The following is a 71,690-nucleotide window of genomic DNA, read 5'->3' as shown; positions in this document are numbered from 1 at the left end:
TTTTCTTCACGAGTAACCTTCAACTTGGAAAAAATACAGAAGTTCTCATCCATTTCCTCCTTCAAAATGCCTTCAAAGTAGTGAATAGTCCTATCCAAATTAGCCCTCCTTGTCAAACGAGGCCTATAGATGCTACCTCACCTTTCACCTTGCAAACCCAAAAAAAGACGAATCAGGATTGTAGGTTTTGAACTGAGAACCTCCTCTAACGGAAAAATGTCTGCTATACCATATCAATTATACCATCATAGTATCAAAGCAAGTAGTCTTATGTGTAAATCCCAACAACCACATGTTCTCCACATCATCCAAATTGTATTGTTCATGTGTTAGGCTTGAAAATTCGCCACACATGAGGGGGGCGTGTTGGGAGTATGAATATTACGTCGGTAATAAGTAATTGAGTTACTCCACAGATTGCCAATTTTTTTATGTTGCACCTCAACTTTCTTCATGTTTCTCATATTGGATCTTCCGAAGTCCAAGTAGTCTAGTAATTTCCCAAACCTCATGTAATCTTTTGAAAAGTTTCAATTCAGTGTGTGAACACATGGAAGTCAAATAAAAACTCAATAATAAAAGAGGTTAAAAAGTCCAGAACCACAAAAGTGGGCTAGCATCCATCTATGTCATTTGACATCTGTGTGCTTAATTAATAATAGGGATACTTTGGATGCGATCCCTAATCCTTTACATTCTTTGACTAAAACCTTAAGGGCTCATTTGTTTGACCGAATTAGGGAGGATTGGACTGGACTAGACTATAGTCCCTTGTTTGGTCTGCACTAGGATTAGGTTTAATGACCTTAGCATGGACTTGCTCGGATTATACGCCTCCTTAACAATTCTTAACGAGGATCCCCAATTTTGGGCGGACTCATAAGCCAGAGAAAACCACGAGAGATTCAGTCGTCCAAGAACCCCCTAACGTCGATCGTCCTTTTCGTCCTCATCTCTGCGTCTTCCCTCATCGTCGTCCTTGCCCTGCTCCCTCATCATCGTCCTCCTCACCCTCATCTTTGCGTCTTCCCTCATTTGCATCTGCTCGGCCTCATCTGCTCCGAGTTGTTTGGTAAACTTCGAATCTTCGAATTATTTCGTTGATTTGTTTTGCAGATCGTGATATTACTAAGCTTTATTTGATTTTATTGTTTTGGGTTTGAGAAATTTTCACTCATAGAACTCTGCACTTGAACAAATTAGGGTTTTGATTTTTAGGTCAAATTGAGATTAGAATTTGGGGTTTTTTCATATTTCAACTTTTGTTTCAAATCCGAACTAAAAAATGTGGGTTACTTTACCTATTTTGTAGCCCTTCACATTACGGTTAAAGTCATATATGTTTTGTAACATGAAGTACCACATATGACTAGTCTTGCATTCATGCTTATTTATATTGATTATCTATTTCTTACTTCACTAAGTTTATGTTACGTCTTTAAGGTATGTCCAAAGGGATTTGCAGTGAAGTATTTGATGGCCTTATAATGTTTTAGGATTGTATATAGACTATAGAGCAATAATCTCTAGTTATATCATATGTTTGGCATGTTGTGTGTAAAACCCACCCTTAAAAATAATGTAATTTCATTTTGTTTTGGATATTGTTTTCTTTTAAAAATTGTTTTTGGTGTTAAATTGTGTGCCACATGGGGCTCATCCCCTTTTTGGTCTCCTTCTTCCCTCTATTTCCTATCACTCTCCCTCACTCTCTTTTTCTTCTTCTCCTTCACCGTGCCACACCCATAACCCATATCCTAAAATCATCATCAAATCACAATTTCGACACCACCATTGTCTTTATCTCGTCACTATGAACTCAACCATAGTCTTGGCATCTTGGAAGTCAAACCATGAAGCCCCGTATGCGAGCTCCGACGTAGACCACCCCTTTCAAGGCCAATTCCGGCCAAACCACGGCGAGTTGGCTGATGTGCAAGGTATCAATCTCTTCGTCTCGCTGAGTACTACAACTTTCCTTTTTGTTTCACCCAATTTCGTTGAGTATTGAAGAAGTTATACTCATTTGAATCTTACCCAGTTTCCGGCTACCTTCGAGGATTTCGAGGCATTTTCCGGTCACACCATGACGAGTTAGATGTCTTCTGAGGTACCATTCTCTTTGTCTCTTCCAGAGCTACAACGTTGTTTTTGAATCACTTGATTTAGTTAAGTTTTGACAAAGTTATGGCCGTTTAAAGTTTGTGTAAATTCCGGCCGAATTCGGCCTTCTATTTCGAATGGGTCCGGCGACCCACATTCCAGAAAACCCAGGCCTTTTAGGCCATTTAGAACTGGGGCTTTAGGCCCGTTAGATCCGAGCCCAACCCAAACCCTTTTTCCTTTTATTTTGTTTTAATTTTAATTGTTTAATTATAAAGGTCTTTGGGCCATGTTTAAATTAGGGCCTTCAGTCCGTTCCCTTGTTAAACCGAGAAACCCTTAGGCTAAAAGCCTTTGGGCCTTTTGAACCAGGGCTTTAAGCCCTTTCCTCTTTAAGCCCTAAAACCTAGGGCCCTAACCCAATAAACCCTTTTAGTTTACAAACCCTAAACCCAATTATTTACCCTAGGCCTTTTATCAACCTAATTCCCTAACCCATTAACCCTTTATCCTAAACCTAAACCTAACCCAAGTCCTAACCTTAAACCCTAGTCGGCCCAAAACCCTTTATGGAGAATATTCTGTTAGGGAATATTCTATTAGGGAATATTCTATTAACATTTACAAAATTTATCCGGGACCATTCTTAGGGTAATTCGACGTTCTGAATCCGTTTTCAATGTCCATTTTCCCAAATTCAATTGCTATTATATAGTTTTATTAATTAGACCCTTTATGTGCTTAGGGGTAATTATCTGCGGCGTTCCTTCTTCGATAGGTTGCGTGGCTTTTCGATGGCGAAGTACTGTGGGTGGACCCATTCTAAAAATGCATGTTTTGATAGTTGAAATTCATACATGAAAAGCATTATTTAATGATTATGTTCTATGAAACGCTTTGAGATAAGATGCTTACTGAGGCTAGATTGAATTACTACTATTTTTCCTATAACCAATGTTCTTATAGAATATCCGATGGATGACGATATGATATTTAGAACATGTTTCGAACACCTCTTTATAATATAGATAATGGATGACTTTATACTATGAAGTTATTTTTCAATATAGATATGTTCAATGGTTTTGTACTTACCTAGTGGTCATTTCCGCTACGGGACGTAGAGATAGATTCCGGTTTGTCCCGGGCGACGGTTATGGTGTTGGCATAGGGCCTGGAGTGTGTTTCCTCTGGCTATTTAGCACAAGGATGGGGAGCCGGCATGGGGCATGAAGTGTATTTTCCTTGACTGTCTGCTCAGAGACGGGGAGCCGGCATAGGGCCTGGGGGGTTATCGGACACTCACTAGTGATTATTATATATACAAGTTATGATTTGAGACATTGCACGACATGCTAGGCTTCGGAAAACCTATGTTTATCATGATATATATATATGTGTTTTCATAAAACCTGAGGGTTAATATGTTGATAACTGTTATATATATATATATATATCAACTTGGTCCACTCATGTTTGTTTTATGCCCCCTTCAGAACTTAGAATCGAGGCATACAATCCTGGCATCTAGACACTTCCGAATCGGCATCTTCGAGTCCTCTCGGTGCATGACCCATCATTTGTTTCATTAAATTTTATATTATTTCTTTTGGTGTTCTAGTTAGTCGTATGCTCTAAACACGTTCCTTAAATGCAGATTCTTGATTCTTTTATATTTATAAGTCTTATCTATTCCTTATTCTCAGCATTTGCACTCAACAAATGGCTTTCGTCACCCTTGGGTGTCGGCCAACACGTGCCTATCCTGGTATTCAGGGCATATCGGGATCGGGCATGTTAGATTCGTATCAGAGCATGGTTTGTTTAGAGCATACTTAGGATTCTCTTATATTCTCGTAAAGTGTCGGTTTTGACATCATTTGGATGTTAGGACTTCTAGATTTAGTGACATTCGGCGCAGTTGTGCGAACCTTTCTCTGTTTGAATTGTCACCTTCTGGTTGAAATACAAGAATTTATGTTGGGATTGTGCCTCATCGGTGACGTGTTTGATTTGTTGGATGACTTTCAACATAGGATGATACTTTGCGGCATGCATTCCCTGGGAATGGCGAGCAGAGTCGGTGTTACTTGGAAGCAACGTGTTTTATAAATCTCGGTTTGAGGAAGTCTAGTCAAGACCAGCTGTAGATCCGAAATGGTGATGCCACTATGCGACATGCGTTCCCTAGAAATGGCGGGCAGAGTTATATCTCTTGGAAATTGTTCGAAACAATCGAAATGCGTGTTGGAGAAGATGAGTAAGCGTTAGCTGTTATGAAGTTAGTGGTAGTTGGTGAGAGCAAATCAATGTTCTCAGACTCGTTGCCACTAAGGATATTTGTGTGAATCTTTAGAATGAATCTTCGGTGATTGTTCTATCGATAACATTCTTGCTTATTTAACGACGAAGTCAAGTTCACTGACCTTTGATCGTCAGCTTCACACCAAATTCTTCGAGTGTTGACTTTGTTTACATTAATTACTTTTCTTGGGAAACTCCTCGGTAGTAGACAATATTTTCACCAAATTCTAAAAGAAGTTGCGATTCTTGTTGTTGTTGTAGTTGGTCTTGGATGAGGAAGATCCAGTCTTATTTGGATAAACAGACTCTTTGAACTTCACCTGGGTCTGGTACTCGGCGGTAAACCCTAGCTCCTTGTCCTTGTACTTTTCGATAGAGGTGAACTTAGCCTCTTGCTTGTGGCCCAACTGACCAGTGCTCTTGTCTGTTAACTGTCCAACCTTGTAATTTTCAGTGTAATGGCTTGAGGTTCTACCATATTCATCATTGTACGAAGATTGAGCTTTACTCTGAACTTCTATGGACTCATTGAGCTTTGGTTTGCTCAGATGCATCACTTTAAGGTAGGTAGCCAATTGTGTCACTGCATACATTCGCAGGTTGCTTTGTATCTTTCTTCTTCGTCATTATGTTGATTCAAAAGTTCTATGTTTAATTTTTGAACTTTGAAACAGCTCTCACAAAGTATCGTGAATTACGAAATGTCTTTGACCTCGTCAAATCTTATAAGCAGTTTTTAACTATTCTTGAGCTTAGACCTATTTTCTTTTGGCTAAGAAACTAATCAATCTTACTGTGATGATTAGCCAAATAATCATAAACAGTGGCTTTTATTTCTGCAACTTCACCTTTCTTTGCTGGTTTGTTTCTTAATGTGAACTGGATCATGTCAAAACAATACACCGAGGGTGGAAAAAAAACATTTGTTCTCGGCGTGGTTTCTCGTTCATATCCCAATATTTTGTACTCCAGTTTTAATGGACTTGTTTTGACCCTCAAATTCTTAAGTGTTCTTTTAGCCTTCTCGACATGGTTTCTCGCTCAATCAGTGAAGAATTCATGATCGATCGATTCGGCGGAAGTGTGCGCCTAATTCTTATCAATTTGGACAGGAATGTTGGGAGCATAATCTTTTGACAAGCCTACCAGACTTACCAGAAAGAGTTCCACGTGGGTGTGAAGTTTGAGCCGCATTTTGGTAAGAGATTGGTGAAGATTATAGTGCAGGTGATCAACAGATTGCATCACTATCTTCACGCTGAATTGAATGGTCACCACTCATTATCTTGCTACAATTCATAACCATCATATCGTACTCTGGTAGACCTTTTTAATGATGTGATGTGTTTGCCTCAACGCAGCTTTCTACTACCTCGCACCAGGTTCCTTCAGTTCGTGAGCACGTGGGCGTGAGGTTTGTGCAATCTTTTAGTAAGAGTTGGATGAAGTTTTTAGTACAGAAGGTCAGCAGATTGTATCACCATCTTACTATAATTCATAGGCATCACATCGGTTATTTTCCAACGATATGTGTTCGTCTCAACGTATATTTCCACTGCTTCACTTCTAAACCTTATTGTTGTGAGTACGTGGTTGTCGAAACACTTCTAGTAGATCTATTTGGTGCATTCTAGGATGGCACTACAGCACGATCGAGGTGAGAATTGGATAATCTTTACACTTCTCTCGAAAGGTGTGTACTCTTTTTAGTTTTTAGGTTGACCATTTGCGAGTCCTTCTTTCCACCAACTTTGACCTTGGTTGACTAGAAATATGCAACTAAGCAAAAATGGAGAGGTGGATTGAGCACTACAACAGTTCCCAAGAGATATTGCGTGTTGAGGAAGATGACTTCTCATTTTCTGCTTGCTTGGTTCAAGCTTTTGGGTTTACTACTAACATGGTAGCCACTTCTCTTGAATCTCAAGGTACAGTTTTCAAATGGGTTCTTTACTGGTGAAACTTTGGAGTAGTACATTTGGAAGCACTGAGGAGGATATGATGCTTGGTGATGGATAAAGTTTTGCGACGACGGTTCTTATTTTGTTCGGTTTGAGTATGGCACTTGTTGCGGCATGGTACAAGAGTTGCTACATGCAACATTGGTTAATAGAGGAGTTGTGCGAGCTTGTATTCGGAGGATCGAATTTTCGACGTGTGAAATTGTGTACCCTCAGGAAATTACTGCTTGCTTAGCGAGACAATAATGTGTTGTCGGTATTGCGGGTTGCCTACCGTTGTATCGATAACTTATTCGTTGGGTTCATTAAGCAAGTGGGTAGGAAGATCTGTCTTCAGCAGTTGTGCGGAATTGTTATTCTTGGGACTCTAACCAAAGACTCATGTCTCAAAGTGCGTGACGTTTCGTATACTTAGGCGAGACCCACTCTCATTTTTCAGTTTTGGTTTTTAGTATAAGTATTTTAACTTCATTTACTTTAGTTATTTGTTTTTGGCGTTACAAATATTTTGGGGGAAGTATTTCCGTTTTCAGTTTTAAGTTCAGCACGAATTTTCGACCTATATGTTTTTACCTATCTATGTTGATGTTATCGTATTTTACATCCTTAATTTTGGCCTTAAGCTATTTTGTGTTTTCGACTTTATATTTCATTAAAGTATGCTTCTACTTTTCCACTGATGGGGAAGAAAGTAAGAGCTTGGAGGCATGATAGAGTATTTTGCAACCCGTTCGCGACGGTATGGCATATTCTCTTTGATGCACCCACTCTAACTTGATTTCTCTTTATACATATATTTTTCTTCCTATTTTCAAGTATTTTAGTGTAGTAAGTTATTTCAAATTTCGGGGACGAAATTTTTTTTTATAAGGGAGGTAGATTGTAAAACCTCACCCCTAAAAATAATGTAATTTCATTTTGTTTTGGGTATTGTTTTCTTTTAAAAATTGTTTTTGGTGTTAAATTGTGTGCCACGTGGGGCCCATCCCCTTTTTGGTCTCCTTCTTCCCTCTCTTTCCCATCACTCTCCCTCACTCTCTCTTTCTTCTTCTCCTTCACCGTGCCACACCCATAGCCCATATCCTAAAATCATCATCAAATCACAATTTCAACATCACCATCGTCTTTATCTCGTCGCTACAAACTCAACCATAGTCTTGGCACTTGGCAGTCGAACTATGAAGCCCCGTACGCAAGCTCGGCCGCAGACCACCCCTTTCGAGGCCAATTCTGGCCAAACCACAACTAGTTGGCCGGAGTGCAAGGTATCAATCTCTTCGTCTCACTAAGTACAACAACTTTCCTTTTTGTTTCACCCAATTTCGTTGAGTATTGAAGAAGTTATACTTATTTGAATCTTACCCAGTTTCCAGCGACCTCCGAGGCTTTCGAGACATTTTTCGGTCAAACCATGGCGAGTTAGACATCATGTGAGGTACCATTCTCTTTCTCTCTTCGAGAGATACAACTTTCATTTTTGAATTACTTGATTTTGTTAAGTTTTGACAAAGTTATGGCCATTTAAAGTTTGTGTAAATTCCGGCCGAATTCGGCCTTCTCTTTCGAATGGGTCCGGCGATCCACATTCCAGAAAACCCAGGCCTTTTACGCCATTTAGAACTGGGGTTTTAGGCTCGTTTGATCCGAGCCCAACCCAAACCCTTTTTCCTTTTATTTTGTTTTAATTTTAATTGTTTGATTATAAAGGCCTTTTGGCCATGTTTAAATTAGGGCCTTCGGCCCGTTCCCTTGTTGAACCCAGAAACCCTTAGGCTAAAAGCCTTTGGGCCTTTTGAACCAGGGCTTTAAGCCCTTTCCTCTTTAAGCCCTAAAACCTAGGGCCCTAACCCAATAAACCCTTTTAGTTTAAAAACCCTAAACCCAATTATTTACCCTAGGCCTTTTATCAACCTAATTCCCTAACCCATTAACCCTTTATCCTAAACCTAAACCTAACCCAAGTCCTAACCCTAAACCCTAGTCGGCCCAAAACCCTTTATGGAGAATATTCCGTTTACGAAATTTATCCAGGACCTTTCTTTGACATTCTGAATCCGTTTCCAATGTCCGTTTTCCCAAATTCAATTGCTATTATATAGTTTATTATATAGTTTTATTAATTGGACCCTTTATGTGCTTAGGGGCAATTATCTGCGGCGTTCCTTCTTCGATAGGTTACGTGGCTCTTCGGCGGCGAAGTACTGTGAGTGGATCCCTTCTAAAAATGCATGTTTTGATAGTAGAAATGCATACATGAGCATTATTTAGTGATTATGTTCTATGAAACGCTTTTGAGATAAGATGCTTACTGAGGTTAGATTGAATTACTACTATTTTTCCTATAACCCATGTTCTTATAGAATATCCGATGGATGACGATATGATATTTAGAACATGTTTTGAACACCTCTTTATAGTATAGATGATGGATGACTTTATACTATGAAGTTGTTTTTCAATATAGATATGTTCAATGGTTTTGTACTTACCTAGTGGTCCTTTCTGCTATGGGACGTAGAGATAGATTCCGGTCCGTCCCGGGCGACGATTATAGTGTTGGCATAGGGCCTGGAGTGTGTTTCCTCTGGCTATTTAGCACAGGGACGGGGAGTCGGCATGGGGCCTGAAGTGTATTTTCCTCTGACTGCCTGCTCAGAGACGGGGAGCCGGCATGTGGCCTGGGGGTTATCGGACACTCACTAGTGATTATTATATATACAAGTTATGATTTGAGACATTGCACGACATGCTAGGCTTCGGAAAACCTATGTTTATCATGATATATATATATATATATATATATGTGTTTTCATAAAACCTGGGGGTTAGTATGTTGATAACTGTTATATATATATATATATATCAACTTGGTCCACTCATGTTTGTTTTGTGCCCTCTTCAGGACTTAGAATCGAGGCATACAATCCCGGCATCCAGACACTTCCGCATCGGCATCTTCGAGTCCTCTCGGTATAGGACCCATCCTTTGTTTCATTAAATTTTATATTATTTCTTTCGGTGTTCTAGTTAGTCGTATGCTCTGAACACGTTCCTTAAATGTATATTCTTGATTCTTTTATACTATGAAGTTGTTTTTCAATATAGATATGTTCAATGGTTTTGTACTTACCTAGTGGTCCTTTCCGCTACGGGACGTAGAGATAGATTCCGGTCCGTCCCGGGCGACGGTTATGGTGTTGGCATAGGGCCTGGAGTGTGTTTCCTCTGGCTATTTAGCACAGGGACGGGGAGTCGGCATGGGGCCCGAAGTGTATTTTCCTCTGACTGTCTGCTCAGAGACGGGGAGCCGGAATGTGGCCTGGGGGTTATTGGACACTCACTAGTGATTATTATATATACAAGTTATGATTTGAGACATTGCACGACATGCTAGGCTTCGGAAAACCTATGTTTATCATGATATATATATGTGTTTTCATAAAACCTGGGGGTTAGTATGTTGATAACTGTTATATATATATATATATATCAACTTGGTCCACTCATGTTTGTTTTACGCCCCCTTCAGGACTTAGAATCGAGGCATACAATTCCGGCATCCAGACACTTTCGCATCGGCATCTTCGAGTCCTTTCGTTGCAGGACCCATCATTTGTTTCATTAAATTTTATATTATTTCTTTCGATGTTCTAATTAGTCGTATGCTCTGAACACGTTCCTTAAATGTATATTCTTGATTCTTTTATATTTATAAGTGTTATCTATTCCTTATTCTCAACATTTGCAGTCAACAAATGGCTTTCGTCACCCTCGGGTGTCGGCCAGCACGTGCCTATCCTGGTATTCGGGGAATATCAGGATCGGGGCGTGTCATTGTGCCTCTAGATGTTGAATTAGGTCTGAATTGATAGTTTTGCGAGAAAAAATTACTTGGTAAAGTAGGCAGGGCACAGTAAGTGAAGCGAAATATCTACAATTTCTGTATGCCTTAGGCATTATCTTTCATATTCCAGAACAATTTGGTAAGAGTAAACTAGGCAAGGCTTATTGGGTGAAACAACTAAAAAAAATTTCATTTTAAAGAAAAATGGTTAACAGTTACTGGAATGTAGTGAGAAGGATGCCCCTATGAGAAGTAACCAAGAAATGGCTATCAGATTTGCTAGTACCTCTCCTTAAAGTAGTTTTGCTGGGTTCAGAGAGACTGATCTTCAGTGCATCTATGGCTTACTTTTCAATATGATCCCAAGGCTACATATAGACAAACACTATGAAAACCATCATATATGCTGTTGGTACCATATTATATTGGGCCTCGTTACTTGGGCTTCCAGACATTGAGCCCATGATTTATGTAAAAGGGGAGGAACCCTTAGTCTATAAAAGGGCCTCCTCACCCTCACAATCCAGAGGTCTCATCCTTACATACAGAAGCCACAAGGCTCATAAACAGAGAAACTCTCCCAAACTCTCTTTCTCTGGGGGACTCCCCCTCACACTTGTAATCCATACATTCATACAGAGAAATACAATCAATATCAGTGTGGACGTAGCCTAAACATTGGGGTGAACCACGATACATCTTTGTGTTCTTGAGCATTTGCATGATTCTCGGTCAGATTTACGTTGTTCCAAGACTTTCCGGTTTTGTGCATCAACATTTAGCGCCGTTTGTGGGAAACGACACGAAAAGATATGTCGGTTCTCTTTCATTTTTTTCATCTCACCACCGTGCACCTCACCACAACCTCCACCGTGAATCTGCAGAAACCCAAGAACCAAACACCTGTACAACCATTGCAAAACCCATGTCTTCCGCTTCAACTCCCGATCATAGCGGCATCAATGGAAACACATATTGCAGTTGTGCATGCTCGTCCACCCTTCACCTGCGACCCTCGAAACCCGATAACCAGAACGTTGAAGTTTTGCTAGGTGATGGTGCCAATCCACGGTAGGGTTCAGGACTTGATCGGACGACTGACATTGCAAAAGAAGATCGGGCTGTTGGTAAGCAATGCCATTGCTGTGCCCAGGCTTAGCATTCAGGGGTACGAGTGGTGGTCTGAGGCGCTTCATGGTGTGTCCAACGTGAGGCCTAGAACCAAGTTCGGTACCTTTCTTGGGGCTACTAGCTTCCCTCAAGTCATCACCACCGCTGTTTCCTACAATGAGTCACTCTAGGAGGAAATCGGACGGGAAATGTGTTGTCTCCATCATCTTTCTCTCTCTCTCTCTCCCTCCGTTGGAGCCAAAAAGAAAGAGTCACTTTTCTCCTTCTTCTCTGCTTCACTCTCATGATATGAGCAACAGCAGCGAAGTGGACAATAACGCAGAGCACCACCATTGGTTATGAATCCCAACGAGAAGCAGCAGCACCGCATCAACCGCCTCAGGCCCAACGACCCTTTACATCCTGCCCCCGACACCCGGAAGAGCATTTCACAGGCTTCTGCCCCTTATGCCTCTACGAACGCCTTACTGTGTTGGAACCTTCAACAACCTCTTCTTCCTCTTCAACTTCTCGAAAGCCCTTATGGAGTAACAACTTGACCAGCAGAGACGCCAGTGGATATCCGTCGGTCCAACCTCTTTCAGTCTGGCATAGGCGGTCAAGCAGATTGAGAAACCACATTTCAAAGTAAAATAGCCAGTCAGGTCTCGGTTCGGTGACCACAGTGGCGGTTCCTTCCTATATGTGCAAGAAGCATGGAAAAAAAAGACGATGAGATAGAAAGAAAGAAGATGAGAGAGAGAATAAGAAAGCAGAGATACTTGATGATGGAACTAGTGTGCCATCTGTGAGATTAGGAAAAAAAAATAAGAAAAAAAAGATATGCTTTTCGAACAAGGAGTCAAGTTGACATGCTTGATGATGGCTTTTGATTAATAGTTCATGACATGGTATGTGCAACATGACAAATAGAGTCATGCAACTACTGATACAAGTGACACATACAAACTGATATGCATAGTTATATGTGCATGAATTGTGACTGCCTCATGACTATACAAATATTTATTCATATGTGAATGTCCAATTACTTATACAATAACTATTCATGGCCTAAAGTATTGTGACTGCCATTAAACTATGTCACTTATACAATATGTGATTTACCACACGACTGAATAAATTATTTATTTATAGGAGGCGCATGGTACAATATTCTGCCTTGACAAACTTTGTCAATTTGATTTATTTATTATACGGTCATACTTATACTGTCATTTATTGTCAGGAATTATTGAGCAACTAGGTGATCAAAAGTACGTCCAGTACTCCAAAATTATTCAGTAGCCTGCCGTTATTATCACCAACTAGGTGATCAAAAATACGTCCAGTACTCCAAAATTATTCAGCAGCCTGCCGTTATTATCACCAACCAGGTGATCAAAAGTACGTCCAGTACTCCAAAATTATTCGGCAACCTGCCGCTATTATCACCAACTAGATGATCAAAAATACGTCCAGTACTCCAAAATTATTCAGCAGCTAGCCGTTATTATCACCAACCAGGTGGTCAAAAGTACAACCCGTCCTCCAAAAAATCATACATGAGCATCACTCATGTCAATCATACATAAACATTCATGAGCATCACTCATGTCAACATTCATGAGTATCACTCATGTCAACATCCTTGAGCATCACTCATGTCAATCAACATAAACATTCATGAGCATCACTCATGTCAATCAGCTTTGAAAGTTTCATTTAAAGAGCTCTAGCTTCGAAAGCTTCATTTACAGAGCTCCAGCTTCGAAAGCTTCATTTACAAGGGCTCTAGCTTCGAAAGCTTCATTTACAGAGCTCCAGCTTCGAAAGCTTCATTTACAAGGGCTCTAGCTTCGAAAGCTTCATTTACAGAGCTCCAGCTTCGAAAGCTTCATTTACAAAAGCTCCAACTTCGAAAGCTTCATTTACAAAGCTCCGACTTCAAAGCTTCATTTACATAGCTCTAGCTTCGAAAGCTTCATTTACAGAGCTCCAGCTTTGAAACTTCATTTACAGAGCTCCAGCTTTGAAAGCTTCATTTACAAGAGCTCCAGCTTCGAAAGCTTCATTTACAGAGCTCCAGCTTCGAAAGCTTCATTTACAAAAGTTCCAGCTTCGAAAGCTTCATTTACAAAGCTCCGACTTCAAAGCTTCATTTACAAAAGTTCCAGCTTCAAAGCCTCACCTATAAAACTTCAATTTCAAAGCTTCACCTACAAAGCTTCAATGCATGGTATACAAAGACCACCTCCAAAACACCGCCACTTCGGCCCATACATGGATTAAATTTGAAGTCTCCAGCCAACATACTCTATTGACTGAAGACTTGGGGGACTACACTATGTATCATATATTGGGCTTCCGCAACTAGGCCTTATGAAAAATACTTTGGGGACTTAGCCCATTATTTATGTACTGAGGAGGAAACCCTTATTCTATAAAAGGGACTCCTTCACTTTCATTAGAGAGCACCAATTATTCATGTATTGAGGACCGAACCTTTATTTTATAAAAAGGACTCCCTCACCTTCATTAGAGAGAGACTCTTAGCCCATCACTTATGTATTGAGGAGCGAACCCTTATTCTATAAAAGGGACTCCCTCACCATCATTAAAGAGCATCGCTGCGAGCATCACTCCTAACCCATCACTTATGTATTGAGGAGCGAGCCCTTATTCTATAAAAGGAACTCCCTCACCATCATTAGAGAGCATCGCTGCTTGCTGAGCAACCGTCTCGCCGCGAGCATCAACTCTAGCCCATCATTTATGTATTGAAGATTGAGCCCTTATTCTATAAAAGGGACTTCCTCACATTCAACGCCATAAGCCGAGCCAACCAAGGCAACATAAGCCACAAGCTGAGCAGCCTCGCAACATGTGCTACTTCTAGTTGAGCATTATTTCACATTGAGCACCGCCTCATATCGAGTATCAGTTCTAGATGACATCTAGTTACTTCGGCCCATACATGGACTGAATTTCAAGTCTCTAGCCAAAAGACTCTCTTGACTGAAGACTTGGGGGACTACTATTGGTACCATATTATATTAGGCCTCGTTACTTGGGCTTCCAGACATTGAGCCCATGATTTATGTAAAAGGGGATGAGCATTTAGTCTATAAAAGGGCTTCATTACCCTCACAATCCAAAGGTCTCATCCTCACATACAGAAGCCATAGGGTTCACAAACAGAGAAACTCTCCCAAACTCTCTCTTTCTTTGGGGGACTCCCCCTCACACATGTAATCCATACATTCATACAGAGAAATACAATCAACATCAGTGTGGACGTAGCCTAAACATTGGGGTGAACCACGATACATCTTTGTGTTCTTGAGCGTTTGCATGATTTACGGTCGGATTTACGTTGTTCCAAGACCTTTCGGTTTTGTGTATCAACATATACTATTGATATGATTAATACAGTAAAAAACTTGAACAACTGGTTCACTCAGAGGGTTTAGACAGTGTAGAACATATTTTTCATACTGCTCGGTATTCACATTCTACTATATCTGCTACGTGGTGCTTGTTTCAGTTGAATATAGGATTAGCATCATTAGTAATAAGGTTTGGGTGCTTGCTCATGTCTAGTTCTAACTTTCTTGTTCTATTAGTATACAGTAATTTTGCATGTACTTTGTAGTCCTGCTGCTGTTTGAGCTTTGTCATTGTGATTTTTGTTTTAAGCTTTGTAGTTGGCTTTTCAATTTGAAGTATTGAAACTCTACGTGAGCGGAAAGCCACATTTCGTTTCAGATTTAGTCTTTTGAGTTATAGCTTTTATCTTGAAGCTTTGTTTGTCAGTACGCAATAGTTGAGACCATTCATGTCGGTTTTTCTGTTGCATCATAGTTCTTAGCTGCAACTGTTAAGACTAGAGGAAGACAATGATCTTTGCACATGCTATATTTTCAAGTTTTTTTTTTTTTTTTTGGTTTATGAACTAATCTTTGCATATACTTACTTTTTGGTATCAGGTTGGACTAGCCATTTGAGAAGCTTGAAACTCTGGTGGGAAAGTTGCCTGTGGTAAGAGAGATTTACACTCACTTCTACGACAAGATAAAGTGCAATTGCTACCCAAAATGCAAGCCAGGTGAAATGAAATGCAGCTAAAAGAGTATGCAAATGCAAAGCCAAAAGGACCCAACTACTGAGCCTATATCCACGATGTTCCATTCCCTGATAAGCTAAGCCTACCGAAACTAAATTCAAATGGTTCTCTTATCTCATCCAATCCATGCAACAGAATGTTTCAACTTAGTTTGAATGAGTCAACAATCTTGGAAGTATGAATTTTGTAATTTATGTATTTAGTTCTTAGTTATCTGTTATATTTTAATTTGAAGAGTTTGGTTTCATCTCAAACTCTCTATCAACTCTATATATATAATGAAAATATACATATGGCTAATTCATCGAGCCTAATTATACTTGAATTGAGATTTCTATCTTGGCATCATTCCTCTCTGCGTTTAACAACAAACCTCTAAACTTTTCCCATGGATCTTGTTAATCGTACAACCTTAGGATATGGGTGTATTTTGTTCGTCCAATGCTACTCTTGAATCATTTATGTTTCTTTCGTTGGCAAGAAAATTTGGTTTTTGTGTTTTTATTGAATCTCACTCTCATCCAATATTATTAATGTTGATGCACAAAATCAGTGAGGACTTTGGTACAACAGAAAGTGTTAAGTTTGTGACCTTCGCTAGATTGCTCCGGTCACTAGTGTGGATAAGTATGTAAATGGATAGGGTCAGGGAAGCAAACACAAGATGTACGTGGTTCACCCAGATTGGCTACGTCCACGGAGTAGAGGAGTTCTCATTAATTGTGAAGGGTTTACACAAGTACATAGGTTCAAGCTCTCTTTTAGTGAGTACTAGTGAATGATTTAGTACAAATGACATTAGGCAATATTGTGAGAGAATGATCTTTATTTATAGAAGAGAGTTTCTAGTTTCATTCTGACATTGACACGTGTCGTGTTGTGATTGGCTTCTGATGTTGACACGTGTCGTGCTATGATTGGCTTCTCATGTCGACACGTGTCGCGCTGTGATTGGCCTCCTGGTTGGAGGGAAACTCTTCTGGGTCCTTGACGGTATAACGTTGACCGGTGCTCAGTAGTTTCAGGATTGGTCAAGTATGGTACAAACAGTGCTCCCCTAAGTTCCCGAGTGAGGGAAGCTCATCGGTTGGGAACTTGCAAGATCTAAGCCATTGAGTAATCACGAAACTTCTAAGTACCGAAGTGTGGTATCATTTTCACTTGCCTTATCTGTCTCATATGTAGATGTAGCATCTTCTCTGGAAGTACTTTTCCTCCATCCAGGTGTGGTATCTTTAACCGATGAAGATGCACAAGGTAGTGTATCAATTTCACTTGAAGCTTACTTGTAGTTTCGGGCTTGGTTAAGTGCGATACAAACCCTATAGTAGGAGTCCCCTAAGTCGCCGAGCTAGGAGATTTGCCGAAGGAGGTAACAGACAAGGTAAGCAATCAGACTTCCAAGCAAGCAACCTGGATCGGAGGTTCAACTTTGGCTTCCGGTTGATTGTTCTTCTTCTCCTTGTGTCGTACATAGCACCAAGGATAAAGAGAAGCAAATGGAGAAGAGATGATATGAGATACTTTTGCTTTTGAAGAAGTAACTTTCCACAGGTTTATTCTTGAACTGGGCTGGAGGGTTTTCTGGTTTCCTCCAGAGTATAAAGCTGACTCAAGAATTTGAGGGTCAAAACAAGTCCATCAAATCTAGAGTACGTTCGACCCTGATGATATGGGATACTTTTGCTGTTGATAAAGTAGTGGATGTATCGGCACGTGTTCTGTTACGCTTGTCTCCACATGCTTTCTTGTATCCTTTTCACTTGCCCTATCTATTCTTCAGGTAAATGTGGTATCTTCTCTGGAAGCATAAAATGTTGAAGATGAGTACTCGAGAGCAATGCCAGGTAAGTAATCAGGCAAGGGGTTCCAGGCAGTCAATTCCTGACTGGAAGCTTGATTCCAAGTGCTGACTGATTGCTCTCTTGCTCCTTGTCTTGCAGGTAAGAACAAGGCCAAAGGAAAAGACAGGGAAAAAGCATGGTATGGGATACTCTTGCTCTGGTGTTTCTTGTTTCCAGAGGTATTATCGGGAGGAAAAGAAGCTGAGTATTTCGAGAGACTCTACTGAGAGTGCCCTCTCGGATGTGAAGAAAAGTTGAGCATTTTTTTTATTTGCAGGTTTGCCTGGCTATGGAGGATGGAGGTTGACATATATAGGAGTCTCCCTAACAACAAGTAGTATTGCTATTCCTTGACCCTTCTTGGTCGTAACAATGTAGTGGGAGCTGCAAGCTTCACGTGCTTTAACTTTGTCAGAGCAATTTGAAAAAGTGGTATGTGGTATCTAGAAAGTTGATGTTGCCTGTGATGATTGCAGACAAGCTTTATCCAAGGAAATCTGGCTTTCAAAGTTCGGAGAGCGATGCCTCTTCAGTTTTCGAACAAGCAATCCTGTCGGGGATCTGGCTCTGGAGAGCGATGCCTCTTCGATTTTTGAGAAATCAATCTGGTTGGGAGTCTAGCTCTAGAGATTCGGAGAGCGATGCCTCTTCGATTTTTGAGAAAGTAATCCTGTTGGGAGTCTAACTCTTGAGATTTTGAGGGCGGTGCCTCTTCGATTTTTGAGCAAGTAATAAAGTTATTTTTTTACCTTTCTTGGTTATAGCAATGTAGTGGGAGCTGCAAGCTTCATATGTTTTAACTTTGTCAGAGCGCTTTGAAAAAGTGGTCTGTGGTATCTGGAAAGCTGATGTTGCGTGTGAAGATTGCAGACAAGCTTTATCCAAGGAAATCTGGCTCTCGAAGTTTGAAGAGCGGTGCCTTTTCGATTTTCGAGAAAGTAATCCTGTTGGGAGTTTGACTCTTGAGATTCGGAGAGCATTGTCTCTTCGATTTTTGAGAAAGTAATCATGTTGGGAGTCTGGCTCTCGAGATTCGGAGAGTGGTTCCTCTTCGATTTTTGAGCAAGCAATCTTGTTGGGAGTGTTTTCTCGAATGTGAGTAAAGGTTGGGCATTTTTACCAGTCTGCCTTGCCACAGAGCACGAAGATTGACACACATTAAGACTTTCTAGTTATCGAGCAGTAGTGCTGTTCCTTTACCCTTGTGGGTAATAGTAGGGTAGCTGGACCTTCAAAATTTATGTGTCTAAACTTTGTTGGAGATTTTTGGCAAAGTTATCTGTGGTACCCGAGGAGCTGATGTTACTTGTGGAAAGTGGTGCCTCTTCGAAATCCGGAGAGTGGTGCCTCTTCGGAATCCGGAGAGTGGTGCCTCTTCGATTTTTGAACCAATGGCCATGTTGCCCTTTCTTTTATAAGGGCACCAATTGTGTGCAAGGAGTACATTCAGAGAGTTATTGCTTGTAGGAATTTTCCCCTTACTTCAGAGATTTATTGCATCTCATTTCTCCTTCATCATTTCTAAGAATGTCTGGCCCATCCGACCGTCGTTTTGACTTGAACTTTGGTGAAGAGGCAGCCATGCCTTCTCAAGACAACATATGGTGCCCATCCTTCTTATCCCCTACTGGTCCTCTTACCGTTGGGGACTCTGTGATGAAGAATGATATGACTGCTACGGTGGTGGCCATGAACCTTCTCACTCCTAAAGATAACAGACTACTTTCCAAACGGTCTGATGAGTTGGCTGTTAAGGATTCTCTGGCTCTCAATGTTCAGTGTGCAAGTTCTATGTCTAATATGGCCCAACGCCTATTTGCTCGAACCCGCCAAGTTGAATCATTGACGGCTGAAGTGATAAGTCTCAAACAGGAGATCAAAGGGCTCAAGCATGAGAATAAACAGTTGCACAGGCTCGCACATGACTATGCTACAAACATGAAGAGGAAGCTTGACCAGCTGTAGGAATCTGATGGTCAGATTTTGCTTGATCATCAAAGGTTTGTGGGTTTGTTCCAAAGGCATTTATTGCCTTCGTCTTTTGGGGCTGTACCGCGTAATGAAGCTCCAAATGATCAACCTTCGGTGCCTCCTCCTTCTGGGGTTCTGCCTAGTACTGAGGCTTCGAATAATCACCTTCTGGTGCCTCCTCTTTCTGGGGCTCTGCCAACTGCTGAGACTTCTCCTGAGCAACCTTTGTGAAGGCTCCCTCTTGTTTGTTTATTTTGATTCATGTATATGTACATATTTGTAACTTATCGGAGATATCAATAAACAAGCTTTGCTTCATTTCAACGTATTGTGTTAAATACACCAAAGCCTTCTTCACTAAGTTCTTTGAATTTTTCCTTTTGTTGAAGCTTGTATGTTGAAACTTTGTGAGTGAAGCATGTAGGTTGAGGTAGTGCTCCCTTAATTTCCCGAGTGAGGAAAACTTCTCGTTTGGAGACTTGAAAAATCCAAGTCACTGAGTGGTCATAAGACTTTCGAGTATCAAGGTGCAGTAACATATGATAGGAGTCCTTCAAGTCTCCGGTCGAGGGAGTTGACGAATGAGGCACTTCCTTTCTAAGTGATAGCCCAAAACTCCTTCTTCATATATATTTGTTATGAAAGTTGTTAGGCCCAAAGAAGATGAGGCCTAGGCAATTTTTTTTTCAAATTTTTGAATTTCCGAATTTTTGAATTTTTGAATTTCCGAAAATATATATATATATATATATATATATTTTTTTTTTTAAAGCTTTGTAGGTGAAGCTTTGGTGTTGAAGCTTTGTAGGTGAAGCTTTGAGGTTGAAGCTTTGTTGGGCACCATGAATTGATTTTGCTTCACACTATCTTGATCAAGATAACGTGAAGCTTTTGTAGGTGAAGCATTTGTGTTGAAGCTTTGTAGGTGAAGTTTTTGTGGGTCAAGCTTTTGTAGGTGAAGCTTTTGTGGGTCAAGCTTCTGTAGGTGAAGCTTTTGTGGGTGAATCTTTTGTGGGTCAAGTTTTTGTGGGTCAAGCTTTTGTGGGTGGGTCAAGCTTTTGTGGGTCAAGCTTTTGTAGGTGAAGCTTTTGTGGGTGAAGCTTTTGTAGGCCAAGCTTTGGGGGTCAAGCTTTTGTGGGTCAAGCTTTTATAGGTGAAGCTTTTGTGGGTCAAGCTTTTGTGTTGAAGCTTTTGTAGGTGAAGCTTTGGAGTTGAAGCTTTGTAGGTGAAGCTTTGGAGTTGAAGCTTTGTAGGTGAAGCTTTGAGGTTGAAGCTTTGTTGGGCACCATGAATTGATTTTGCTTCACACTATCTTGATCAAGATAGTGTGAAGCTTTTGTAAGTGAAGCTTTTGTGTTGAAGCTTTGTAGGTGAAGCTTTTGTGGGTGAAGCTTTTGTGGGTGAAGCTTTAGAGTTGAAGCTTTTGTTGGGTACCATGAATTGATTTTGCTTCACACTATCTTGATCAAGATAGTGTGAAGCTTTTGAGAATTTGTAGTTGTCCTCCATTGATGAAGCTTTTGTTGGTGAAGCTTTGGAGTTAAAGCTTTTGTTGGTGAAGCTTTTATGGGTGAAGCTTTTGTTGGGTACCATGAATTGATTTTGCTTCACACTATCTTGATCAAGATAGTGTGAAGCTTTTGAGAATTTGTAGTTGTCCTCCATTGATGAAGCTTTGGAGTTGAAGCTTTTGTTGAATTTTTTTATTTTTTATTTTTTTGGGAAACTAGAAATTTGAAAATGTGGGAGAGACAACATATACAAATTTTGCTTCCACAATGTTGAGCAAGAGATTGTGATGGAAGCCACACCTTGTAGTAGTCGAAGGTTTAGATGAACCATATAAATTAAATTTGCTTCGAACAGTCTTGAATTTGCTTCGAAGGTTTGAGAATTGTAGTTGCCCTCCATTGATGAAGCTTTTGTTGGCACCATAAATTGGTTTTGCTTCACACTGTCTTGATCAAGAATGTGTGAAGCTTTTGAGAATTGTGGTTGAACTCCTTTGATGAAGCTTTTGTTGGTACCATAAATTGGTTTTGCTTCACACTGCCTTGATCAAGAGTGTATGAAGCTTTTGAGAATTGTGGTTACCCTCCATTGATGAAGCTATTGTTGGCACCATAAATTGGTTTTGCTTCACACTGTCTTGATCAAGAGTGTGTGAAACTTTTGAGAATTGTGGTTGCACTCTATTGATGAAGCTCTTGTTGGCACCATAAATTGGTTTTGCTTCACACTATCTTGATCAAAAGTGTGTGAAACTTTTGAGAATTGTGGTTGCCCTCCTTTGATGAAGCTCTTGTTGGCACCATAAATTAGTTTTGCTTCATACTGTCTTGATCAAGAGTGTGTGAAGCTTTTGAGAATTGTAGTTGCCCTTCATTGATGAAGCTCTTGTTGGCACCATAAATTGGTTTTGCTTTACACTGTCTTGATCAAGAGTGTGTGAAGCTTTTGAGAATTGTGGTTGCCCTCCATTGATGAAGCTCTTGTTGGCACCATAAATTGGTTTTGGTTCACACTGTCTTGATCAAGAGTGTGTGAAGTTTTTGAGAATTGTGGTTGAACTCCTTTGATGAAGCTCTTGTTGGCACCATAAAGTGGTTTTACTTCACACTGTCTTGATCAAGAGTGTGTGAAGCTTTTGAGAATTGTGGTTGCCCTCCATTGATGAAGCTCTTGTTGGCACCATAAATTGGTTTTGCTTCACACTGTCTTGATCAAGAGTGCGTGAAGCTTTCTACGAGTTGTAGTGTTTGCATTGTTACAGAGGGGTAATGTTTGAAGCAGATGCAAGATGGCTGAATAGCTTGATCTTCGTATGCCATGCACTGAAGTTGGTGTTGGTTTGGAATAAGACTTTGTTGGTGACAATAACTCTTGTTGGGCATAAGTGCTCCCCTAATTGAGCTGTCAAGCTTGAGGGTTTTTGATTATTTGTGAATGCTAGGAGTTCACATGTACAAGTTGTACCACTCGTCTTCTGGTAAGTGGAATGAATGGTGAGTTGCTTTCATCACTTGGTTGGTGGTACGAAGGTGAGTTCCTTCATAACCTTTCATCACATTTCATCACTTGGTTGGTGGCACGATGATGAGTTCCTTCTTCCCCTGGTTGGTGGCATGAATGGCAAGTTGGCAAATGATATTAGAGTACGGGTTGTACATTTCATCACCTGGTTGGTGGCATGAAGGAGAACATTTCATCACCTGGTTGGTGGCATGAAGATGAGTTCCTTCTTCACATTTCATCACCTGGTTGGTGAGAATAAGGGCAAGGTGTCTAGGCACATTGTAGCAAGTGTCGAATGACACAAAATATGTTGAACCCTTTCAAAGCACAGTTGGCTTATGTATGAATGTGTTGGAATGTATGATTAACTGAATATACTGTGAAGCTGTTCGTTTATTTGTATAGTCTTGTTGACATATACTTAGACTTTGTTTCATGTTGGAAGCATTCATGTTGAAGCTTTGAACCCGAGTGTTTCATTGCTAGGAATGTAAGAGGATTAGGACCGAGTTGTCTAAATCACCTCTTTATTGAATTCATGCCAAATAGTTTTCGTTACATAGGATGTCGAACGGCTAAAGCTTAACACTTGTACAATGTGAGTTTACTTGTAATAGTACTTCAAGTGATCAGCATTCCATGGATGGCCAAGGGTCTTGCCATTGAAGCTTCTAAGCTTGTAGGAGCCAGGGCGACTGATGCCAACAACTTCAAACGGTCCATCCCAGTTTGGACTAAGTGTTCCTTCACTCGGGACTCTGTCACAGAGTAATCTTTTCTTTAATACCCAGTCCCCCACTTTGAAAGAACGTGGTTTGACCCTTGAGTCATAGTAGTTGGAGATGCGCTGCTTGTAGGCGACATTCCTCAAGTGAGCCTGGTTTCTGTGTTCCTCGACTAGATCTAAGTTGAGGGTAAGTTGTTTGTCATTTTCGCTTTGCACGTAGTTCTGGACTCGAAACGTTGCTTGCTCAAGCTCAACTGGGACAAATGCCTCTGTACCAAAGGCAAGTGAGAATGGGGTTTCTCTTGTTGATGTCCGATATGAAGTGCGGTATGACCAAAGAACTTGGGGTACAAATTCTGGCCAGCAACCTTTAGCCTTGTCCAAGCTGGTTTTCAAAGTTCGCTTGATTATTTTGTTGATGGCTTCAACTTGTCCATTAGACTGGGGATGAGCTGGGGAGGAAAAACATAAGTTGATGTTGAACTTAGAGCAAAACATCCTGAACTTATTGTTGTCGAACTGTCGTCCGTTGTCAGTGACTATTGCATTGGGAATACCGAATCTGCAAAGGATGTTCTTCCATACGAAATCTTCTATTTTTGCCTCAGTAATGGTTGCCAAGGGTTCTACTCCGACCCACTTTGTGAAGTAGTCAATTGCAACGATTGCATAGCGAACCTTGCCTTTCCCTGCAAGCATTGGGCTGATCAAATCAAGTCCCCATTAGGCGAATGGCCAATGGCTGATCATAGGAGTGAGCGGCTCGGAAGGGGAGTGAGGAATAGTTGCGTAAAGTTGACACTTATCACATGAGCGGGATATTCTGATGGCATCTTGGTGGAGTGTTGGCTAGTAATATCCTTGGCGAAAAGCCTTGTGTGCTAGGGATCGAGATCCAGCATGATCTCCGCAGACTCCTTCATGTATTTCCCGAATGACAGTTTCCGCCTCTGCGGGTGTAAGGCATCTTAGGTATGGTAGGTTAAAACCCCGCTTGTAGAGTTGGTCATTAATGATCAAGTAACGAGTAGCCTTGTATCGAATCTGCTTAGCTTGGACTTTGTCATTTGGAAGGGTGCCATGAGCAAGAAATCTATAAATCGGGGTAATCCAATTATCTCCTTGTTGTAAGTTGCACACTTCCGCAGCCATAGTGCTTGGTGCTGCCAACAATTCGACCTAAATTTTTCTCCCAATCTTGTCTTCCACCGCTGAGGCGAGGTGAGCTAAAGCATCTGCATGACTGTTTGCCGCTTGAGGAATTTGGGTGATCTGGTAGTGGAAGTGCTTGAGTAACAATTGTGTTTGTGCCAGATATGCTGCCATGGAGCTATCCTTAGCGTCAAAGTTGTTGGTGACCTGGTTAACCACCAATTGGGAGTCATTGAAGATATCAATTCGTTTAACCCCAAGGTGTTTGGCCAAACGTAAGCCTGCTAGAAGGGCTTCATATTCGGCCTCATTGTTCGATGCCTTGAATTTGAAATGAAGAGCATACTCCATCGCCACTTTGTCAGGGGTCGTAAGGACTAGTCTTGCTCCACAACCCTGTTGGTTGGACGAGCCATCAACATATAGACTCCATACTGGGGCTATTGGTTTTATTTTCTGAGCTTCCGAGGGTAATGAAACCACTTCTTTAGGTGTAGAAACAATGTCAACAGGATATGTGAAGTCGGCGATGAAGTCTGCCATTGCTTGGCCCTTCTCAACTGGCTTTGGTTGGTAGGAGATGTCAAACTCACCCAATGCTATTGCCCATTTGATCATTCGCTCGGAAGTGTCAAGATTTTGGAGTATCTGTCGAAAAGGATGATTGGTAAGCACGATGATAGAATGTGTTTGGAAGTAAGGGCGAAGTTTTTGAGCAGACATGACCAATGCTAAAGCCAATTTCTCAATGTTGGAGTATCGTGTCTCCGTATCTTGTAAGTTTTTGAGCAGACATGACAGGCCGTTCGACATTACCATCATTTTGAATGAGAACGGAACTTACTGCTGAAGCCGATACCGACATATAGATAATGAGAGTGTCACCAACCTCAGGTTTAGAGAGCAAAGGGGCTTTACTCATGTAGTCTTTGAGGTTCTTGAATGCCTCAGCATATTCATCAGTCCATGTAATGTACTTCTTACTTCCCTTAAGTGCTTTGAAGAAAGGAGCACATCTGTCTGTGGCCTTAGAGATAAACCTAGTTAAGGCTGCCACCTTGCCAGTAAGGCTTTGGATGTCTTTTGAAGTTACCGGTTCCTTCATGTCGAGGATTGCTTTGATCTTCTCGGGGTTAGCCTCAATGCCTCGTTGGCTTATCATGGAGCCTAAGAATTTGCCAAAGCCTACGCCGAAGGCACATTTGTTGGGGTTCAACCTCATTCGATACCTCTTCAGAATGGTGAAAGTTTCAGATAGGTTGGTGATGTGTTGGTCAACATGTTTGCTATTAACTAGCATATCATCAACGTAAACTTCCATGCTCTTCCCAATCTGTTAGGCGAACATTGAATTGACCAGTCTCTGATAAGTCGTTCATGCATTCTTTAGGCCAAAGGGCATGACTTTATAGCAATATAGTCCTCTGTCAGTAGTGAAGGCTGTGTGTTCTTGGTCCGGAGGGTTCATGAGGATTTGGTTGCATCCTGAGTAAGCATCCATGAAGCTCAGGAGTTCACACCCTGCTGTAGAGTCTATAAGTCTGTCTATGAGAGGAAGAGGAAAGATATCATTCGGGCATCCTTTGTTTAGGTCGGTGTAATCGACACACATTCTCCACAAGACCTTTTGGAGCAGGAGACTTTCCTTGGTTGAATTCTTCTTAACAAGGACAACATTTGCTACCCACGTTGGATAATTGACTTCGCGGATGAAGCTTATGCTTTTAAGTTTTTCAACTTCTACCTTCATTGCCTCGTACCGTTCAGCGTCATAGGATCTTCGCTTCTGTCTCACTGGCTTGGTCTTGGGGTCAATAGTTAAGCGATGACAGATGATATCGGGAGAGATGCTTGACATGTCCTCGTATGACCAGACGAAAACCTCAGTGTTCTCTTGCAAAAAAAAGATCAATGCCAACCGAATGGATGGTGACAAGGTGGTGCCAATCTTCACCATGCGATCCGGATAATCTTTTGAGATAGAGACCTTCTCCAACTTTTTAGTGGGTTGTGCTTGCTGGGTGAAATAGTCATCTCGAGGATCGTTGGGTTGACTGTTGCCAGCGTGAAGATCCAAGTTGGCTTCGTCTGGGCTGGTCTTCATGACTTGGTCATGTATAGAAAGGGTTTCCTTGGGCACAGGCAGATGTTGTTGCTTGACCGAAGTGTTGTAACATGATCGTGCACTAAGTTGATCTCCTCTGATGTAACCATTGCCATAGGGGGTTGGAAATTTCATCAACAACATATGTGTGGATACCATGGCCTTGAGATTATTGATGCCTGTGCGTCCGAAGATGACATTGTATGCCGTTGGGCAATCAACCACCAGGAAGTTAGTGGTAATGGTAGCTGTGTAAGGGCCTGTACCAATGGTGAAAGGTAAGTGTATGCTCCCTAAAGGTTGCACGATATCATCGGAAAAGCTTATCAGAGAGGAAATCGAGCGATCGAGCAAGTGTTTAGCTACATTAAGTGCCCTGAAAGCTTCAGCAAACATGATATTGACCGAAGCCCTCATGTCTACCAGGTTTTGCCGTACTTCAAAGTTGGCTATGTGAGCTTCCACGATTAGTGGGTCATTGTGAGGGTAGATGATACCTCTTTCTTCCTCAGGGTAGAAACATATTGGATCCCAGTTAGGCTTTTGACACTTGCCTCCCCTGATGTCTTCCACGTGAAACACTTGGTGACCAGGCCTTAAAACTCGTTCGCTGTTTTTCATGGCTCTGTTGGAAGATTCAGATATGGGTGTGTCGTCGCTTATGGAATATATCATATTCATTTGGCGTTGGTTACGGTTATCCCTTGAAGGGTGAAGGAGGAATTGATCAATTTTTCCTTCACGCGTTAAAGCTTCAATATGATCACGAAGGGTGATACACTTCTCGCTGTCATAGCCGTTATGCTCGTGGTAGCAGCAAAACACGCCCATGTTCTTCGTGGGCTTGTAACCCGACTGCCTCGGCATTGGCTTCGGTATCAAGTGTGCTATACTGGGGTAAATGGCCACACATGTGGCGTTCAAAGGCGTGTATGTCTCATACCTCGGGGTAGGGCCTGTCCTGACACGTGCTTGGCCCACTGCGTTGACTGCCTGGGGACGGGCATTATCATGGCGATACCCTTGGTTATCGTGGTAGTGTCCCTTACTCCTTTTACTAAAATGAGACTGGCGAGGATGGAAATCTTTCCTTTTGCCCTGAGATTGATATATCTGTTGACTTGGCAAAGTATTAAGTAAGGCAAGGGGAGGCACCGCTGTCGTTTGGAAGGTCGAGGTCTTCTCATTTGGTTGGATCTGGCTTCCACTCCCTACTTGCTGATAAGGGGTGGTTGTGGGGGGTTTCCCTTGATATGTCCTTGCCTCAGCGGAGGCATGGTTGTAAACCTGTGCCATCACCTCAGAGTAAGTCTTCCAAGTGTTGGCATTGATCATGTACTTGAAGAAACAATCACGTAGGCCTGCCGTGAAGGCTTTGAGGGCAGTCTTGTCGTTTGCCTCGGCATAATCAGAGTACTCATGGCTGAAGCGGCCAGCATACATACGTAATGACTTATTTGGCTTTTGGCGAATAGTGTACAAGTCATCCGCAGAGTGCAAGCGATCGGTCTGGAAAATGTGTTGAGAAACAAACAGTTTCCTCAATTCCTCAAATGAGTCTACGATCTCAGGTGGAAGACGGCAATACCAGTTTAGAGCTTCGCCAGAGAGGGTGGAGGGGAAGAGAAGACATCGTTCTTCGTCGGTGTGCATCCGGTATGCCATGGTTGACTCAAAGAGGTTAAGGTGTTCAATCGGATCCTCTTTTCCAGTATAGAGTTGCAAGCCAAGCTTCTGCTTTGTCTTTGCTTGGAGGGGGTGTCGAGGATCCTCATTGTAAGAGGGCCATGCCTAGGTTGGTTCCAATCAGGTATCTCAGCTTGTCGTTCGACCTTCAACTTGTTTACTTCCTTAAGGAGTTGTAGGACAAGAGGGTCCTGAGTGGTAAGTCATGTACCACTGGAGCTTTCTTTTGTAAATCTCCATCTCCTCTTGGAAGTAGGAAGGTTTGATCAAGAGCATGTGGTTTTTCCCTGGACTCACCATACTGATTTCCAAGGTATGTTTGTCGGAACATCTCTGAGTCCCCTATACCTTCGTGTTTCTCTAGGACTTGTTGCCCTTTCCCCAAATTGGTAGCCGGCCTAGGACATGGGAAGGGACCGAGTCTTTCAGAGACCCTTGGGTCATTGATCTTCGAGCTTACATGGATGAGATTGTCTTGACGTTGCTTTAGGAAATCTCGACAGTCGTGAAAAACGGCTTTCGATCCTTCCACTTCTTCTGTAAGGAGGTGTCTTCCTCCACTTCTCCTACTTCGAGTCGAAGCAGCTGGGTTGAGGGAAGTCTCCTGTTGATCAATGTTTTGATGATTAGCTCGCTCCTCATCAGGGATACCCATGTCGAAGGAAGGCGACCCTCCGTGTTGGGGGGCACCTAGATGATGGTTGATGTCTACAGGGGTAATGAGCTCGTGTGTTTGAGTACGCCTAGTTTCGTGGAGCATCTCAAAGATCTTCTCATACTGCTCCTGGAGGACCTCATTCGTCATTCCTATCTTGTTGTTCTGAGTTTCTAGCTCATCAACTTTAGCTTGAAGAGCAACCCTCTTTCCTTCATTCTTTCATTACCCTACACCAAGTGCAAAAGGGGTGTCATTTTACGTGTTGTGGCTTCATTCGCTCCCCATGTTGGAGAGGGATGCCTGGTCAAAAGAGAGTGTACGAATGGTGGAAACCAGCTTAACAAAGCTGAAGAGAGTGGGAATAAGTGTCGTTTCCCATAGACGGCGCCAAATGTTGATGCATAAAATCAGTGAGGACTTTGGTACAACAGAAAGTGTTAAGTTTGTGACCTTCGCTAGATTGCTATTGTCACTAGTGTGGATAAGTATGTAAATGGATAGGGTCAGGGAAGCAAACACAAGATGTACGTGGTTCACCCAGATTGGCTACGTCCACGGAGTAGAGGAGTTCTCATTAATTGTGAAGGGTTTACACAAGTACATAGGTTCAAGCTCTCCTTTAATGAGTACTTGTGAATGATTTAGTATAAATGACATTAGGCAATATTGTGAAAGAATGATCTCTATTTATAGAAGAGAGTTTCTAGTTTCATTCTGACATTGACACGTGTCGTGTTGTGATTGGCTTCTGATGTTGACACGTGTCGCGCTATGATTGGCTTCTGATGTCGACACGTGTCGCGCTGTGATTGGCCTCCTGGTTGGAAGGAAACTCTTCTGGGTCCTTAACGGTATAACGTTGACCAGTGCTCAGTAGTTTTAGGATTGGTCAAGTATGCTACAAACAATTAATTTTAATAATATCTTTAATTAAAAAGCAATTACAATAGAACAATAATGTAGTCCTAGTCTGAGCAAACACCAAATTGGTGACATTACTGTTTTCATTATCCTGCTTCTTAGTCCGACACTGCACTAAACACTTCACTAAGCTAGTCCAGCTTAGTCTAGTCTAAGCCAGTCTAGCTTAGTCCCTAAAGCTAGTCCAGTCTGAGACAGTCCGGTGCAACAAACGCACCCTAATGGTATTCAAAGTTTGATCAAAGTCCCTTGACTTTGTACACCTCATTATATTACAATTAATATTTATATTTTTATAGTTTTGACATTAATTGTTTGATATTTTATGAGATTTATAATCCTATAAATTTAAAATCCCTTATTATAATACTATTAAAAACGGTTACAATAAAAAAATTCAAACATTTTGATTGAATAAATGGATAAAAACTATGTAAAAATAAGAATTAATAAATGGCAAAAGAATGTATCAATAGTGTTAAAAAAATTGGTACATTTTACAAAAAAATTGGTACATTTCGCATATAACAAAGTGGTCCATTAATAAAGAAGAATGGGTACATCATAAATAAATTTGGGTACAGATAAAAGATTAAAAAAGTATGAGCACAAATGAATTTTTAAAAAATATAGGCGCTTAATACATGGGTACAAAATAAAACTAAAAAGAAAATACTACAAATTTAAAAAATAAATGTTGCAAATTAAAAGTGGGTACAAACTAAAAATATAAATATATGATACAAAGTTTAGGCATAAAACTTAAATATACCATATGTAATTTTTCTATCATTGATTAAATATACAATGTCACGTGACGGTATACACATGGGTACAAACACAAATAAAACTTTAAAAAATATGGGCACAAAAGGAAACTAATATATGGGTACAAATTAAAAATGAAAAGAAAATTGGTACAAACTAAAAATAAAAATATATGATAAAAAAATTTAACCATAAATATAAATGTACTAATTTTAACATTTTTAACACAAAAGGAATATATTTAAAAATAAAAATATTTTATTATTCAAATAATTAATGATGTTATTAATACCCAAGGACCTTGATCAAAAATTGAAAAATGAATAGGATTTTAATCAATGAAGTAGTAAAAAGAAGGATATGAATCTAATTTCTCCTTAATATATGTCCCATGTTGGTCAGTGAGGGGATCCTGGTGACCCCCTACTGTATCGCAGATTTCAACTTTTTAAATGTGCAGATTAGTTTGTTTAACTTTCTGTGTTCTGGGGTAGATATGCCATCAGATTCAAATGCTAGGCCACTAGCTTTGGTTAACTGGCTATCACATGTTTTCCTGCTCACTCAAGTGTGTGTTTACTTTTACCAAGTTGAAGTATATTATTTGGCTATGTAAATATTATATATATGCAAATGTAAATGGTGAACATGTGCTTATATACTACATATTGGAAGTGTACTCGACAGATATGCGGACTTATGCTAACACTGCCCGTCACGTCCGGCGCTATACTTACTCTGATACCATGTTAAGTTCACGGCTATAACTTTTTTTTTTTTGCTAGACTGGCTTATAAGAAAAGGGTGCCTATGTACTACATATTAGTCCAAAGGTAACCAAGCTAATTTCTTGGCTTTGATTTTTGTGTTTTCTTCTTTCAAAACTGTTGATCTTAACTCTCACAAAATAAAATAGGAATGATTGTCACTAACTATATGGTCCATACCTCAATGTTCTAAAATGAAAAATGATTGTCACTAGGAAAAGAAAATAGGAAATGATGATGTTGCATAACAGAAAGACAGAAATCTATGAAGCAGCTTAAATCGTTTCAAGGGTGAGGTTTGGAACCCAGTAACTTTACACCTAGCGGGAGTCGTGGAATAGCATAGCTATGATCAATTGAAGAAGAAAAGAAATGGATCGAATAGGAATTCTCATTGACCTACTTAACTCAGTGGTTAGAGTCTTCCATACGGCATCGGTTCGCGATCCAATAGTAGGGAATTTATGTATGAACGCAATGCTCATAATTTCCCTCTAGACCTAGCTGCTTTGATTCGATGTGGAAGGAGAGGGACGAGCACAAGGCATGTACACCTAGTTGCACCTAAGTTTGTTTTTGTCCAGCGAATGAGGGCGCCCATCCACTTTGACGTGCTCATATACTCATCACAAGGCGATATTCCCCAGCACATGGGTGTGCTTATTTATTTATTGTTGCATTAGAAGGAATCAAACTCCCTCATCCTAATCTTAACCTATTCCGCCCCCTTCCCTTACCAACTGGGCAAACCCTAAGCCGAGTTTGATATAGGGGATTGGATTGGAGCGAATAAGACACTACTTTTAAGGTATGTTAAATGAAGAAATTATAAAACTATGGCTAACTTGAATGCAAGAGATGAGTCACTCAACAAGTGAATTTATCCATTCCAATCCTCTCCAAAAGGGAAAGATTATGAAGGAGAAGTTTCTGGGTGTCTAAATCCCTTCGAAATGAAAAATCATTATCCTCTTTCCTTCAATATACCTTGAACTTGGGTTATCCGTTCCAATTCAATCTAGACACCAAACAAGCCCTAATTGCAATGCCTGCCAGTGAGTAATGTAGCCAGGAAACATGATGGGAAAACGCTAAAGAACATTATAATTTCATTTTCTTTCCAAAGGTTAAGCCACCATGTACTAACAAAGCGGAAAAGTCAAGTTTCCACTGTGGTGGACACGCACCCCAAAAAGTTATGAATTTGGCATGGCATGGCATGGCATAATTCACTGAAACGGACTAACGGAGCAAAGGGACAAAGCTCAGTTTTGAACTCGGGTTTCATGCATGAGAAGTTAAACTCTGAGACTACAAGAGCAAGCTAGACCAGGAAGCTGATTCGCTACTCATCTTAATCTACTGTAAGTTTTCTTATGCATGTTTCTTGAGCGATATAGAGCAGGTCACAGCAATCGTTTTGCTAAATGTTGATATTTTTCGTTTTCAATTGCTGTTAGTTCTTTCCAACTTGACAATATACAGCTTCATCTGCAGATTCTGCACCCAATTTTCAGAAAAAAGTTCTACAAATATGTGGGGGGATGGTTCAAATTTGTTTATCTGCATCGGTGCTACATAATTAAGTTCTAATTACAGTTCATATTTGAGCTCTATATATGTCCTGTTTCGTCTCCAACTTACTAGATTTGGAATATTACCTCAGTCGTTGAATAACATGAATTGCTGCAATACTTTCTGTGTTTTCGAGTCCTTCATCTCATGCATTTTAAAACCATGAAATTCAGATGCAGATCCTTTTCAAGCACTTTTCTCTTGTAACAGTGCAGATTTTCAACCGCACTGAGACACAACAATGGGGGATGGTTTCTGGACCTTATTGATCTGCAGTTCTGACTGTTCAACTGAAGTTGGAAATGAATGCAGCTCTGGCTTTGTAGACAATCCGAATCCAGATTCATGTATCAACAATATTTTGGTCATTGCAGCTGATATTTTGCTTCTATTCATCTTGTTATGCATATTCGTATGCAAAATATCATCAAAGAAGGTTATACCACCATCTGAGTCTCAAACCTTCTCTCCAGTGTCAATAATCCCAGCGACCTTTAATGCTGGTTTGGCTTTGGCCTACTTGGGTTTTGGGATATGGACAATCTTCGAGAAAGTAAATGCAGGCCAGACTGTTTTACCTCTGCATGGATGGCTGGTATTATTTTTTCAAGGGTTCACATGGTTGCTTCTGGCTTTCACCATAAGCATTAACAAGCCACAACCGCAACATGTTGTGATAACGAAATCTTGTTTAATACTTTCCTTCTTTGTTGCCATTTTTCTTTCCGGTTCATCAATTTGGGAAGCTATTGTTGATGAGGAAGTGTCCGTTAAGATTGTTTTAAACATTTTTTGTTTTCCTGGATCAATTCTTTTACTATTTAGTGCATTTCAGGGAAACAATTTTTCCGAAGGTGGGTCAGAAACCCACAATGACGTCTTTTACATGCCTCTGCAAGGTGCAGATATAAGAGGTGAAATCAGTTCAGATGACAATGTAACACCTTTCGCAAAAGCAGGGTTATGGAGCTCAATATCATTTTGGTGGTTGAATACTTTAATGACGAAAGGTAAGCAAAAAATTCTCGAGTATGATGATATTCCACAGCTGCATCAAGATAATCAAGCAAGAACGTGGTACTACATATTTATGGAGCAACTGAACAAACAGAAGGAAAGAGACTCATATGTTAAACCTTCTATCTTGTCCATAATTTTTCATTGCCAGAGGAAAGCTATTCTGACTTCGGGATTATTTGCACTGATCAAGACTCTCACCATATCAAGCAGTCCACTCTTTCTCATGGCGTTCATTAAGATTATTGAAGGCAATGCAGCTTTTAAATATGAAGGTTATGCCCTGACTTTTGGCCTCTTTGTTGTGAAAATCTTGGAGTCACTGTCGGAGAGGCAATGGTATTTTAAAACTAGACTGATCGGGCTTCAAGTGAGATCGTTGGTGTCAGCAGCAATATATCACAAGCAACTTCGACTCTCGAATGCTGCCAAGATGACTCATTCTCCTGGTGAGATAGTGAGTTATGTAACAGTGGATGCTTACAGAATCGGTGAGTTTCCATACTGGTTTCATCAGATATGGACCACAAGCCTTCAGCTGTGCCTTTCATTACTTATCGTTTACTTCTCTGTGGGGCTGGCATTTGCTGCAGCTCTAGTTGTACTCATATTGAGTGCACTGGCAAGCTCGCCATTGGCGAAGTTGCAGCACGAGTATCAAACGAAGCTCATGGTAGCACAAAACAGGAGGTTGAAGGCCATAATAGAAGCACTTTCAAATATGAAAGTATTGAAATTGTATTCCTGGGAGACAAATTTTAAGACTCTGATAGAAGGTTTACGAACCGAAGAGTTGAAATTGGTATATCAAGTGTTGTCACAGAAGGGATATAATATGGCTCTATTCTGGGCATCTCCTCTTTTCGTATCGGCAGTTACTTTTTGGACATGCTACTTCCTTGGATTTACACTCTCTCCTAGTAATGTTTTCACGTTTTTAGCAACTTTACGCCTTGTTCAGGAGCCTATTAGGTTGACTGCGGATGTTTTTGGAGCATTTATTGAAGCAAAGGTTTCATTATCTCGGATTGAGAAGTTTCTCGATGCACAAGAGTTGGAGAATAGGCATAAAAAGAAAGAGAGCTGTGCCACAGATGTTGAGCAGTCCATTTTATGTAGAAGTTCTGAAATTTCATGGGACGCTAATCCTTCAAAAGCTACATTAAGGAACATAAATTTGGTGGTGAAACCAGGACAGAAGGTAGCAATTTGTGGAGAGGTTGCCTCCGGTAAATCCACCCTTTTAGCTGCGATTCTCGGAGAAGTTCCATGCATAAATGGCATTGTACGTAATTTCTCTTCTAAACAATTTAAGAAATTATTCTAGGCGGGAAAGTCTTACCCACAAAGCTTCTGTCTGCCTTGCTTTACAGGTTCAAGTATATGGGAAGATAGCGTATGCTGCTCAGTCTGTGTGGATCCAAACTGGAACTATACAAGAAAATATTTTATTTGGTTCTGCCATGGATAATGTTAGATACCAAGAAACACTTAGCAAGTGTTCTTTAGTGAAGGACCTTGAGATGCTTCCATTCCGCGATCTCACTCAGATTGGAGAAAGAGGTGTCAATCTGAGTGGTGGGCAGAAGCAGCGCATTCAACTTGCACGTGCGCTGTATCAAAATGCTGATGTCTATCTCTTGGATGACCCTTTCAGCGCGGTTGATGCCCATACGGCAACAAACCTATTCAATGTAAGTGATAACTTGCCTCTCAAGGTAATGACATTGTCTTTTTATTTTCGAAAGCTAATATGAAATTTGTCAGGAATATGTCATGGGAGCTCTGTCAGGGAAGACGGTTTTACTTGTGACACATCAAGTAGACTTACTTCCAGCTTTTAATTCTATTTTGGTAAGTAAGCATTTCAGAAGGTTTACCGATATCAGTTTTGGTACTCTATCCAATGATCAGCAAGTTTTCTTAGTAGTATATTCTTTTCGTCATAGTTGATGTCTTCGGGGAAAATCTTGAGAGCAGCACCATACAAAGAGTTGCTGTCTTCTTGTGAAGAGTTCCAAGATCTTGTCCGTGCACACCATGACACTGCCGGTTGCGAGAGGCAAGTGGAGAATGCTTCTAATAGACAATATAAATCGTCAACGGTGGAGATTGAGGAGGTTAAAACTGAAGTACAGCAAAAGGAATCTTTAGGAGATCAATTAATTAAGAAAGAAGAGATAGAGACCGGGGACACTGGTTTCAAGCCATACATTCAGTACTTGAAACAGCGCAAGGGATTTTTGTATTTCTCCTCATCAATCTTTTTTCATTTGATATTCATAGTTGGGCAATTAATTCAATCCTATTGGTTGGCTTCCAAGCTACAGGATTATAGCGTATCAAGGGTCAAACTGTTCGTTGTGTATACAATGATCATGTTCATCATGTCATTCGGTGTGCTTCTTCGATTCTTCTGTTTAGTTGAATTAGGATGTGGAGCATCAACATCCATTTTCGACACACTACTCAACTCTCTTTTCCGAGCACCAATGCTGTTCTATGACTCAACACCAGTGGGAAGGATACTTAGTCGGGTAAGACTTGAGTTCTTTGAAAGAAGAAAGCTTGAAATGTTCTAATGCAGAATACTGAATGAAACTTACATTTGTACTGTCTATTTTGTGCAGGTCTCTAATGATATGAACATCGTCGACCTTGAAGTAGCTTTCAAGTTGGGAATTTCTGTTGGTTCAACTTTGATGACATACAGCATATATATAGTTTTGGTTTTGATTACTTGGCCAATCGTGTTTCTGATAATACCGACGATTTATGTCACTCTACTACTTCAGGTATACCCTTGAGATTGAACCCTTGGTATTGAATCACTTGAATGATTTCCTCAAACTTTTGCCTTTTCTGAACAACAAATCTTCTACTTGATTTTCTTTTCTGCAAACAGAAATACTACTTTGCTTCTGCAAAAGAATTAATGCGAATGAATGGCACGACTAAGTCTGCGCTTGCAAGCCACCTTGCCGAATCTATTGCTGGAGCCTTGACAATCAGAGCTTTTGGAGAGGAGGATCGGTTCTTCTCGAAAAACTTGGAATTTATTGATGCAAATGCAAGCGCTGACTTCAATAGGTTTTCAGCGAATGAGTGGTTGATTGAACGTCTTGAATTGCTGTGTGTAATTATTCTTTCAGCCTCAGCACTTGCAATCACTTTGATCCAATTTGACGCATCTTCCTCTGGTTCGTAAACAGTCCGGTGTATCACCTTTGGTGAATCTAATGGATTTATTTGGACATATATATGATATATCGTCTAACGTTTCGCTTCAACATTTTACAGGTTTTATTGGGATGGCACTCTCGTTTGGTCTGTCCTTAAGTGTATACGTTGTAGTTTCGGTTCAATTCCAATGCATGCTAGAGAATTCAATGATATCTGTAGAAAGGGTAGAGCAATACATGCATATTCCCAGTGAAGCTCCAGAAGTAATCGAAGAAAACCGACCTGTGCACAGTTGGCCAACTGTTGGTAAAGTGGAAATACATGATTTAAAGGTTAGTGTGCAAAGATATACTGAAGAGTGTAACCCTAAGAACAATGGTACTTAAATATGACAGTATATGATTTTATGCAGGTAAGATATAGGCCAAATGCTCCGCTAGTTCTTCGTGGGATAAACTGTATAATTGAAGGAGGATACAAAATTGGGATCGTTGGCCGGACTGGAAGTGGGAAGACTACTCTTATCAGCGTTCTGTTTCGTCTGGTAGAGCCTACAGAGGGAAGGGTCATTGTCGATGACTATGACATTTGCAAAGTCGGGCTTCATGATTTAAGATCGCGTTTTGGGATCATACCACAAGATCCAACACTGTTCAGTGGATCTGTGAGATACAATCTTGACCCCTTATCAAAACATACGGATCATGAAATATGGGAGGTAAAGTTTTTCTTTATAATAAATATTTGCTGATAATATTTATTCGGAACTGTAACTCTATTTTACCGACTTAAACTTATCTTCCAATCAATGTGTGAAAGGTTTTGGAGAAATGTCAGTTACGAGAGGCCATCCAAGAAAAAGAGGAGGGCCTGGATTCATTAGGTAAGAAAACTGCATGTCTTGTTCAAGTTATTTATCGGTATCAACAAAACAACTCACGACCTGGATTGTAGTTGTACAAGATGGAACAAACTGGAGCATGGGACAGCGTCAGCTATTCTGTTTGGGACGCGCTTTGTTGAAGAGGAGCCGAATACTAGTCCTCGATGAAGCCACCGCATCAATGGACAATGCAACAGACTCTATCTTACAGAAAACTATAAGAACAGGATTTGCGGATTGCACTGTAATAACAGTGGCTCATAGGATACCGACTGTGATGGACTGCACTAAAGTGCTTGCTATTAGTGATGGTAAGCATTGCATTAAGTTACAAAACTCTTATTCATGTTGATTTAGTTGTCAATTAGCAAACTTGACGTTCACAGGGAGATTAGTAGAGTATGATGACCCAATGAAGCTGATAGAGAATGAGGGCTCATTATTTGGGCAGCTAGTCAAGGAATATTGGTCTCGCGCTGCCAATGCTGCCATACACTCAGACGACTGATAAGGATAGGCATTCTTTGCGTAAAAGGTTCCGGAGAAAGTATTGCCTGGTTGCACCATTGGAATTCGACTTTAAATTCTTAATATTTCATTGAGCTATAATTTTGTAACACATCATAGCGTTTAAAATAAAATAAAAATAAAAACATTCCGATTTATGTATTTTTGTATGATCAAGGAGCTGAGATTGCAGAAGAATCTGCTTGCAGCGTTTAAAGAAAATGTCCAAGAGCCTTTCTTTTATTTATTTTTTCATGAAATTTTTGTTTTTAAGCCTAATGTCACTCTTACCAATGACACAGTAAAACATAGGATTATGAGCAACAAAAACTTTATAACTCAAAGTTCAAATCCTTAAACTCAAAACCAAGTATTCAAAGCTTTAATCTTTTAACATTGAGGGTTTCGAATGCTAGATATTTTCCTCGTTCGAAATGGTTACATTGTTGAGAAATTGGCCGACAATGCATAATTAGGGAAATGCAGACACAAAGGATCATTTAGGGGTGCTACTCCACTAGGCACCTTGCAGACCCGAAAAAAATTGGGGATTGCAGGTTTTGAACCGAGGACCTCCTTTGATGGAAAATGTCTACTATACCATATCGATCAGACCATCGCTGCACCCCAAAAGCTTAAGCTGTTATGAAATGGGCAAACAATGCACATATAGCAGCCCTTGTATGCATTTTTGTATGAATGTAAGGCGCTCACATTGGATTTTCCATCGTTCAAGTGGTTAGTGATATTCAAAGTTCTAACATCAGCAAATTTTCTTTTTCAAGACAAAAATCTTTTCTTTTGAGAAAAGAGAAAAAAAGTTATGTTTCAATCAATGATATACCCCATATTGTGTTGTTGATTTCAGCTTTCTGAAAAAGCAGATTCGAATATTTCAACTTTATGAAAAAGCAGGTTAAAATGCTAGATTTTATCAAGCCACTAGCTTTGGTTCGTCTTGGTGTCTATCATATTTGTCTTTGTGTGTATCACGTTTGTCATTGCTCAAATGTCTGTTTACATCACGGCAGAGCGTTCCTAACTGAAGAACCGGCCAAACTGGCCCGATCAGTTTTGGTTTTAGCTTCAAATTTATCAATTACGATTCAAAAATCGAACTGAACCGAACCAAAAATAAACCGACCATGATTGGTTTAACTTCTGTGTGGTTAGTTTGAATCTTCTCCACCCAGAGGGGCGGTCCGGTTTCTGGTTCCAGCCAGTCGGTTCAATTAACCGAACCGTGCCCCACCTCTAGTTCACATTTACCAAATTTAAGTATATTTTTGGCTGTGTACTAATGTATAGATGGTGCCCACGTCTTATATACTACTTGTTCGAAACGTATTGAAGCAGCACTGCACTTGCTCTGATACCATCTTAAGTTCAATGATTGATACTACGTGGAATGAGGGAGACATGCACGCGGTTGTACCTAAATTTCTCTCTCTGATGAACGAGTCCACCTACGCACTTCTATGAGCCCATAAACACATCACAAGTCGATATCCCCCCCACTACATGGGCGTGCTTTACTTTTTCTTCATCCGTTACTTTATGCTCAACGAGGAGGAGAGATTCAAACTCAGGTTTTATGCATGACAAGCCAGAGGCTTCAAGAGCAAGTCAGACCAGGAGGTTTATTTTTTCTACTGAGCTTAATCTACTGTAAGTCATTTTATGCATCCTTCTTGAGTAATGTAGAACACACTTGTTTTATGAGGCCTTTCTCGATAGCCATTTCGCTTTAGTTTTCAAATGAAACTGAAAGTAGTTACTAAACAAGATTTCAGTTTTTTGTTTTCAAAAAAGTGAAAATAAAAATTTAAAAACTAAAAACGAAATGGTTATCAAATGGCCCCTAATGTGGCTGATTTTGTAGCTTCATCTGCCCCCAAATTTCAGAAAGTTTTAAGGATGAAGGTCCGAATTGTTTGTCTAAGTATTTGTACTCTGTATGCTTTACGTTTTGTCTTCAACTTATTGATTCAAAGGCCTGAGGGATGTGTAAGAAATGTACATTGACATTGCTCGCATGGTAGGAGGCTATCACTTTTTCACACGTTAGGGGTCATTAAGCAAAAGCATGATATAGAGTGAACTTGAACTAGATTTAGTATATTATCTCAGTAGTATGAACAACATGAATTGTGATGCTTTGTGTTTTTGAGTTCTATATCTGATTCAAGAGCCAGTTAGAGGAGAAGACTGGTTTTCTACTGAGCCTATCTAATGTAAGTGTTTTTATGCATGTAATCTTGACTGATATAAAACGCTGCAATCTTATTTGCCAAATGTTTGATATGTTTCGTTTTCAAATCCTGTTAGTTCTTTTCAACTTGATGATATACAGCTTCATCTGCAATATTCTGCACCCAATTTTCATGAAGCTGTATATCATCAAGTTGAAAAGAACTAACAGGATTTGAAAATTGGGTGCAGGGTTTGTGCTCTGTGTGTCCTGTTTAGTGTTGAACAACATGAATTGCTGCAATACTTTCGTGTTTCAATGCACCTGAATTTTAAATGCACATCATCTTTTTCTTTTAAACACTTTTCCCTGTAATATTGTAGGACTGCAGAGTTTAAGCTCACTGAGACGCAATAATGGAAGATGGTTTCTGGACCTCATTGATCTGCAGTAGTTTCAACTGTTCAACTGAGGCTGGAAATGAATGCAGTTCTAGCTTTTCAGCCATTAACAATCCAGATGCATGTATCAACAATATTTTGGTCATTGCAGCTGATATTTTGCTTCTGTTCATCTTGTTATGTATGTTCATATGCAAAATATCGTCAAAGAAGGTTATAGCGCCATCTCAGTCTCGAGCCTTCTCTCCAGTGTCCATAATCTCGGCTGCCTTTAATGCTGCTTTGGCTTTGGCCTACTTTGGTTTTGGGATCTGGACAATCTTCGAGAAAGTAAATGCAGAACAGACTGTTTTTCCCCTCCATGGATGCCTAGTTTTGCTGTTTCAAGGGTTCACATGGTTGCTTCTGGCTTTTACCATAAGCCTGAGCAACCCACAACCCCAACATATTGTGATAGCGAAGTCTTGTTCGATACTGGCCTTCTTAACTGCAGTTTTTCTTTGCAGTTCATCAATTGGAAAAGCTATTGTTGATGAGGAAGTATCGGTAAAGACTGTTTTAAACATGCTTTATGTCCCTGGATCAATTCTTTTGCTATTTAGTGCTTTTCAGGGAAGCGATTGTTCCAAAGGCAATTCAGAAATCCACGATGATGCCTTCTACACACCTTTGCAAGGCGCAGAATCCAATATCATTGGTGAAATCAGTTCAAATGACAATTTGACTCCTTTCGCAAAAGCGGGGTTATTTAGCTCAATGTCATTTTGTTGGTTAAATCCATTAATGACGAAAGGTAAGCAAAAGATTCTGGAGAATGAAGATATTCCACAACTGCGAGAGGGTGATCAAGCACGAACGTGGTACTTAATATTTATGGAGCAAATGAACAAAAGGAAGGAAGGAGATCTGTCTGTTCAATCGTCTATCTTGCCCATTATTTTTCATTGCCAGAGGAAAGCTATTTTGATTTCGGGATTATTCGCATTGATCAAGACTCTCACCACGACAACTAGTCCACTGTTTCTCATAGCCTTTATTAAGATTATTGAAGGCAATGCAGCTTTTAAGTATGAAGGTTATGCACTGACACTTGGTCTCTTCGTTGCGAAAATTGTGGAGTCACTGTCGGAGAGGCAATGGTTCTTTAAAACTAGATTGATAGGGCTCCAAGTGAGATCATTGGTATCAGCAGCAGTATATCAGAAGCAACTGCGACTCTCAAATTCTGCTAAGCTGACTCATTCTCCTGGTGAGATAGTGAATTATGTAACGGTGGATGCGTACAAAATTGGGGAGTTTCCATACTGGTTTCATCAGATATGGACCACAAGCCTTCAGATTTGCCTTTCATTACTTATTGTTTACTTCTCTGTGGGGCTGGCGACTGCTGCAGCTCTAATTGTACTCATATTAACTGTGCTGGCAAGCTCGCCATTGGCGAAGTTGCAGCATGAGTATCAAACAGAGCTCATGGTAGTGCAAAACAGGAGGCTGAAGGCCATTACGGAAGCACTTTCAAATATGAAGATTTTGAAGTTATATTCATGGGAGACAAATTTTAAGAATGTCATAGAAGGTTTACGAACGGAAGAACTAAAATTGATATATAAAGTGTTGTGGCAAAAGGGATATCATATAGCTCTATTTTGGGCATCTCCACTTTTGGTAGCAGCGGTTACATTTTGGACATGCTACTACCTTGGGATTACACTATCTCTTGGTAAGGTGTTCACATTTCTAGCAACTTTACGCCTTGTTCAGGAGCCAATTAGGTTGATTGCAAATGTTTTCGGTGCATTTATTGAAGCAAAGGTTTCATTTTCTCGGATTGTGAAGTTTCTTGATGCACCAGAGTTGGAGAATAGAACTACAAGGAAAAAGAGCTGCAGTACAGATGTTGAGCATTCTGTTTTCTTTAGATCTTCTGAAATTTCATGGGATTCTAGTAGTTCTACAAACGTTACATTAAAAAGCATCAATTTGGTGGTGAAAGCGGGAGAAAAAGTAGCAATTTGTGGAGAGGTTGGCTCAGGTAAATCAACCCTTTTAGCTGCAATTCTTGGAGAAGTTCCACATATCAACGGCATTGTAAGTAATCCATTCACTTTAGACATAATGTTTCAATTATTATAGATGATAAAGCCTTAGTAGAGCTTCTGACTACCTAAATTTTCAGGTTCAAGTATACGGGAAGATAGCGTATGTTTCTCAGTCTGCATGGATCCAAACAGGAACTATAAAAGAAAATATTCTGTTTGGGTCTTCCATGGATTGCGCTAGATACCAACAAACGCTTGAGAAGTGTTCCCTTGTGAAGGACCTTGAAATGCTTCCATTCCGTGATCTAACTCAGATAGGAGAAAGAGGTGTCAATCTAAGTGGAGGGCAGAAGCAGCGTATTCAACTTGCACGGGCACTCTATCAAAATGCTGATGTCTACCTCTTGGATGACCCTTTCAGTGCAGTTGATGCCCATACGGCGACAAGCCTTTTCAATGTAAGTCAACTTGCCCCTCAAGGTAATGACATTGTCTCTCTCCCCAGTTAAATCTAATAAGAAAATTTGTCAGGAATATGTAATGGGAGCTCTGTCAGGGAAGACGGTTTTACTTGTGACGCACCAAGTAGACTTCCTTCCAGCTTTCAATTCGATTTTGGTAAGTTAACATTTCAGAAGATTTATCGATAATAGATTTCTTAGCCTATCCATTGATCTGCAAGTTTTCTTAGTGATATGCTATTTCCTCACAGTTGATGTCTTCGGGGAAAATTCTGAGAGCAGCTCCTTATGAAGAGTTGATGTCTTCTTGCCAAGAGTTCCAAGACCTTGTCCATGCACATCATGGCACTTCTGGTTGCGGGAGGCGAGTGGGATACACTTCTACTGGAAAACATAAATCATCCTCGGAGGAGATTGAGAAAGTTAAAAATGAGGAACAGAAAAAAGAATTTTCCGGTGATCAATTGATTAAGCAAGAAGAGAGGGAAACAGGAGACACCGGTTTCAAGCCATACATTCAGTATTTGAAACAACGCAAGGGATTTTTGTACTTCTCCTCTTCAATCTTTTTTCATTTGATATTCATAGTTGGGCAACTAATCCAATCATATTGGTTGGCTTCCAAGCTTCAGGATTATAGCGTATCTAGAGTCAAACTCTTCACTGTTTATACAATAACCATGTGCATCATGTCATTTGCTTTGCTTCTTCGGTTCTTCGGTTTAGTTGGATTAGGATGTGGAGCATCAAAATCCATTTTCCACACACTACTCAACTCGCTTTTCCGAGCACCAATGCTCTTTTATGACTCGACACCAGTGGGAAGGATAATTAGTCGGGTATGGTTCGAGTTTTCTGAAAGAAGGTAGCTTGAAATGATCTACTGAGAGTAAACTAAAGGAGCTTACATTTTTACTGTCTATTTTATGCAGGTCTCTAATGATATGAACGTCATCGACCTTGAATTAGCTTTCAAGTTGGGAATTTCTGTTGGTTCAACTTTGACTGCATACAGCATATATATAGTTATGGTTTCGATTACTTGGCCAATCGTGTTTCTGATTATACCCACGATTTATGTCACTCTACTGCTTCAGGTACTCCAGTTAAACCAACCTTATTGTTTAGTTGTTTGAGCAACAGACTTTGAGAGTGAAGTACTTGATTTATTTCCCTGAAAATAGAAATACTACTTTGCTTCTGCAAAAGAGTTGATGCGAATGAATGGCACGACTAAGTCTGCACTTGCAAGCCACCTTGCTGAATCTATTGCTGGAGCCTTGACAATCCGAGCTTTTGGAGAGGAGGATCGATTCTTCTCAAAAAACTTGGAATTTATCGATCTAAATGCTAGTGCCAACTTCAATAGCTTTTCAGCAAATGAGTGGTTGATCCAACGTCTTGAAATACTTTGTGCAATTGTTCTCTCAGCCTCGGCATTTGCCATTACTTCGATTCAGTTTGATGCTTCTTCTTCTGGTCAGTAGGACTTATCTTCCACCATTCAATTTCTCTGCATTACTGTCTGTGTGTCAAAAGTGGTGTACCAAATTATTTTATGTTCTATTTGATAAATTGTCTAACATTTTACTTAAAATTTTGACAGGTTTTATTGGGATGGCACTGTCATTTGGTCTGTCATTAAATGTATTCATCGTATTTTCGGTCCAAGTTCAATGCATGCTAGAGAACGCAATGATTTCGGTAGAAAGGGTAGAGCAATACATGAGTATTCCCAGTGAGGCTCCAGAAATAATCGAAGAAAACCGACCTGCGAACAATTGGCCAACTGTTGGTAAAGTGGAAATACATGATTTAAAGGTTAGTATGGAAAAGATATACTAACAAATGTAACCCTAGGAACAGTGGTACTTATGTATGATAGTGTATGAATTTATGCAGGTAAGATATAGGCCAAATGTTCCGCTAGTTCTTCGTGGGATAAACTGCGTGATTGAAGGAGGGGACAAAATTGGGATTGTTGGCCGGACTGGAGGCGGAAAGACAACTCTTATAAGCGTTTTGTTTCGTCTGGTAGAACCTACAGAAGGAAAGGTCATTGTGGATAACTATGACATTTGTAAAATTGGCCTTCATGATCTAAGATTACGTTTTGGGATCATACCACAAGATCCAACATTGTTTAGTGGATCTGTGAGATTCAATCTAGACCCGTTATCAAAGCATACTGATCACGAAATATGGGAGGTAAGGTTTTTGCTTATCATTGATACTTGTTGATAATTTTTCATCAGCAAAGCCTACGTGTAGAAAACTTATCTTCCGATCAATGTGTCCAAGGTTCTTGAGAACTGTCAGTTACGCAAGGCCATTGAAGAAAAAGAAGAGGGCCTGGATTCTTTAAGTAAGAAAACTCTGTCCCATAGGAGTTATTTTCGGTGTCAATAGAACAACTAATAACCTGGATTGCAGTTGTACAAGATGGAACAAACTGGAGCATGGGACAGCGACAACTATTTTGTTTGGGTCGCGCTTTGTTGAAGAGGAGCCGGATACTAGTCCTTGATGAAGCTACTGCATCAATGGACAATACAACAGACTCTATTCTGCAGAAGACTATAAGAACAGAATTCGCAGACTGCACTGTGATAACCGTGGCTCATAGGATACCTACTGTGATGGACTGTACTAAAGTTCTTGCTATTAGTGACGGTAAGCAATGCATTATTCTACAATTCTCTCATTTAAATGGTTTTGGTTGCTAATTGATTAGCGAAATTTACAATTACAGGGAGATTAGTAGAGTATGATGAGCCACTGAACCTGATGAAACATGAGGGCTCACTATTTGGGCAGCTTGTCAAGGAATACTGGTCTCGCGCAGCGAATTCCAGCATTGTCTCAGACAATTGCTAGGGAAAGGTATTGCAGTTGCAAACATTGCAGAGAAGTTTAGCAACCAAGGTGTGATGTTCTTGTTTATGTAGTACAGTTATTACGTTACTGATTAAGCTATGGGGATGATCTTTTGCCTTAACTTTTCTGGAGGACTTTTGTCAGACAGATAATCCAACGAAAGCTTCCAAATAAATTTTGGAACATTATAAGTAGCAGATGAAAGAGTACGGGAAATAGCTTTCACTCGCTCTTATGTATATTCAGTACTATTTAAGCCTCTAAACCATTGCACATAAAAACAAGGTCTTCGCCTAAAGACCAATCACAAAGGGTTAACCATCAAGCTTGATAAAAACTGAACACACTCTTGTTATTTGGGGTGTAACTTTTGGTGTAGGGTACGATGAAGAGATTTTTCTTGTTTCTTTTCTTAAGACTTAGAGAGAGGACTTGAAAGATGGAGGCTCTCAAGGTGGAGGCTCTCTCTGTTCACAAAGGAGGGCATTGGCCTCCTTTAATTCCAAGTTACTTATTGATTTAAGTACTTCAAAGGGGCTTGGGCCTAATGGCCTTGATGGAATTAGAAGCCTTCTTGAGGCCCATTTAATTAATTCCAACCCCCATTTCAGATATGATGCGATCTTTTAAGCTTTAATTAACGAGGTAGTGAGACGATTAGATTTTTTTTAGTTGATTTATGAATTTAAAACTCCGGGGGTGCCACCTCCATCCCCCCCCCCCGGACGCGCCTCTGTTGGTTATTTTATCAGATTTTTTTTAGTTGATTTATGAATTTAAAACTCCGGGGGTGCCACCTCCATCCCCCCCCCCGGGCGCCCCCGCGGGCGCGCCTCTGTTGGTTATTTTCTCACATAATCACATCCATAAACATTATTTTTAAAGAGGGATTCCCCATCCCCTAATCCACTAGGGAAGGTACCTCCAAACCAGCACCCGGCAACCATCTATCATGAAAATTCTCTCTAAATTCTGACTGTGCAACATAAGTTAATCAATAATCCACTAGTATAAATATGTAAACCAGTTAAAATTAATAAAAATGTAAATAACTTTGAAAAAAAATCCACACAATTGTATAAATATGTCCTCCATAATCTCCCCACTAGGGTCGGGTATCCGCAGACATCCAAGCCTCTGGGGCTTTTTGCCATCCCTACTTTTAATTCAGCATCTTAAATATTATTCTCGGGGTCTCATAACCTATGAGTGGCGCCTCACTGCATATCATAGTCTCCAAGCCAATGTAGAATATAGGATAACCTATCCCTTTGGAAATACAACATAATATAATACGGTCATTCTCTAATCTCAATGCCCTTAATCACACTAGTTTAACCTATTTTATGTCAATTGCCTAAGTGATCGTCTAATGACTCCATTGTTGTGATATGAAACTCATTTCGCTATAATACCTGTACAATTTACATGCACTAACCAAGGACTACTGAGTCATTGCGACGGGCATTCTCCCTCCATTACAAGATTAGAGATTTCTTTGTCGTACAATCACTTGCTTCCATGAATAGACCACTGCCCTAGACAATACACTAAATAAGCATCTTCGCTATGATGCAAAATCTCAAAGTCAATGATCTATCTACAACACAACTATGATGCTTCATGTCTAACTTTACATCATTGGAACGATTGGGCTCTTATTGACATGAGTTTGCATCTAGAATACACATATAAGAGCTCATGCTTGATCGCGTTTAGTGAACTGAATCCTATTTGAGCACCTATGTATTTTTGTTTTAGTGTCGCTACACAATGACGTGAGACAAGCCATCACAGACACAATACATATATAATCACGCTCAATTAACAATCCTAAGACTAGAAACATTTATAATATATAACTCATTTACAAATTAACGGTGCTTTGTGAATTGAGCTTAAACGCAATACAAACAACGTTAAAGTAAAATAAATAAATAAATAAATAAATTACAAAACGCATACGAGTACATGGGAAATTACCCTCACAGTTAAGAATTCAAATTATCCTCCCTTTTTACAAAAAAAAAAAAAAAGAGGAGGAGATTTTATCACAGATGGGGTCATTCAGGTATTGTACTTGTAAACACATAATTTTACTCATTTATATTTTAAAGGAACTAACTTGGTTCCTTAAGATTGAGGAGGAGTGCCTCTTAAGTTACTTCATGACGATTTAACGTATTCATTTCATGCTCATAATTGGAACTCTCTATAGTATAAATAACTCAGTAAATATCATCTTTGCGAAAAATCAATAAATATATGAGATCGTTTAGTTATCGATCTATAGAAAAACAGATGGACAGTTCTGGTAAAAAAATTGCAAACCATATATCTTTTTTTTTTTGGACAAACTGCAAACCATATATCTATGTGATATAGTTAATTAACTAAACAACCTTATTTTTTAAATGATATTTTATAGAGTGATTTATAATATGAACAGTTCTTAGGGCTGGAAAAAATTCCCAAAAATCCCAAACCAAACCAAAAAAATCCCGATCCCAAACCAAAAATCCCGAAATTTTCGGTATCGGATTTGGTTTTACATCTCAAATTTTCGGTATTCCCATACCGAACCGAAAATAAATATTATATATATATATATACATATTTTTAATTATAAGAGAATTATTTCAACCGTTCATTCTTTTGGATTTAATCTTTGCCGTCCATATGTTTTTAGGTCAGAATACCATTTCACAAACTTCACTTTCATTCCATTGTTTCTATCGAATCGAACAGCCGAGCCCTAATCTCTCGTCTCTGATCTCTCCCTCATCTAGCCGACGAGCCCTTATCTCATCTCTCTCTCTGTGACTAATTCCGGCCAGCCACCGGCCCACCACCACACCTAATGAATTGCAGAGTTCACTACTTCATTTCTTCCTCGGCCTTTCCTTCCACAACCCACGGTCCGCCTCAGGCATCCTTTTCCTTCTTCTTCTTCCTCCACCTCAGGTAAAAAAGTTCGTAACTTTCGTGTTTCTTACTCGTAAATTTAAGACTGTTTGGATGTATATGTCGTTCTGTTTGAATTAATGTTTGGGATTTAAGACTGTTTGGTTGAACTTTGAACTCGTGGGTAATCGGGATTTTAACTGGATGAAGATCAATGATGTTGTAGTGTTTGGAAATTAATGTTGTTGTGTTGTGCGTGGATAGACCAACTGTTAAATCTTCTTGCCATTAACTAAAGAACTGCTTAGTTTTTTAATACGCCGCTCGGCAGTCGGCCATAAAGTGCTTGTGATTGCGGTCCTCGCTATCACATTGCCAGTGTTTTTGGACCAAATAAAAGTCTAAAAAATTTGATATTTTAAAAGTCAAGTTCTTTAAGGGAAACAACTTTTTGTAGCTCCACCTGTGATGATTCTAAGATATGTGATTCATTTGGTACATACACTCAAAGCATCGAAGCATGGAACACATTGTGAACATGCGATAACTCCAGAGGCAAGTCCAAGTGATAAGCTACATTTCCCACTCTTTTAGTGATATAGTAGAGACCAATGTATCGAGGACTAAGCTTTCCTCGCTTCTCGAACCTCACCATGCTTTTCCATGGTGACAACCTCAGGAATACACGACCCCTAACATTATGTTCATGATGCCTCGCGTGACCATCTGCAATACTCTTCTACTTGTCTTGAGTCGTCTTCAAATTCTTCTTGATCACTTGTATCTTCCGTGAAGCCTCATCCACCAATTCAAGACCCAAAATGGTTCTTTCACTAACTTCATTCCAACATAACGGGGTCCGACAAGCCTTACCATACAAAGCCTCAAAATGTGACATACTGAGACTAGTATGAAAGCTATTGTTTTAGGCAAATTCCATTAATGGTAGATGACGATCCCAGCTTTCATCGAATTGCATGACATTTTCTCTCAACATGTCCTCAAGCGTGGATAGTCCTCTCAGACTGCCCATCTGTCTGAGGGTGGAAAATGGTGCTATAAAGTAGCTAATGACACACCCCAACCTGGTATATCCACTTGGACATTGAATCAAGCTGTGTTGGCCGACACCTGAAGGATGACGAAACCATAAAGTGTAGTGATGTGGAAAATGTGAATAAATTTAAACCAGAGAGAGAGAGAGATTACAATGGCAAACAGGTAGGGATTTATCGGGTTTTGCAGAATTTGGAGGGGATCTGGAAACCAAGTCATAAAATAAGGAAGGGCGGGGAGCAATGATTTTCCATTTTTCCTTTTGTTTTTGTTGAGATTCTCTCTCCATTAGCAACTTGGTTTCTCTTCGATTATTTGTTATATTGCTTTCTTTATTTTATTTGATTATATACTTACACAAATTTAGTGCTCTCCACCGTATGAACTAACATATAATTGTTAGTAATCATTAATAATTGGCTGCAAGTCCTTGATCACTGGTAGTACGTATCACGTGGAAAGATACTCCATGTATGTAGATTTTGATGTAAACCTATACAAAAGGTTTATACTAATAAGTATATAAAATTTGATTTTACATAATATTTAAAATTGATTCGGTATGTATATAGTTTTGCTAAAACTATACAAACTAATTCTACGTATATTTGAAATTGATTCTACAAAAAAAATGATCGAGGAGGGATTGGTCTGATGACACGTATGTAGTTTTGTGTAAAATATACAAATTGATTCTACTAAAAAAACGTACAAAACTGATTCTACGTATATTTGAAACTAAATCTGATTGAACTAATTCTATCTCTCCTTGAAACATGGTATATGTTTTTGTCTCTTCTTGAACTGATTCTGCAAAAATTGTCGAAGACGAGTTGAATTGATTAAGCAAAAACGGTCGACGGGTTGAACTGATTTTGAAAAAAATGATAGAAGACTGGTTGAACTGATTATGCAAAAATGGTCGAGGACAGTTGAATTGATTATGCAAAAAATGGTCGATGACGGGTTGAACTGATTTTGCAAAAATGGACGAAGACGAGTTGAATTGATTATGTAAAAATGGTCGATAAAGGTTGAACTGATTATGCAAAAATGGTCGAAGACGGTTTAAATTGATTATGCAAAAATGGTCAATGACTGATTGAATTGATTATGCAAAAATAGTCAAAGATGGGTTGAAGTGATTTTGAAAAAATGGCCGAGGACGGGTTGAAGTGATTTTGCAGAAATGGTCAATGCCTGATTAAACTGATTCTGCAAAAATGGTAGATGATTGATTGAACTGATTCCGAAAATGATCAATGACGGGTTGAATTGATTCTTCAAAAATAGTCGAAGACGGGTTGAACTGATTCTACAAAAATGGTCGAATACGGGGTTGCACTGATTCTGCAAAAACAGTCGTCGATGATTGATTTAACTGATTATGCAAAAATGGTGAAGACGGGTCGAACTGATTATAGTAATAAAGAATACAAATTAATTCTACATATAGTTTCAAAATCGATTATGCATAAATAGTCGAGAATGAGTTGAACTTATGACACATATTAATTTTGTTAGAGTTGTGAGGACTATGTTCAATCTCTAAAGCCTTAAGGTTATAGCTGGTATTTTAAAATATTGTTTCCATGTTTTTGGGTTGGTTTTAGTTACTTTTATGTTTTTGTTTCTTCTTGACATGTTTAAAAACTAGTGGAACTCCTTGAAATATAGTGAAAGTTTTTTACTCTATAAATAAAGCTCCCACTTAAATAACCATTTGTAATATAAAAAAAAAAACCCATAGTTTTAGTTTCAAATGAAGTTTTAGTAGGAAAACAATCATACATATACATTCTAGCGCATGTTCAATCCTCATCGATTTTTCCTTAAGGATGACAAACTATCTTAACAACTAACATTATCCGTCTACAATAAAAAATAATAAATAAAAAATAAAAATAAAAATAAAAAAATAAAAAAAGAGAGGGGATTTGAATTCTTACTCACTGCTAAGAGATGAGAAGGAAAAAGATGAGCAAAAACAGATAGACGGCTTGTGTTTCTTAAGCAAACCCCGACGTTGATTTTCGTATACGGAACTCGTAATCATCGACGTGTTAGTGCAACCCGCTCTCATTGGTGCCCCTTCATTCCCTCGACGAGTCCATCACCAAAATACCCCCAACCTAATTAGTCCCTTATCACATATCAGTCTCCTTATTCACTAACCCTCAATTTCCCTTCCCCCCCTCTCTCTCTCTACTTTCTCTCTTCGGAACAGCAGCATCCATGGATGCTTCACCAACTCTGTCCCGCATAGGCCTGGCAGGCCTCGCTGTCATGGGCCAAAACCTCACCCTTAACATTGCCGAGAAAGGGTTTCCGATCTCCATCTATAACCGCACCACCTCCAAGGTCGACAAGACCGTTGAATGGGCCCACAACGAGGGGAACCTCCCACTGTTTGGCTAGTACAACCCTCGCGATTTTGTGCTCTCCATCAAACGACCTAGATCTGTTATTATCCTCGTCAAAGCTGAAGCTCCGGTTGATCAGACCATCGTCGCCCTCTCCGCCTACATGGAGCCTGGCGATGCAATCATCAACGGTGGAAACGAGTGATACAAGAACACCGAGCACCGCATTGCCGAGGCCAATGGAAGAGGGGTTTTGTACCTCGGGATGGAGGTCTCAGGAGGCGAGGAGGGAGCTCGCCACGGGCCCAGCTTGATGCCCGAAGGGTCCCACTAGGCCTACACCAACGTCCAGGACATCTTCCACAAGGTCGCCGCCCAGGTCGATGACGGCCCCTGCGTAACCTACATCAGCAAAGAGGGTTCTAGTAATTTCGTCAAGATGGTCCATAACGGAATCAAATATGGTAACATGCAGCCTATTTCGGAGCCGTACGACGTGCTGAAGAACGTCGGAAAGCTGATAAACAAGGAATTGAGCAAGATTTTCTTGGAGTGGAATAGGGGAGAGCTGGAGAGCTTCCTGGTTGAGATTACAGCCGACATTTTTATGGTCAATGATGATTTGGCTGATGGGTTTTGGTGGACAAACTGCTTGACAAGACGGGGATTAAGGGGACCAGGAAATGGACGGTCCAGCAGGTGGCGGAGCTGTCAGTAGCTGCGCCCACCATTGCTGCTTCCTTGGACTGCAGGTACTTGAGTGGGTTGAAGGAGGAGAGAGAGAAGGCCGAGGAGGTTCTGAAGTAGGCAGGGTTTAAGGAGGAGATTGGCAGCGTGACGAGCGGTATTGATAAGAAGAGGTTGATTGATGATGTGAGGCAAGCATTGTATGTGTCAAAGATTTGCAGTTATGCTCAAGGGATGAACTTGTTGAGGGCCAAGAGTGTGGAGAAGGGTTGGAATTTGAATTTGGGGGAATTGGCTCAGATTTGGAAAGGCGGGTGCATTATCAGAGCGGTGTTCTTGGATTGGATTAAGAATGCTTATCAGATGAATCAGAGCTTGCCCAACTTGATTGTTGATCCTGATTTTGCTAAAGAAATGATGCAGAGGCAGGCTGCATGGAGGAGGGTTGTCGGGTTGGCAGTGGCCCCGGGGATTAGCACTCCCGGAATGTGTGCCAGTTTGTAATATTTTGACACTTATCGGCGGGGTAGGCTTCCAGCCAACCTTGTTCAGGCGCAGAGGGACTTGTTTGGGGCTCATACCTATGAGAGGGTGGATCGCCCCGGGGCCTTTCACATAGAGTGGACGAAGCTTGCTCAGAAGAGTGGTTCGGGTGTTGGTGCACTCTATTAAGGTTTTGTTGTTTACTAGCTTGATTTGGATTAGATTGGATTGGATAGTGGTTGTTTCGATATCAAATTTGAATTGTGTATGTCTCTTAGAGTGTTGGAGACTTTTTTGCGTAGGCATAGCAAATAGCGATCATTGCTTTACCTTCTTACTAATAAGAACTGCATATGCCTTTTCTGAGTTCAATGAGCTTATGATTTTCCTCCATTCGTCACTTCTGCATTTTGAAAGACTTGCTATGTTTGTCGGATTTCTATTATGTTTCTTTCGAATGCCAATGTTTTGCGAATTTGAATCTGTTTTCGTGTTTTGATTCGATAAATGCAGATAACATTTAGGTTTGTTTATAAGATAAGAAAAAGCTTTCACTTTCTTGTGTATATGGCAATCATGATTCTTCAACTCGTAACTGGTAGATTAGAGTTAACTTCTTCTCTAGTCATTAGATGGTTAAGTATTGACCTAATCGAGGATTACGTTAGGAAAATAAATGGCACCTCAAAATTAAAACTTGCCTGTGAGTAGTGATTTTGACACTCTCGTTTTATGCTTTTTCAACTCCTCATTTTTGACCTTCAATTTAAGGAGTGCTCGACTCCTCTTGTTGCAGTGTCCTCCCTGATTGTAGTCAGCTGTCAAATCTTTTAAAACAAGGGTATCCTAGCAATCATATTTGTTTTGATTCAGATAAATTAGTAAACAACTTATATACAAGCAAAATCAAAGGCATTGGAAATTATATGTTGACCAAAATCAAAGGCGTACTTAATGTGTTAACCCAATGCTCCACAACTGCCCCATGGGACAGATAGAGAGGGTGCGTAGGAGGATGGTGGGGTACCCAAGACATGGGAGCAAGATTTTCTTGATGGGGTAGTTCAAGGTCGTGTCAGAAACCATACGCCATAGGTAATGGACTATGGTTGCTTTGAGCACAATGGAGAAATGTTCAATTGCAATGTAATCATGATTCAGGGTTCGTTCATAAAAAATGGAGTACGACTAAAAGAGAGATACGGAAATACACTTGTGTTTGTGGAACAACATGTACACAAGTTGGGATTTTGTTGCTAAAGAAAAGTGGAGAAAAAATAATACCTAAATTTTTTTATTGCTAGAGAATAGTAGAAAATTAATATATTAAGTATAAGCTTCACTCAATCATTTGTAATATAGATAAAATCATACAATGATGATTTTTCTTTTCAGTTAAAATTTTTTTTATATAAAAATTTTTACTCATGTAATATATAAGAGGATAAATTTTTTTTGGGACCCCTCATAAATTCGGGATCGTGTGCTACTGCACCTTTTGCAACCCTCAACGCCCCGTCTAGGTTCCACCAGAAGCAGAGGTTGGGTGCCAATTTGAGGCTAGTCGGATGGTTCAGTCTGAGTTACTAAAGTCGACATGTGATGACTGTAAAACCAGATGCAAACCAGCAAGTCATATAATCAAATGTTGGGCATCCACTAAACATTTTCTAAAGACAAATTTGATTCAACTTATTCCAGAAATTTGTCATTATCATGGAGATGATGAGGATGATGGTGATACTCAGGTTTGTCTCTTCCCCAGCGGGTTTCCCTTTCCGTTTATTTGGAGGAGAATGGCAGGGCAAGGAAAGATTGGGACAAGGAGATGGAGTGGGAGAACGAGATGGAAAGGGAGAAGGAGTGGGAGATCAATAGGGAGAGAGGAGAATGGAGACCGCTCTATATGATATGGAAATGATTCGTTCAAGGAAAGGGAGGGGGAGATGGAGAGAAAGCAGGAACTGAAGAAGGGAGATGATGTTAGATATCGAGTTGGAAAGGCTGATCGAGAGGGAGAAAGGGAGGGGGATGAACGTGCAATAGTTATTGCCTTCGTTCAAACAAGTACCTACTGCTTTACCTTAAGATGAAGTAATCCGATGAACTGCGACATGTATAACCATTCTCAAGGGCTGGCATTGTTCTTGTAAATGCAGCACGAGATATTTTACTACCGTAAACGCACCTGTTTTCGAGAATCAAATCCTCCTCAGCTTGTTTCTCCATTGTTTGGATCTTCTTTGTCTTTAGACGCTTTGACGATACAATCCCAACATAACCTGCCAAAACTATCATAGGAAATCCAAGCACAAATCCAATAACCCACAAATGATTTAGGCCTTCTTTTCTCTTCGATGGAACAACGACAAATGACCTTGCTCTGTGGTAAGACACACACCAGGTAATCTCATTTCACTGAGGAAAACCGTCCCATTGGCAGAAAATGATGCACATTTTTCCGCGACGCTTGTGCTTCTGTCCAATGTGAGATTCGGAAACTGAACCAATATAGGTTTCCCCATAGTGTTGAGACTGAGCTTTGCGGTGCTCTTCGAACTTGTATTCGATGCATCATAAACTGTAAAACCAACAACAGAAGAGACTAGTGAGTAACCTAGAAGAGAGTAGTAATGAGATGACCAATTGCCCAAATTTTGATGCACAAAAGCCAGTCTTTTCACACGAGGCATTGGCATGGTTCTTAATGGAATTTTGAAACAACTGAAGTTAATAGCTCCTCTATTCCACAACCGGCGGCTTAAAAGCCTTACCATGGAGACTTTCATGCCGGATAGGTTAGCGGGGAGGACAGCCTTGTACAAAACGCTGGTCTGCAAAGGCCTTGAAGGCCAAATCTCTACTAAACACAACCGAAGACTCAGTAATAGAGTTGCTTGAGCAGCACACAGAAAAAAATAGGTGTGAAGAAGCAAAAGCACTGTAACAACCCGTCCCGATAGAAGGGGGTGTTTTCCGAAATTGCATCTTAGACCAGATCTTTTTCTTTTAAAATTTATTTTTGGGTCTTAATTGCTGTTTTGTCCCCGGTTCCCTTCCCTTTTACCTTCTTTTTCTGATTTTTTTTACTAAAAATATGACTTTAGCCCTTAAAACTTAATTTTCTCTACATAAAACCCGAGATAAGTTTTTTTTCTTGAATAAAACCATTGGCTAGATTCCACATCAGCAAATTCATTAATTATGTTTGATTTCACACATTAAAAAAAATTGGATGCCTAAAATACCCCTATTTGATTTTTTTTATATTTTTTATAAACCCTATTTGAATGTTTGATGTACATAATTAATGCCATGCGGATGGATGCTAAGGGAGAGTTAATGATTTTATAAAATAAAAAAAAAACACTAATGTTATAAATTCATTGCCTAATATATAATAACATAAAACATGTCTAATATATGTTATTATACATGCTTAATTAAGTCAATAAAATTATATTTTACATATTAATGTAGGTAAATTATTTCTCTCTCTCTCACACACACACACACACACACATATATATATATATAAATGCTTGATATATGTAAAATTCATGCAAAATAATTTACCTACAAAAAAAAAACATTTAATTCAAACAGTGCACCTACTATTAAAATTTTAAAATGTTAGATTGGTTAAAAAAAGAAAAATAATATACCCAGTCTATGTAAAATACATGAAAAATAATTTACCTACATAATAACAAACCCATATATGCAAAATACATAAAAACTAATTTACCTTATAAATTCATTGTTTAATTTTTAAAAGAAACAATGTTTCTACTAGTTTTTTTTTTCTTTTTTTTTTTTTCCAAAAATAAAGTACCTATTATTTAATTTTAAAAAAAAATTGTGTACCTATTGACACACCCCTACCTAAATCAAGGCATGCTGGCCATCACGAGTTCCCAGAAACAAAACCGTGAGGGCGTGGGCGGGGCCCAAAGCGGACAATATCGTGCTACTGCAGAGTCGAGCCCAGGATGTAGTGGGGGCCCGGGCCGGGATGTGACACCTATTGAGTAATTTAAAAAAAAATTACATATTGTTTTTTTTTTTTTTTATGAAAATAATGTAACTATTGTTTAGTTTTTACAAGAAACAATGTATCTACTAGTTTATTTTTACCTTTTTTTTTTAATTTTCACAAGTTAATGTACTAGTTTATTGAACTAATTAGATTTGGATTAGGAGATTTCACATAAAAGAAGAAACGAACTTCTTTTTAAAAAAAAAAATTAAAAGCAAAAAAAAAAAACAACTTAAACTAATTGAATGTTGTTGACAAACAAAAGACAAAAAATTAAAAGTCTACAAAAAAAATTGTAATAGCCATATTAATATTGGTGGCATGGTGTTGTAAATAAATTTAAATGTATGGACATCTTTTATCTTACATGGCATCAAATTCAAAAGTTGGGTTTTATTTAGATGTTTTAATATAGGTGGGTTTATGTCTAGAGTTCAACAGTTGTAAGGGGCTAAATCTAAAGCACCCTTTTTTTTTATATTACTCTCTCCCTCTCGATAACTCTCTCCATTCCTCTCCGATGCACCCCCACACCCACACTCAGTTACACACGCACACCCTAGGGCTCTCCTAAGCAAGAACTTGAACCCAGGACAGGTGTGTGGTGCACCACAGTGGCTGAGACCACTATTCTCTTCCTCTCTTGTCGAACTCCGGTGAGTTTCTTGAATTTTCAACCTTGGTAAGCTTCATGACTCTCTCTAATCTTCCTATTAATCGATCAAACTCTACTTAGGACTCATTTTAAGTGCTTTGGTGAAGGTTTGTTGTGAGAAACAACTCGAAGGTTTATTTCCCAGTTTTACTATCGAGTCTGACGGCTTTCGAGCCAATTTTCGACCAAACCATGGAGAGTTGGCCGGCGTGCAAGTTATAAATCTCTTCGTCTCACTGAGTACTACACCTTTCCTTTTTGTTTCACCCAATTTCGTTAAGTATTGAAGAAGTTATACTCATTTAAATCTTACCCAGTTTCCAGCGACCTCCGCTACTTTCAAGGCATTTTCCGGCCAAAACACAACGAGTTAGCATAGTGTGAGGTACCATTCTCTTTGTTTCTTCAAGAACTACAATTTTTATTTTTGAATCACTCGATTTGGTTGAGTAATGACAAAGTTATGTGCGTTTAATGTTTGTCCAACTTTCTGGCTGAAATCTAGCCTTCCCTTCCGTTTAGCTCCCGCGAGTAGCAACCACACTAGGCCCTTTGGGCCATGCCAAACCCAGGACTTAAGGCCGTTTAAACCCAAACCCTTTTTTTTAAATTGTTTTTATTTTATTTATTAAACCAAGGCCTTTGGGCCTTATCTAAAACCCTAAACCCTTTCAAATTAGGCCTTCGGGTCGTGTAGGTCTGGGCTTGAGCCCAAAGATCTCTTAACCCAATCCTAAAACCCCTAAGCCTAACCCACCTATTTATCTAAACCCTAAAACCCAAATTCTAAACCCTTTTCCCTATTTCCCCTAAACCCATTTCCCATAAACCCTAAACCCCTAAGTCCAACCCTAGACCTTAAACCTAAACCCTAACCCTAAATTAGCTGACCAGGTTTGACCAAATCGATTAACCTGTTGACTTTGACTGGTCAAAGGTCAAAATTGACTTTAGGGTTGACTTTTTGGGATTTCGTCCGGGACCCCTCCTATGTAAATTTCGACATCCGTTTTCCCAAATTCAATTGTTATAATAGAGTTTTATTAATTGGACCGTTTATGTGCTTAGGGGCAATATTTGTGACGTTTCCGTGATTGCTAGTTTGTGTGGCTCTTCGGCGGCTAAGTATCTGTGAGTTGACCCCTTCTAAAAATGCATGTTTTGATAGTAGAAAAGCAATGATTACATTTTATGAGATAACGTGCTTACTGAGGCTATTTTGAATTATTACTATTTTTCCTATAACTCGTGTTCTTATAGAATATCTGATGGATGACGATATGATATTTAGAACATGTTTCGAACAACTCTTTATAATATAGATGATGGATGACTTTATACTATGAAATTGCTTTTCAATATATATATGTTCAATGGTTTTGTACTTACCTAGTGGTCCTTATTCCGCTAAGGGACGTAGGGATAGGTTTCGGTCCGTCCCGGGCGACGGTTTGGTGTTGGTATAGGGCCTGGAGTGTGTTTCCTCTGGCTATTTAGCACAGGGATGGGGAGCTGGCATAGGGGCCTGGAGTGTTTTTTCCTCTAACTTTCTGCTCAGAAACAGGGAGCCGGCATGGGGTATGGGGGTTTATATTGGACATTCACTAGTGTTTATTATATATACAAGTTATGATTTAAGACATTGCACGGCATGATAGGTTTCGGAAAACCTATGTTTATCATGATATATATGTGTTTTCATAAAACCTAGGGGTTAGTACGTTGATAACTGTTTTACTATATATATATATATATATATATATATATATATATATATATATATATATATATCAACTTGGTCCACTCATGTTTGTTTTGCGCCCCCTTCAGGACTTATAATTGAGGCATACAATCCTTGCGTCAAGGCACTTCCGCATCGGCATCTTTGAGTCCCCTTGGTGTGGGACCCATTCTTTTATTCATTCAATTTTATATTATTTCTTTTAGTATTGTAGTTAGTTGTATGCTCTGAACACGTTCCTTAAATGCATATTCTTTATTCTTTTATATTTATAAATCTTATCTATTCCTTGTTTTCAGCATTTGCACTCAATAAATGACTTTCGTCACAATCGGATGTCGGCCAGCATGTGCCTATCTTGATATTCAAGGAAATATCGGGATCGGGGTGTGTCAAGCACATTGAGTTTGTGCTCATTTTTTGGATTCTCTTAACACTGAAATGAATGTTTTAGCCTTCTTTCTATTAACTTGTACTACTTGAAGGGATTCTTAGGATTTGGCTTTTGGAAAAAAGTGCTTTTGTGAGTGTATGGTTATATATTTTTTGCCAAAGGGAGTCAGCATGCCATAGTGGTCCTTGAAGGGAAGGGCCTTTTTGAACAGCTTTCTTTGCCATAGCCCTATTTGACTTTTGTTACGGAGTGTATGTGATATAGATAATATTTTTTCTATAAGCAAAGTCCAAATAACGTGCAACCTAACAAAAGAGAAAACAATAAAACAAATGACAATGTAGTAAACTTACTTTTGTTGTTGTTGGAGTAACTACCTTACATATTTGAACATTTTAGAAAGAAAACGATTTGTGAATACCCTATTTCACTTTGGGCCTTGATCTTCTTTGATTTGTTCAATCCAATGACTAAAAGAATGAAAATTTAAATGTATAAAATGTGAAAACGAGGAAGAAAAAGGTGGAAGATAATGAGTGAAAAGAGGCATTAAGTCTTGGAGAAGACTCTCAAACTAGCAGTCAAGTGGAACACAAAAAGAAAGAAATCAGATTTATAAAATTCTTGAAAGTAATGTCGACTCTTATAGTAATTTAAAACTGCAATCGGTCGCGTATTTATGATAGTATAGTAATTGAACATAGATTCAGTCATTTGTCATATCTCGTATTTTAAAAGAAAATCTAATTGAGAAGAGAAATCTAGTGAGATTGAAAGCTCAATATGATATCATACCTGTTGTTAGGTTTAGAGAAATAAATGCGAGTAGTTTGATATCCATTCCCAAATGTAAGTCATAAATTTGAAATATGAGTCGAATAATTGTAATTAGCTTATTTATACACACTCCGACACGTGAGTAAGGAAATTTGTATCACAGGCGCTCCGCAAAAGTTCAAGTTTTAGATTTAACTTGTATTTTCTAGTAATTTTATTTATCAAGGAACAAAAATTGCGTAAGTATTGTTGCTCAAGAATTCGACAATATAATATGTGCCACAACGCATTTGAAAGGAGTTTTCTAAATCCAAATACACCTATCTGATTTGGATGAGTCACTCCAAAAGTTCACTTAACAACTGATAAATTCTAACATAATAGGTAAATTGTTCTATTACCATCTCTCCCATAGTTTGGAAACATAATTTTCTTTCATCCAATCTCATTTTTTTTCTTCAAGAATTGTTACTAGGGCTTAAAAAATCTAATTGTGCATTCCTTGTAATTTTTTTTTATATAACAAGTTGCAAGAGACACAAATAAAATTTTAAAATACTAATAATAATAATTATTTTTTTGGGTAAATTACATAGTAACCCCTCAGGTTTAAGGTCTATTGCAATCTTATACAACATCTTTAAAACATTTCACTTTCATACCTCAAGTAATATTTTATTTCAATTTCATACAACCGTTATATTTTCCATCCATGGATCTATTAAATGCTGACGTGGTTGCCACATATATGCCACGTGGCTGCCAAATGTCTGTCCCGTGACAAATAAAATAATTTTTTAATTTTCTTTTAAAAAACCTGTCTGCCACTTCTTCTTCTTTTTTTTTTTTTTTTTTCTCTCTCTTCTTCTTCTTCTTCTTCTGGGTTCGGTCCCCTTTTTTTTTTTTCTTTTTTTCTTCTTCTTCTTCTTCTTCCTCCTTCTTCTTCTGGGTTGCAAGGGGTTCGATCATTTTTTTTTTCTTTTTTTTTTTCTTCTTCTTCCTCCTCCTCCTCTTTGTTCTTCTCTTCTTCTTCTTCCTCCTTCTGGTTCGGTCCCTTCTTTTTTTTTTTTTTTCTTCTTCTTCTTCTGGGTTCGGTCCCTTTCTTTTTTCTTTTTTTTTCTTCTTCTTCTTCTTCCTCCTCCTCCTCTTTCTTCTTCTCTTCCTCCTCTTTCTTCTTCTCTTCTGGGTTCGGTACCTTTCTTTTTTCTTTCTTCTTCTTCTTCTTCTTCTTCCTCCTCCTCCTCTTTCTTCTTCTCTTCTTCTTCTTCCTCCTTCTTCTTCTAGGTTGTAGGGGTTCGGTCCCTTTTTTTTTTTTTCCTTCCAATTTCAGGTTTTTTAAAAAAAATTTAAAAAATTATTTTATTTGTCACATGACAGACATTTGGCAGCCACGTCAGCATTTAACAGATCCATGGATGGAAAATTTAACGGCTGTATGAAATTGAAATAAAATAGTACTTGAGGTATGAAAGTGAAATGTTTTAAAGATGTTGTATAAGATTACAAATAGATCTCAAACCTGAGGGGCTACTATGTAATTTACCCTATTTTTTTTGTTGAAACAAAAATAATAATTAATTTTGTAAATTTATTTATTTAACATATTTTTAAAAACATTGGAGACCGCCCGTGCGGGTAAGCTTTTTAATTTCAAACAGACCACCCTGTTATTATGTTTAATTTACTCATTCATTTCGTTTGAATTTGGGGAAAAGGGTTTTGCACTGCACCATGAGGAAAGCGAACGTCGATCTCTCCCGTCCTCGCATGATTACGGACTCGGGCGCATCGCCGAGTGGGCTCGCCGGCGAGTCGGGTGGCTCCGTCAAGGAGGTCCAAGACTTCGCCTTTGCCTTTAACGACAGAAATTTCTCCGATCGGGTTTTGGTGATCGAAATCGTACCCGATTCGCCGGAGGCCAAATTGGATGTCGTTGGATGCTCCACGGTCTCCGATTGGGCGCGTAACAGAAAGCGACGGAGGGCGGAGATTAAGAGAGACAGTGGTATGTATCTAATTTTGCCCTTCAAGTTTTGAATTTTTTCGGTTCGTGATTGGTGGTGGTCTGGATGGATTTAGGGTTTGTTTGGTTTCTGTGGAAAAGATGGAAATTGAAGGAAAGATTTGCCCTTTAGTGTTTTCTTTTCGTTTTGAGTGTAACTGATGGGGAGTGTGTGCCTTGACAGTGCTCAAGTGGGATATTGAGAATTTGGCCTAATTTTGGTCGATAGAGTTAGGGTTTACGAAATGTGAAGTTTTTGGGAGTTTTCGAAGAACGACATAAAGCGTAGTTTTGTTAATTTGGAAAAAAAGTGTTAATATTAGAGAAAACTGCAATCACGTCACTTTGTTGTTACAAGATTATTAATAAGTTTCCTTTCAATTAAGAGGTTGATAGTGTTGAAGAATGAGATAACAGTTTAATTACTTAAGATTAATAGGATTGGTGGTGTCACTGGTGTCTAATAACATGGGTTTTGTAGTGATTTATTGGTTAAAGATTGTTACATTTATACCTCTGTGTTTTTTCATGATTGTTTATTTTTTTTGTTTGCTTTCATGATTATTAACAAGTTACGTTAAGAGGATGATCTTATTGAAGAAAGGGGTAATAATTTAAATACTTAAAGCTAGTTATTGGTTAATATATAATGATAAGTTGGTGGTTTAATGGCTTTCTACGGTTGCCTCTGTTTAACAAGTATTCCTTTTATGTTTCTAGGTTTTTTACTACCTTTTTACTCCTGTCTTATGCCTTCACATTTCTGAGTTTCTAACCGTATGCGTGCGTCAGTACACCTATCGTGATTACTTGAGTTTTTAAGTTATCGAAAAAGCATAGTTCAGTCTTTAGATTCAATGTGAATTTGCATGCTACTGATTTGAAGTATAATTGCTCCTTTGATAGCTGAGGACATTGCTGTGCACCGTGAGGAGCTGGTCTTAAATTGTAACATGCCAGATACGGAGGATAATACGGTATTTGATAATCAGGACGAGGAAGCTGCGGCAATGAATGAGTTTCCTTCTGCTGTGGGAGTAAATTTAGGTACATTCTTTTGGTCTCTGTTGTTTCCAAGCTGCCTGAACTGGAAAAATTGTTTGACCCATTTTGTCTTTAATAAAAAGTTAAAAACTAAGCATACCTTCCTAAGATATACAGAATATAAAGTTTGTTTGCTTCCTACTTCTAGTAGACTGCTCTTGTGGTTTTACATGCAAATCTACATTTTTCAGAAGACGTGCAAATCTACTTTATTCAATGTGAAATAGAACGCAGTTATTGCATCTGGATTACTTATGTGGCTCTTGTTACTTCTTGGTCGCCTTCACTTTTGTTAACTGGTTATGGTAGGGTGTAGGGTTATGGTAGGATTTTGACAATTCACTAGAAAATTTTGTAGGAGACGACTTGGCCTGGAACCTGGACTGTCATACAGTTATTAAGGTTAGAACCTTACATGTCAGTTCTCCAATCTTAGCAGCAAGGAGTCCATTTTTCTATAAGGTGAGGATCCTGTCCTGGTGATTGCTTCTTTTGTTCAGTGGCTATCTATACTTGCTCACTTGTTCTTTTTGTGCTTCACATAGTTGTTTTCAAATGGGATGAGAGAGTCAGAGCAACGCCAAGTGTCTCTAAGAATTCATGAATCTGGTATTTTCTCCTGAATTATATTATCAGCTATTACAAAATATTGGACCTATCTTTATATGGAAATTGGAAAACTGTAGTTGTGCCATTTCTTTGCCTTCTCTAACAATAATTACATTTTCTTTCTTTAATCCAACCACAGAAGAAGCACCCCTCTTGGAAGTTCTTAATTTCATGTATAGTAACACCTTATCCGTGATGACACCTACTGGTTTGTTGGACGTGTTCAAGGTTGCTGACAAATTTGAGGTTGCATCTTGCATGAGAGATTGCAGTAGGTCTTTGCAGAAGTTGCCTATGACTCGTGAGTCTGCTTTGCTTTATTTGGGCCTTCCATCTAGTATTTTGATAGCAGATGCAGTTCAGCCACTGACAGATGCAGCAAAGCAGTTTCTTGCTGAACGCTACAAAGAGATAACCAAGTGAGCTTCTTTTACTGAAGTTTTTAAGTCTTCTGATCCTTTTCTGTTTCCACCTGTCTGTGAAGGCTCTCTTGTTTGTGTAATGTTTCTATAAATAAGTTGGTGGAAATTTTTTATTTCCTCTACTTATAACCACTTCTTCCCTGTTTTCCAATATTGACATTTACTTAGATGGCCTGAATTCCTGGAAAGCATTTTCCTTCCATTTTCACTTGATTAGATCAGTCAATGTTAAAGTGATTTATGTATGTTATTTTTATGGCGTAAACTGCATATTCTAGAGTATAATTCTTGAATTGTCAAATATATGACCAGGTTCCAGGATGAGGTGCTGAGCTTGCCCCTTGCTGGTATTGAGGCTGTACTGTCTAGTAATGATCTCCAGGTGGCGTCAGAGGATAGTATTTATGATTTTGTGCTAAAGTGGGCTCGGACCAATTACCCAAAACTAGAAGAACGACGAGAAATCCTTGGCCAACGCCTTGGTCGGCTCATTCGTTTTCCACAAATGTCTTGCCGAAAGCTTAAGAAGGTCCTAACCTGCAGCGACTTTGATCCTGGACTTGCAACAAAGATAGTGCTGGAGGCTTTATTTTATAAGTCTGAGACACCACACAGGCAGCGCACCCTAGCTGCAGCGGATTCCAATGCTGCCTATCGGCGCTTTGTGGATCGGTCTTACAAGTACCGGCCAGTAAAACTGGTGGAATTTGTAGAACCCCGTCTACAGTGTAGTGTGTTCCTGGACCTGAAGTGGGAAGAGTGTGCACGTTTGTTTCCAGCAGGCCGTGTGTACTCACAGCCTTTTTTCCTCGGTGGGCAGGGATTCTTCTTGTCAGCCCATTGCAACTTAGACCAACAAAGCTTATTTCATTGCTTTGGGCTGTTTTTGGGGATGCAAGAGAAGGGATCGGCTAGTTTTACAGTTGACTATGAGTTCTCAGCAAGATCAAAGCCCGGAGAGGAGTTTTTGACCAAATTCAAGGGAAATTACACTTTCACCGGAGGCAAGGCTGTTGGGTATCGAAACTTGCTTGGCATACCCTGGACTGCGTTCATGGCCGACGACAGTATCTATTTCCTCAATTCCGTTCTCCATCTCAAGGCTGAGCTCACCATCAAGCAATGAGTACTTTGTAGAGGTGGTTTGGAAGAAGCTTTAAGTAAATGCTTGTCTAACAGTAGTTTAGATGTCTGGAAGGCTTTAGGTACATTTTGGCACCAGACTGGATGCTCGTTTAATTGATCTCCGGTCGAGTTGCCTCATATGTTTGAAACTGTTTATCCCAAAGAAATGAAAAATGTCGGGTTTTCTGTTTTTGTTATCTGCTCTTAAAAGTTTAAACCGTCTTTTCATTTTTGGATCACTCGAGCGGTAGATGATCGTTCTCAGCAGTTGTAACAACTGGTTGGGATGGTCAGCCACTTAGTATTACAATCTAGTAGTATCCCTATTCACTTGTAGATGATTGTTCTCAGCAATTGTAACAACTGGTTGGGATGGTCGGCCACTTAGTATTACAATCTAGTAGTATTCATGTTCATTTGTAAGTTGTAAGAGAGGTCTTAGTTTTGTTATTTTTATACCATCTGTATTCAGAGTTTTTTTTTTTGGGTAAAATCTGGATTCAGAGTTTGGGAGCAATACTAGTGAAAACGTTAACTGAATTGCAAGCACATAATTAAACGCCCATATGATGAGTAACAACTTAAAAGGCTTTCACTAGTATACGATGATCTGAACAATCAATTTTTTGGTTCACTCTTTAACATTATGTTTGGATGAAGAAATTTAAGATTACTAAGGAATTTCAAAATGACGGAAATTGAAATGACAAGATTTTATTTTCTATAATTTATAAATTTTCTTATTTGGTTAACCTAAAAGAACAATGGAATTAAATACAGAATTTGTTATTTTTAAACTCTCAATCATAGAAATTGGGAAATGACACCTATTTACAAGGAATTTGAACTTGGGAATTGGAGGTCCCAAATTCCAAGTTTTTTTTCCACTCGAAAATTCTAAATTTCTATGTTTATGAATCAAAACAAGGGAATTAGTGCATGTCAATTTATAAATTCTGACTTTTATCAAAATTCCAAGTTTATTTTCCTCATCCAAACATAGTGTAAAGGTCATCTTTGAAAACGATACTTTCAAAACAAAACCTAACCAAATAATTTTTTAGTTCACTCTTCAAAGGTCATCTTTGACACATAATATACAAATTTCAAAATAAAACCAACTCCAATTCATTTTAATTTTTATTCAATGCTATCAGAAGAAAAAGGTTGAGCTAAGTCACAAAATAGGTTAGTAATAGTTTGGCAACAAACTTCTTTTTTTTGTAAGAATCAAACTTAAACCTCCTATTTTTAGTCTAAAATTATAAGAAAGTTTTTAATGGTATTGTTCTATGATTCTCTATATATAATAATACCAGTTGTTTTTTTTAAACGATATTATCTATAATAATACCAGTTAGGGAGATTATATTCACATATTCCAAATTACTTCTCTCACACCCTTTTATTTTTTTAATGTTTTTCTATCAAAGTGGTGTGTAGAAAATATTAAAATATTAAAAAAATGTGAAAAAAGTAATTTGGGATGTGTGAATATAATATCTCTACCAGTTAACTTGATTACATGGTTATTGAAAACTGTCGCATTGCAAGCTTACTAAAGTTTCTTTCTGAAATTTTAAATTCGCTGAAAAGAAATAATCTTAATCAACCATCTAATTAGTAAGCACTAAGCATAGTACCTTTGACTAAATGGGAATATAACTCATAGAATTATTAGGTTCTTGATTGTGATTTAACGTCCAAAATCACTCTTAGGAGGAGGATGGCGGAAGCCGTGTCAATTTGTACTGTCACTTGTGGGCCAGTTTGGGATTACCGTATTTTTTTATTTTGAAAAAAAACTACTTGTGAGGATATGAAGGTTAAAGAGTCTCACATCGGTAAAAGAAGTTTCAAAATAAATCAACTGAGTGTTTGATAAATTATTTTTTTAAAAGTGTTGTGAGTTTGAAAAGTACTGTAAAAGCGTAGGCGATGATGATGACAATGGCGGTGAGGACAATGGTTGTTGATGGTGGTGGTGCCAACAAATGGGTGTGGTGGCTGAGCAGGGGCATTGACAACGACGATGGTTGTGGTTATGGTGGCAGTGATGGCGATTGTATTTATGGTAGATGAAGAAAGTTGAGGTTCCACCATAAAACCAATTGGCAATATGGGGAGTAGCTCAGCCTATTATAAGCCCATGCAAGGTCCCTTCTTCCATCAATGTGAGACTCGTTTTCAACACACCCCTTCACGTGTGGCGAATTTTTGAGCCTAACACGTCGACAACACAACGGGGTGACGTGAAGCACATGTGCCCGTTTGGCTTCACACGTGGGATAACCTGCTCTGATACCATGAAGAAAGTTGAGATTCCACCATAAAACCAATTGGTAATATGGAGAGTATCCTAATCTCTTATAAGCCCATCCAATGTCTCTCCTCCATCAATGTGAGACTCATTCTCAACATGGCAATGGCGGCAACGATGGTAGGGGCAGTTTTGGTTATGGTCGTGGTGGTGGGGGGTTTGGTTGTGGTGGTGTTTGTAGTTGTGGTAGTGGTACGTAATGTCAGTTGGTGGTGGTGGTCACTTAAGGAAAAGGATCCAACAATGATCCTTTTCGTGGGGATCTTAGGGATCCCGTGATCGTGATCGTGACCGCTTATCGTACATCGTACAGTCAGTTTTTGTTAGGTACTATTTATATTTAATTTTAAATTTTGAAATGATTTCTGACCGTACAATGAACAATTACGATCGCGAGATCACCAGAAAAAGGATCCAACAAGGATCCTTTTCCGTTACTTAGTTCTTCAAGGATAAAATGTCTCTAGAAGGATAAATAATATCATTAAAGGCTCAATTCCATTTTTTTTATTAAAACAGCTTTTAAAAACAACCTACAACCTACTTTTAAAAGCTGTTAAAGGCAATTGCTTTTAAAATAAGCAGAATATTTTATTTTTATTAAACACGTATTTACTGCTTAATTTTAAAGTGAAGTAGGTTTTGTTTTTTGTTTTTTACAAACAATATTATGTACACTAAGGAGGTGGGAGAGTGGGCTAATCCTTAATGTTGTTCAAATTTGTCTTTGATGAGAATTGAACCTAAGACCTCTTACTTACAAGTAAAAGGAAATATCACTACATCATAGTACTAAATAACAAAGTAAAACAATTTTTTATGAAAAAACAATACCAAACTAGCCTTAATCTCAAAAGTACAAGCCAATGACATAATCTTAAATATCGCTAAAATGCTAGAGACGTGTCGTAACACCTTTTGTTCATCTGAAACGAGTGAATATTTCATTTGTTAAATACACATCACTAACTTCATTGAAAATGATTAATATATGCTATATGGATGCTTCAGCAGAGAAAGTAATATTCTGTCTCTCTCTAATTAGTTCTTAAACAATATGAAAGTAGCAACAGCTCTGAATCATTAACTTGTTTATATTAGGAAAATGTTTTGCTTTATAGCCGACCCCGGCATGAGGAATTGAAACCATGCGTCTGTAACACCAAAAGTTCCATTTTGTTTAGGCATTTTATGTAAATTTCTAAGCATCTCAACTTTGCAGGGATCTGCTTGTTTAGTCATATCAACAAAGCTATCTAGACAAGCTTTGAATTTCTGAATCATTAACTTGTTTATATTAGGAAAATGTTTTGCTTTATAGCCGACCCCGGCATGAGGAATTGAAACCATGCGTCTGTACCACCAAAAGTTCCATTTTGTTTAGGCATTTTATGTAAATTTCTAAGCATCTCAACTTTGCAGGGATCTGCTTGTTTAGTCATATCAACAAAGCTATCTAGACCAGCTTTGAATTATTATGTCTGGCTATAAGCTTTTGAATATACATTATCACGAACAAAAGGCATGAATATCACTCCCCTAATAAGAATCAAATTACTACTTAAGGGCAAGCCACTTTCTTATCATTACTTTTTAACCTAATTACAAAGAGAAGTGATTCTTATATCCTTGTTAACTTCTCATACATCCTTTTTTATTTATGATTATCAGATCAAATAAATTAAACGGAATCAACGATTAGAATTTAACAGAAGTGTGTAAGAATTAAAAAAACAAAATGCACAGTTCCTTTATATGAAAAAATTTCACGTCATAAACTTAACAAAATAGAATAAGACATATAATAAGTAGTTCCATTATGAGTTCCATCAAGACTTTCTTGAAAGATCACAGATCCGCTATCTAGTATGTATTAAAGCGGCCCTCTCTTGTGATCCCGATTGAATCCAAGAGTTGATAAATTTTGGAAAATACCCAAATGTTTAGCCTTTGAACCATTTTATCGAATTTCAAAATTTGAACCAATAAAATAAGACTTCAAGGATTGCTCATGACTCTAGGTGAGTTCGAACAAGACTCTAGTGGAGCTTCGTGTGTTAAAGAAGATACGTTTGTTATCCAATTTCCCTTCAAGAATGTTAATAGATAAAACAACAACCAAGTCTTATCCTATTAAATATGGTTACTGTATGAATTTTAGAATGTCACTGTGATTTCCCTTCAACAGTGTTGTTAGATACAACAACAACTAAGCCTTATCCTATTAAATGGGGCTTGTTGTATGAATTTTAGAACGTCACTGCGTTCGGTTTTGCACCATGTCTTCTATTAACTCAAAATACTCCTTTTTTTTTTAAAGTCTTTTTTCAAGTCTTCCTAGGTTTTCCTCTACCCCTTTTGCCCCAAGCCTCCTCTAATAGTCATATTTTCTAACCAGAGCATTTGTAACTTTTCATTTCACATGTCTCAACCATCTTAACTGATTCTCTCATCTTATCTTAAATTGCAGTCACTCTTATTTTACCTCGTATATCCTCATTATTAATCTTAGCATTTCTCGTGTACCCACACATTCAACGAAGTATTCTCATCTCTGTACACTTATATTTTCCACGTGTTGATTTTTGGTTGTCTAACATTACGTGCCATAAACCATTGTTGGCCTTATTGTCGTCTTATAAAATTTTCCCTTAAGTTTTAGTGTCATACAACAATCGTATAACACAATCAATGAACTATTCCACTTCATCCATCCAGCATGTATTCTATGGTTGAGATCTTCATCTAATTTTTCGTTCTTTTAAAAGATAGATCCAAGATGGCGAAAACATTCGCTTTTTGGTACTTCATAATCTCCAATCCTCACCCCTATCTCATTTGGACCCCTATTCGAACTGAACTTGCACTCTATAT

General features: G+C 39.1%; 3 protein-coding genes and 2 pseudogenes across 4 annotated transcripts; 4 read left to right on the top strand and 1 right to left on the bottom strand.

Moving 5' to 3' along the window:
• Window positions 1–31,956: 31,956 nt before the first annotated feature.
• On the top strand, window positions 31,957–38,448 carry LOC126625182 (ABC transporter C family member 10-like). Its single transcript, XM_050294260.1, has 12 exons — window positions 31,957–32,425; window positions 32,847–34,938; window positions 35,027–35,347; window positions 35,421–35,507; window positions 35,603–36,190; window positions 36,284–36,448; window positions 36,559–36,853; window positions 36,954–37,168; window positions 37,249–37,554; window positions 37,656–37,719; window positions 37,791–38,030; window positions 38,106–38,448. Exons 2-12 carry the CDS (start codon window positions 32,878–32,880, stop codon window positions 38,225–38,227), a joined length of 4,464 nt encoding a protein of 1,487 aa, XP_050150217.1. The 5' UTR covers window positions 31,957–32,425; window positions 32,847–32,877; the 3' UTR covers window positions 38,228–38,448.
• Window positions 38,449–39,234: 786 nt separating this feature from the next.
• Window positions 39,235–46,399, top strand: LOC126625181 (ABC transporter C family member 10-like). Its single transcript, XM_050294259.1, has 12 exons — window positions 39,235–39,894; window positions 40,801–42,906; window positions 42,995–43,315; window positions 43,389–43,475; window positions 43,570–44,157; window positions 44,251–44,415; window positions 44,503–44,797; window positions 44,925–45,139; window positions 45,221–45,526; window positions 45,620–45,683; window positions 45,752–45,991; window positions 46,071–46,399. Exons 2-12 carry the CDS (start codon window positions 40,834–40,836, stop codon window positions 46,193–46,195), a joined length of 4,479 nt encoding a protein of 1,492 aa, XP_050150216.1. The 5' UTR covers window positions 39,235–39,894; window positions 40,801–40,833; the 3' UTR covers window positions 46,196–46,399.
• Window positions 46,400–52,172: 5,773 nt separating this feature from the next.
• On the top strand, window positions 52,173–54,060 carry LOC126625184 (6-phosphogluconate dehydrogenase, decarboxylating 3, chloroplastic-like; annotated as a pseudogene).
• Window positions 54,061–55,767: 1,707 nt separating this feature from the next.
• LOC126625536 (uncharacterized) lies at window positions 55,768–60,540 on the bottom strand (annotated as a pseudogene).
• A 2,410-nt stretch (window positions 60,541–62,950) lies between these two features.
• On the top strand, window positions 62,951–66,693 carry LOC126625183 (BTB/POZ domain-containing protein POB1-like). Of its 2 annotated transcripts, none has more exons than XM_050294261.1 (6): window positions 62,951–63,299; window positions 64,203–64,343; window positions 64,687–64,802; window positions 64,886–64,949; window positions 65,089–65,368; window positions 65,684–66,693. In XM_050294261.1, the coding sequence occupies exons 1-6, from the start codon at window positions 63,026–63,028 to the stop codon at window positions 66,495–66,497; spliced, it is 1,689 nt and encodes a 562-aa protein (XP_050150218.1). In that variant the 5' UTR covers window positions 62,951–63,025; the 3' UTR covers window positions 66,498–66,693. The 2 variants fall into 2 exon arrangements, with proteins under 2 accessions (XP_050150218.1, XP_050150219.1); XM_050294262.1 differs by having other exon boundaries at window positions 62,957–63,299; window positions 64,699–64,802.
• Window positions 66,694–71,690: the final 4,997 nt, after the last annotated feature.

Source organism: Malus sylvestris, chromosome 6 (assembly GCF_916048215.2).
Source record: "Malus sylvestris chromosome 6, drMalSylv7.2, whole genome shotgun sequence".
Classification (NCBI taxonomy): domain Eukaryota; kingdom Viridiplantae; phylum Streptophyta; class Magnoliopsida; order Rosales; family Rosaceae; genus Malus; species Malus sylvestris.
This window is presented reverse-complemented; position numbering and strand designations above follow the sequence as displayed.

Bases quoted from the DNA above. Each gene is read 5' to 3' on its own strand.
- LOC126625182 (XM_050294260.1), top strand. From the start codon at position 32,878: ATGGGGGATGGTTTCTGGACCTTATTGATCTGCAGTTCTGACTGTTCA. The intron at 35,348-35,420 runs GTAAGTGATAAC...GAAATTTGTCAG, and splicing joins CGGCAACAAACCTATTCAAT to GAATATGTCATGGGAGCTCT. The intron at 35,508-35,602 runs GTAAGTAAGCAT...TTTTCGTCATAG, and splicing joins CAGCTTTTAATTCTATTTTG to TTGATGTCTTCGGGGAAAAT.
- LOC126625181 (XM_050294259.1), top strand. From the start codon at position 40,834: ATGGAAGATGGTTTCTGGACCTCATTGATCTGCAGTAGTTTCAACTGT. The intron at 44,798-44,924 runs GTCAGTAGGACT...AAATTTTGACAG, and splicing joins GTTTGATGCTTCTTCTTCTG to GTTTTATTGGGATGGCACTG. The intron at 45,684-45,751 runs GTAAGAAAACTC...CCTGGATTGCAG, and splicing joins AGAGGGCCTGGATTCTTTAA to TTGTACAAGATGGAACAAAC.
- LOC126625183 (XM_050294261.1), top strand. From the start codon at position 63,026: ATGAGGAAAGCGAACGTCGATCTCTCCCGTCCTCGCATGATTACGGAC. The intron at 64,803-64,885 runs GTGAGGATCCTG...TGCTTCACATAG, and splicing joins GGAGTCCATTTTTCTATAAG to TTGTTTTCAAATGGGATGAG. The intron at 64,950-65,088 runs GTATTTTCTCCT...ATCCAACCACAG, and splicing joins TCTAAGAATTCATGAATCTG to AAGAAGCACCCCTCTTGGAA.